Raw genomic sequence first — 61,042 nt, 5'->3', positions numbered from 1 at the left:
GGCAGATTATATCAGATATCAGCAGATTTAGCAGTAAACTAATTTTCTCAGTTTGCAGCAAGGTTATTAGCAAACAATATCAACTTTCATATCAGCAAAAGCATATCAATCATCAAGTTAAATTGCATAAATGTAAAGAGCAAGGGTTGAGAAAATGAACACTGAAATTTTTATAGTGGTTCGGCTCAACTAGCCTATATCCACTCTCTCAAAGATCCCACTTTGAGTATTCACTTCACTATTCTTCTCTTTTAAAGGCAAGAGACAAAAAGCCTTTTACAAATCTTCTCACCAAAGCTTTTATAAGTAGCTTCACACTTCTACCAAGTGTTATCCCAAACACTTTTCACAACCAAGCTTCAATAGGTGCTTGAATGACCTCTCATAAATGATAATAATGTGTTTAAAACTCACTCTCACTCAATACAACAGAATCTATAAAGAAGAGATGAGTAGATAAGCCAATGATGAGCAATAAAAACACTTTGAGCACTTTGAATGAAAGCTTTTATGATTTTGAACAGTGGAGAGTCTTTCATTAAGTGCAAAATGGCCAAAGGTAGGTGTATTTATAGCTTTGGAACGTTTTTGACCGTTTGAGAACTCATTTGAACGTTACAGATACGAATTTTAAGAAAATAGCCGTTATTTTATCTTTTTCTGCGATGTTGTGCAGAGTTAAGACAGTTAGCATACTGGAGAAAATAGCAAACCAGTTAGCAAACTAAAACATGTAGCAAACCAGTTAGCATACCAGGAAAGCTTTTCTGCATAACCTTCAAAACTATAAAACTTTACACCAAATCATAGTCAAAATGTTTTTAGGCCAATAAAGAAAAATCTTTTGAGGGATTTGAAAATAAGTATCATTGACTTCTACTCCTCAATTCATTTCACAAGCAATCCTAAAAGTTAAAACTAACTTCTATACTATATGTACCTTCAAATCTGATTTTCAATGCAGCCTTAGAAGGTAACCTTTTCTTCTTTTATCTCCTTTGATTCGTCCTGTGTTATCTTTAGAATATCATCCTTTCTTCAGAAGCACGAATCCATCATAAAATCCTTGTGACTTTTCCTTTTGTTCTTTTGAGAAGCACAACACTTAAAACAATGTTAGTTTGATTCTAGTTGAGTTTTGGTATCATCAAAATCTATGCTCCTTTGAGCTTGTGGGGTCAACAATCTCCCCCTTTTTGATGATGACAAAACTCAATCGAATCACCATGTAAATATAAATAAGTGTGAGTATATGTATGAATGTATATGAGAGAATAACTCCCCCTATGTTTGTGCTTATATCAACAATTAATCACAAATAACTTCCCCTTAATGATTTCAATGAAATATTCATAAGCAATTTCTTAAGGAGTCAAGTGTGACTAAAGATACTAACTAAATATGCACAATATGCACACTAATCACAAACTATATATCATTCACAAGTTATATCAACAATATGCACACTATAAAGTTATATCAACAATATACTAATCACAAACTATATCAACCACAAGTTATATCATTCATTTTCTCCCCCTTTTTGTCAGCATCAAAAGATAATGGGAGAAATCAAAATTCAATTTAAGTGCAGTGAATAAACAGTCAAAACAGTAACTGATATAGCAAACTAATTAAAGTTCAGAAAAACTAAAAATAGCAAACTAAGTAGCAAATTAACAGACAGACTGTTAGACAAAATTCAATCAGTTAAACATGCAGTATGGTTGTTTATCCTTGCAACCTAGAGCTTCTTCTGATTGGTTTTGGAGCAGCCATCTTCACCTTTTTTGGCTTGACAGGTTTATCACTCAAGGTTTGAAGAATTTCAGCAGCCAATTCAGTTCCTGGTGTTAAGGGAATAACGAGGCATTTGCTAACTCGATTGCAGTGAAGAGTACTGCACTGATGTCAACTTTTTGCCAGTTTTAGCCTTTTTGCCAGATGGTTTACCAGTTTGCTCTTTCTGCTTGCTGCTTTGTTCCTTTTGAGCAGTTTTTGCCTTTCCTTTTGTAGGAGCAGTAGGAGCAGGAGTTTGTGGTTCTGTTTCAGATTCTGAGTCACTCATATCCTTCCCACTTCCTTCTTTGCTGCCTCCATTACCATTTCCATCATCAGAATCATCTTTTTCAGTTTCATCTTCTTCCTCTTCTTCCTTTTCTTCCTCTTTCTCTTCTTCTTCTTCTGTTTCTTTTTCTTCCTCTTCTTCTGCAGATTCTTTTTCTGATTCCTTTTCTTCTTCTGTTTCCTGTTCTTCCTCTTCTTCTGCAGATTCTTCCTCTTCTTCCTCTTTTTGTTTTTCAGTTTGAGGAACAGAACCAGTAGCAGCTTTACTGGTTTCTCCAGCTTCAGTGGTTGAAATACCCAGATGAACTTTGATTTTAAACAATTCTTCCACAATTTTGTACATCAATGTCAAAGAGCCATCAACTTTAGAATCAAGAGCATTCATAAGAACAGTTTAAAAAGCTCTAAATTTCTGTATTTCTCCAAGTTCAATTTCAACAAATTCCCTCAAGTTGTTCACTTCCTCCAAAATTCCTTCAACATTAACAGTACCGCTTGCACTATCCTTGGAACTAGCACCTTGTTCAAATCTAAGTTTTCTACCATCATCATCTTTTTGCAGACTTGTAATTGGGATCATATTTGTCCTAAGTTTCTCCGTTTTCAGAGGTATCCCAAAGTCTCCAAACAGACCATTAAGAAGATGGGCATAGGGTAGCTTGTAAGGTGGTTTCCATTTCATGATTTGCTTCAGCATAAAGTAGGCAAGATTAAATTCAATTTGATTCACAATATGCCAAATTATGCAGAGATCAAGAGTACTCAAATAGTTTGGACTGCCAGTTCTAGGATTCAGCACATAGATGATAAAACTATGAAGAATTTTGATATGTTGATGAGTATGGGTAATGCTAGTCTTATCCTTTACTTCCCCTTTAAACACTTCAGCCTCAAAATCTCTTTTGTTAAATCCACCAACAGCAAAAACATCTTTGTGAGAACAGATTTTATTCCCACTGTTTGGGATTCCTAGGGCTTTGGCTAATCTATCAACTGTCACTTCATAGACTTTTCCTTTTATTTTCACCTTAAAAGATTCATCTCTGTCAGAATCATCAACTCTTAAATTCTTATAGAATTCTTGAACTAAGTCCACATATACTCCTTCAGTGTCAGAGCACAATTTGTCCCATTTTTGATATTCAAACAAGGATTGTAAAGGAACAGAAACTTCAGTAAAAGCAGGCCAGTGGATATACCTTGGTTCATGAATGGCCCTTTCCATATGCATAACTGGAGCTTTTGAAGTCTTTTTCTTTTTGGTTCCTTTTTCTTGGACAGGCTCACTTGTTCTTTTCTTGGGCGTTTCTTTGGATTTTCCAATTACTAGAGGAGCGTCTTTTTGTGGAGGAGATGCAGGAACACTTGCATCAGTGGAGTCCGAAGATGATGAATATGTGGTGATTTTTGCTTTCCCTTTTCCTTTTTCCCGCGCCATGACCAACCCAGAAGAAAATTAGGCCGTAAGGACAGTGAAAACTGGGTTCACAAATTTAATGATGTGAGCAGCCAATATATAATCATTCAAAGCACATCAACATATTTCTAGCACAACTTAGCACAATGTCATAAAAATAGAACAGACAGCAAGAGATATTCGGGTTTTTGAGAATCCATGGCAATCAATTTATGATTTAGTTATATACCACATTTTTACGTAATGCTGATATTCGAAAAAAAATAAACAACTCATTGCGAAAGCAAAACAAACAGAACAGTCCCAAAAAAATGTAAAACACGATTCCATTCAAGTTTTAGATTCAATACCTGAGACTTGTTAGAGACAAAGAATGCGAATTGATACCAAATGCGTCAGAAAATTTCTAATCCAACAAGAAGTGGTTTCTTTCGACAGATTTAGACAAATAACAGGGAATAAAAAAATTTTGAGAAATTTCTTAAATTGGAATAACCAATTTGATTCACAGCCAATGGGTTTCGGTAATTTTTAAGAGCAATGAAGGGAGACGATGGTTTGGAAGGTTGCGAATGAAATGGGTTTGCAAGTGGAGAGAGGATGCACTCATTCGGGTTTTTGGAAGGCGATGCGACGAAGAGAGAAGAAAGTTTGAATTTTAAAACTGAAAAGACACAAATGGAGACATTTGCAGAGGACGGGTACCGTGTATCAGTGGAGAAGCAGTGAGAAGATTGATGGTTCTGAAAAAATTTTGAGTCCCGCGCTAGTTTATATGTCAAAAGTCTATTTTGCCCTTAAATCACATAAAGATGCAATGCTCTAAATAGAGGGGTATTTAAGTAATATGGGCTTTAAACATGCAGAATAGGCGCTCGAAAATAAGAATAATTTTAGAGTTTTAGTACAATCAAACCTGACTTCCTGTTTGCCAACGAAAAGTTAGGAGCAATGGTAAAGCATTTAGCAAACAAGAAAATTAGCAAACAAATTAGTATGCCACTGTGATCAAATTCTGCAGAATACTGTTCATATCTGATAAGACCCAGAAATTTTCAAATTGCACCAGAAATATCAGAATGCATTTTTAACACTACAAACCAACATATATCACTTCATTTTCATATAGAAACATGAGAATGCATCAAAACTTAATCAAGAGCATCAATCATACCAAGTTCTCTTCTTATTTTGCAAAAATTTCCTCATTAAGTGGCTTTGTAAAAATGTCAGCAAGCTGTTTTTCAGAAGGGACAAATTCGATTTGAATCTCACCATTTTGAACATGATCCCTAATAAAATGATGTCTAATTTCAATATGCTTGCTTCTAGAGTGTTGAACAGGATTTTTTGATAGGTTTATAGCACTAGTATTGTCACATCTTATGGGAATGTGATCAAATTTAATTTCAAAGTCTTCAAGCTGTTGTTTCATCCACAAAATCTATGCAACATAACTTCCAGCTGCAATATATTCAGCTTCTGCAGTAGAAAGTGCAACAGAGGTTTGCTTTTTACTGTGCCATGAAACTAATGCATGACCTAGAAATTGACAAGTTCCAGAAGTGCTTTTTCTGTCCAGTCTACTACCAGCAAAATCTGAATCACTATAACCAATAAGATCAAATGATTCACATTTTGGATACCACAAGCCAATGTTGTGAGTGCCAATGAGGTACTTAAAAATTCTTTTAACAACTATAAGATGAGATTCTTTTGGACACGATTGAAATCTTGCACATAAACATACACTAAAATGAATGTCTGGTCTAGATGCTGTTAAGTAGAGTAAAGAACCAATCATACCTCTATAAAGTTTGTTATCTACCTCTTTACCTTTTTCATCTTTCTCCAATTTAATTGTTGAGCTCATGGGAGTTCCAATACTTTTCATATCCTCCATTTTGAACTTCTTTAGCATATCCTTTATGTACTTGGACTGATTTATAAAAATTCCATCTTTCATTTGCTTAATTTGCAATCCAAGGAAGAAAGTAAGTTCACCCATCATACTCATTTCAAATTCACTTTTCATCATATTGGAAAATTTCTTACAAAGAGAATGGTTAGTAGCACCAAAAATAATATCATCTACATAGATTTGCACAATAAGCATGTCTTTTCCTAGTTTCTTAATGAAAAGAGTAGTATCCACTTTTCCTCTTTTAAAATCATTTTAAAGCAAAAATTTATTAAGTCTCTCATACCATGCTCTAGGAGCTTGCTTTAATCCATAGAGAGCTTTAGTAAGCTTGTAAACATGATTTGGAAAGTGAGGGTCTTCAAAATCAGGAGGTTGAGCTACATAAACTTCTTCATCAATATATCCATTTAAGAATGCACTTTTAACATCCATTTGATAAAGCATGAAATTCTTAAAATATGCAAATGCACACAACATTCTAATAGCTTCAATTCTAGCAACCGGAGCAAAGGTTTCATCAAAATCAATACCTTCCTCTTGGTTGTATCCTTGAGCTACTAGTCTAGCTTTATTTCTAACTACATGTCCTTTTTCATCCATCTTATTCCTAAATACCCATTTAGTTCCAATAACAGAGTGCTTTTTAGGTTTAGGAACAAGTGTCCACACTTTGTTTCTTTCAAATTGATTTAATTCCTCTTGCATAGCAAAAAGCCAATTTTCATCATTTTGAGCATCATCATATGTTTTGGGTTCAAATTGAGAAACAAAAGCAACATTACCAAAATATCTTCTAAGTTGAGCTCTTGTCATCATTCTTTGTGATGGACTATCAAGATGTAGACCCTTATTTTGTGATGAGTATGTGCATTGAGGCCGTGGGAAACCCAATGATGAAAAATTATATGACTGTAAGATGTAATTGGAGGCATTGAGCTGAATTATTAATTTCGTGGCATGATCTTGAAAAAATAAAAATAATAATAAAGTTTTGGGAAAATTAATTTAATTAAATTTAAATAAAATTTTATTTTGTTTAAATTTAATATGGGTAGTTTTTTAAATGGATCTAATTAAGTTTAATTGGGCTCTATGGGCCTAAGAAAGCCTAGTTATGAATTTTAAATGGGACCCATTTAATTATTTTCTAAAAATTAAAATAACAAAATATCTCTCTCCTCCTTGGCCCCACTCTCTTCCTCACTCCCTATTGGTGCCTTCCATTTTTTCCTGTCTTCCTATTGGTTGAAACACCTCACCCATATCCCAGTCTTATTCGAATTCTGCAATCGCAGTTGTTTAAGTCATCTAAACTTTATCACCCTAAGACTCCAAATCCTACCACACCTCTTCCTTTTTCCCTATTGGTGCCTTCCATTTTTTCCTGTCTTCCTATTGGTTGAAACACCTCACCCATATCCCAGTCTTATTCGAATTCTGCAATTATAGTTGTTTAAGTCATCTAAACTTTATCATCCTAAGACTCCAAATCCTACCACACCTCTTCCTCATTCCCTATTGGTGCCTTCCATTTTTTTTCTGTCTTCCTATTGGTTGAAACACCTCACCCATATCCCAGTCTTATTTGAATTCTGCAATTATAGTTGTTCAAGTCATCTAAACTTTATCATCCTAAGACTCCAAACCCTATCACACCTCTCTCCTAAAACCCTATAAATACCCTACTAGAGAAGAGAAGAGGGGGATGATGGGAGGAAAGAGGTAGAGAAAATTCAGAGCTATAAGAAATTTAGATATATTTAAGACTCTTTGAGTTCTTCCTTATTATTTTTTTTTCTTCAAGAAGATTTTCATACAAGATTTCTGGAAGGTCAGTTTTTATTGTTTTCTTTTCAAGATCTATGCCACACAATATTTTAATTCTATGCTCTTTGTCTTCAATTTATTTTATATGTTCATATAGATCATGTAATCATGTTTAATTTGAGGGGATACACAACTCTGCATATGTTTAGTTTCTGTCTCTCGTACTTTTATTATTTTTCTTTATTTTCTTTATTTTTTTATTTACAAACAAAATTGGTAAGTAGCCCTAAGGTAAGTACCAAAGAGGGCATTTGCGCGGAGCTTATATGGAGCTAAACGGGAGTAAGCCAGGGATATCATTGCCATACTAGAAGAGAAGACCCTTTTTTAAGGGTAGCTTGCCCCAATGGCAACTGCATTTACCAACAGGTAAGTAACTCTAAACTTATCAAACAACCATTGGCATGAAATTGTAGTAATAATAGAACTTTTATTTGGTAAATTAAAATTAACCTTGTTTTTAATTTAACTGACTTTTGCATGTAATTAATTTAAATAAATACTTTGTAAATTAAAATTAATCTTGTTTGTAAATTAAACTAATATTGGCATGTAAAATAAATTTAATTTAATACTTGGTAATTGTAAAATAAATTTGTATGTTAGAAATCTTTATTAAGTTATGATTGTTTGGGACTTATGTGATATTAGAATAAATTACACATGTACATAATTAACTTAGTTCAATTATCCTTAGGGTAACTTTGTGAAAATTAATTAATTAGGTTAAATAGAAACATAGGGTTATTTGAAATTGAATTTGTTTGTAAATTAAATTCCCAATAATAAATTAATTTTAGTCATCTGGTAAATATCATTTAAATAATTAGCAACCCCATAGATAGGAATTACTTGTGCATGAAAATTGTGTGTAAACAACAACCCTTTTTGTGAATTACTTGCGTGTGTAGGATTAGAATTGCATTTTTTAGGATAAAGTTTAATAAAGGAATAATAAACAAGACTTCTAGAAACATTAGTAGAGGACTGGCACTCGAATTAACGAGGTTAGACCAGGCGTAAGGGGTGCCTAACACCTTCCCCTTACGTACGTTTCTATCCCGAACCTAGACATTGGGCTATGGTAATGACGGTTGTGGAAACTCTGCAAGGAGTAAGTTGCCATCCATGACCCTCGGAAGAAACACTGAATATGTCTCGGTTATTACCCGGGTGGCGACTCCTGTCTATCTATGCCTTCGTGGCATAAATCCTTAGTACCGTGGTAGTGTTATGGGAAGACGGTACTTACCAGTGGTTTGATTCTATTAGGATTGTATGAAGTGCATGTCTAGGAAATGCTGTCTAAGGAGGTGGTACTTAAGTGAGACCATTGTGACTCCACCATCTTTCCTGGGCATTACCTGATGCATTTTATATAATTCTAATGGATGATATTTCGCCTCACGCCTTGCCCCTACAGTTTGGCGACTCCACTGGGGACTAAATGGATAGTTACTCCAACATGTTTCTATTAGTCTAATATTATTCCTCTGTTAAACTTTTTGCATTGCACTACACTATCACACGGATCACTCTTACCCTTTTTAGCCCCGTTAGTACTAGCCAAGGAAACCATAGCTCTACTCGAGCTATGACGAATTGGTGAATGCTAGCACCCCATGCCTGTACCTTCGAGTATATAAAAGAGCCACAGCTCCGGCCGTTGTGCTTAATGGACAAGCTCTCGCATGGGTGACCCTTTTCCTACCCAATGAAGCCCATGAGCCATAGATTTCAACCCTAGGTACCTCATAGATTTTTGTTGTGCTGGATTCGTATCCTTACTGTTCAAACCATAAGTTCTAGTGGTAGTTGAGATGAACCTAGGCCTATGCATAAACCCAATGCGTGTATAGGCCCAAGTCCATTTCAAAACCCATGTTAAGCAAGAGGATACTTACTTATGGTTAAACTTTAAGGATATAAATCCTTTGTTTGTGAGGGAAGGATCGTCCTGGACCACCCCCTGTTGGTGTGTCCAGTGTACCAGAGCCTAGGATAGAATTTTTTCTTACCATGCACGTGAGAGTTGAAGGTATAAGGGGGCGAAGATTCAGTTCTGGAGACATTCTTTTCGGTTTATCATTTAGTCTTTGGTCCGATTTTAGTTCGGTTTATACAGTTCGGTTTTGGTTCAGTTTTGGTCGTATTAGTACGGTTCGGTTTTGGCTTTGTAAAGGCAAAGGTAAAAATGAAAGTGCATATTCATGCATTCATGCATTGCATTTGTACATAGCATAAGATGTTAAAACCTTGTATTTTTTTTCTCTTGTAGTAAACATAGCTTTAGAACACATCAGGAAGACTTCTAATCAGGTCACTTGGGTTAGGGAGGGAAAGAGATTGGTAAGAGTTACACCTGCACGAGCTAAAATGGAAGACACTAAGGTCATGTTTAAACAGATGCTTGAAGAAGCTTTGAATGCCAAGATGGCTGAGCTTGAAGGAAAAATCATGGCCAACTTTGAGAAGAAGTTAGAGATGGGTGGGCCTAGTGATGTTCAGGTGAAAAGGCCTGAAGAAGAGACTAGTAAAAAGAAGGCCTTTGATGACGTTTGGGATGAAGAAGATTATCTCCAAGACAAGGCCAAAAAGAAAGAAAAGGGGACAAGTGAGGAGATTAGAGTTGTTACTGAGATGATGGAAAAACTTGGGCCGGTGTGAAAAAGCAAGTGAATTTCTTGGAATGGGGTCATTAGATGAGATGACTTTGACATCCAGTTAGATGGAAATCTACTTGAAAAATTCAAGATGCCTGATTTGGCTAAATTCGATGGTACTGGTGACCCAAAAACCCACCTCAGGTCTTATCTTATAGTCATGAAAACAACTGGTTTGACTAAGAACCAAGTCACTCAGTTCTTTTCTATGTCACTAGAAGGGGTTGCATCTTCATGGTATCATGGGCTAGAAGCCACTGTGAGAAAAGATTGGGAGGAGCTAGTTAGGAGATTTGTGCAACAATACTCCTATAATACAGCTTTAGATGTTACCCTGAGAGACTTAGAGACCACTAGGCAAAAACCAAATGAAACCTTTTCAGAGTATCTATTGAGATGGAGGAAAAAGGCCATGAAAATGACCAATAGGCCTGCTGAAAAGGATCAAGTGCGATTGGTAGTGAAAAGTCTGCAACCTAGTTATTATGAGAAACTTTGTTATTATCCCTTGGCTACCTTTGAACAGCTATATGATGCTGGGGTATTAGTGGAGGATGTATTAAACAATTAAAAGAAGAGTTATCAGCCCAAGAGGGGAGGATACCAGTCAGCTGGCAACATTACTGGGGAAAACAAAGTCATTGAGGTTCAAACCGTGTCCCGCACCCCTAGAAAGTTCTCTCAATTCAACCAACCTCTATCTAAAGTCTTCGAGCGACTCAAAGCTCGGGGTCTCCTCGAACCCTTGGCACCTAGACCACCACCAAACCCACTGCCACCCAATTACAATGCTAACCTATATTGCCAATTCCATCAAACTCATGGCCATGACACTAATAGATGTTTTCGGCTAAAACACGAAGTTTAGGACTTGATCGATGCTAAGAAAATAGCTGACCCAGAAAATCGACCCAACACACGCACTAACCCAATGCCCAACCATAATATTCCACCTCCACCAGGACTTTACATGATTTCCACCACCTCAATTGACCCTGACCAAATTCTCAACCTTATCCAACCTATCCAAAAGCTCGATGAACCTCGATCTGTAATGACAATTGATATTTGGGATAGTTCCAGTGATGAGGAAGGTTTGTTAGATGTTTGGGTTGACTCTGACGGAGAGGAAAAGAGTAGGGTGAGCCACATGACCAAGAGTGGTGGATATTATCCTGATCCACCCATGGAGAAGGACAACGTGAGAGGGAAAGCCAAGGTGTTGGCTGAAGAGGACACAGATGAAGAGGATGATCAGTTCCTTAGGCAATTGAAGAGGACTCAGGCTAGTGTAACGGTCTGGGAATTGCTATTGGCATCAGAAAAACACAGAACCGCACTGACCAAGGCCCTGAGTGTACTTAAGGTCTCCACGGAGATAACTCCAGAAGAGATTGCCAAAGTTGTGCTTATAGAAGATGGGGGTCATATTACTTTCTCTGATCATGATCTCCCAGCTGAGGGGAGAAACCATAGTAGGGCTCTGTTCGTGACCGCCGAGGTTAGAGGGTGGAAAGTGCCTTGTGTGATGATAGATGATGGGTCAGCCATCAACGTATGCCCTCTGAAGATTCTGCCAAAATTAGGAATTTCTATATCTGAACTAACTGGTTCTGATCTGGTTATCAGGGCCTATGATGATTCAAAGAGAAACGTGATAGGAGTATTCAAGACTATGGTTAAGGTGGGGCCTGTAGAGACCGAAGTTGAGTTTACTGTGCTAGACATCCCCATGACATTCTCCTTACTGTTGGGTAGAATCTGGTTCCATCCCTTAGGTGGAGTCCCCTCTACACTCCACCAAAAGATCAAGATCCCGTATCAAGATGGTATAATCACCGTCAATGCTGAAAGAGATGGGGAAGTAGCTATGCTGCAAGTGGATGGTTCGGTACCACTATTGTCTGGTTTCCAAGTTGCTGGGATCTATGAAGACTGGATGGACCCTAGGGTGGCCACTATGATGAAAGAGATGAAGTTTTTTCCTGGCATAGGTCTGGGAAAACGAGCTAATGGCTTAGTGACTTTTCCAGAAATAAAGGGGCAAATCACTAGATATGGGCTGGGCTATCAGCCAACTGAAGATGAAGAGGAACTCAAGCCCACCAAGTTTATCAGGGAGGGCGCAATTGCATGGACTGATGACCAGGAGCTGCCGCATGTTGAGGAATTAGAACAAGAGGTCAATGTCATCAAGTTAAGGTCTGCTTGGAAGCCAAGCACTTGGACCTACACCCCTAAGTTTGAGTCTGTCTTTTGTAATGCTCATAATAGTGATACTGATATTGTTATTTCTGATGTACTTGATGATGATTTTGAGGCAAAAATAAATAATATGACTAGTCCTTTTGCTTATTTGTTTGATGTTCTTCCTAATGGCTACACGCATAGCATTCATAATCATTTAGAATCTATTTAAAATAATGCATTAAAATTAATCTCTATTAATTTGGGTACACCAGATGATCCTAAAGACATTAAGTTAGCTGAAGATTTAACCCAAAAAGAAAGAGATAAATTTGTAGCCTTATTAATAAAGTACCAAGAAGCATTTGCCTGGTCTTATAAAGATATGCCGGGAATTGATCGAGACATAGTACAACACAAGATCCCCACAGACCCTAACATGAGGCCAGTAAAACAAAAGAAACGTCGGCTTAGGCCAGAATGGGAAGAAAAGATAGCTCAAGAGGTGAAAAAGCTTATTGAGGCTGATTTTATTGAAGTAATTGAGTATCCCGAGTCGTTAGCCAACATTGTACCAGTCCCCAAGAAGGATGGGCGAGTTCGGATGTGTGTAGATTATAGGGACCTGAATAAGGCTACTCCTAAGGATGATTTCCCATTGCCTCACATCGATGTGCTTGTTGACAGTGCTGCTTGCATGGCCATGTACTCTTTCATGGATGGTTTTTCGGGATATAATCAGATCCTCATGGATTTGATAGATAAAGCAAAGACAGCTTTTATCACTGAATGGGGGACTTATTGTTATAAGGTCATGCCTTTTGGGCTAAAAAATGCTGGTGCAACTTATCAGAGAATGGCTACTATGTTGTTTCATGACATGATGCACAAAGAAGTTGAAGTAAATGTGGATGACATGGTAGTAAAATCCCCAACTAGGGAGAGACATTTTGAGGCATTAGAGAAGTTCTTTCAGAGAGTCATCAAGTATAAATTGAGACTGAACCCTAGCAAGTGTGTGTTTGGGGTCACTTGTGCAAAGCTGTTAGGGCATATGATCGAGGGAAAGGGATTGAGGTTGACCAGGATAAGGTGAAGGCAATCTAGGAGATGGCAGCCAGGAAACGAGAAAAAGAGATTAGAGGTTTCTTAGGCAAATTCTGATTACATCGGTAGGTTCATAGCTAGGCTCACAACTAGTCGTGGAACCAATTTTTAAGCTACTAATAAAGATTCAGACAGTGGTGTGGAATGAGCACTGTCAAGAGTCATTTGAAAAGATAAAGCAGTAACTGAGCAATCCAACAATATTGTCACCACCCATACCTATCATCCCTATAATCCTATACCTATCGTTGGAAAACATGGCCCCGGGGCAATGTTGGCACAAGAAGTAGAGAACTGAGAGAGCCATCTATTACATCGAAGAAACTCCTTGCTTATGAGGAGAATTATTCACTAATAGAAAGAACCTGTCTGGTCAGTAGTATGGGCAACTAAGAAGTTAAGGCACTACTTTCGACTCATCGAGTTATTGTAGTATCCCTGATGGATCCTTTAAAGTACCTATTTGAAGTACCGACGCTAGTTGGAAAATTGGCCAAATGGTTGGTCCCATCTGTCTCGAATTTGATATTGTGTATGAGACTCGAAAAACCATTAAAGGGCATGTAGTGGCGAATTTCTTTCTGAAAATCCATTAATGAAGGGGAAGAAGTCAAACAAACCTTCCGGATGAGAGTCTCAAGCTAGTAGAGGTCCACCATGGAAAATGTACTTTGATGGGGCCATGAATAAGAGCGGAGCCAGTATAGGGGTAGTTTTGGAAGCACCGAATGGAGAACAATTGTTAATGTCAAAAGGCTATGTTTTCCAACCACTAATAATATTGCGAATATGAGGCTTGCATTTGTGGCTGGAGGCATTAATAGTCGTTGGGGCTAAAAAGTGGAGGTGTTCGAGATTCAATGCTAGTGGATTCCCAACTTAAAGGTGAAACGTAATTGAAAGAAGAAAAGAAGAGGCCATACCAGGAGAATGAAAAGAAAATAATATGTAGCTTTGAGGAAGTGACAATGAAGCACATGCCTAGAGCTCAGAACAGATAGTCGATGCTCTAGCCACGCCGGCATCCTTATGGGAGAAGGGTGATCTAAGTCGACCACCAGATTATCTTGATGAGGAGTAGAATCCCATGCTATGAAGGGTTAATAATAGCACATTTAGATCTAGAAGATGAGATGAAATGGTATGAGGACATAAGAAGATATTTAGACGTAAGAGAATACCCACAGTCAGCCAATAGTAGGGATAGAGCTACAATTCGTAGATTAGCCACTCAGTTCACTTTGGCTGGGGGGCAACTCTACAAAAGGTTCTTCGAAGGACTATTGCTCTTGTGTGTGACGAAAAGCGATGAGCAGATAATGGAGGAAGTACATGCAGGAGTGTGTGGTCCTCACATGAACGGAAGGGTATTAGCAGGAAAAATTTTAAGATTGGGCTATTACTGGTCTACCATGGATACTGACTGCGCTAAATTTGTGAAAAGATGCCATGAGTGCCAAATCCATGGGAATTTGAATCACCTACCGTCCAGTGAACTCTACAAAGATGACTTCACCGTGGCCATTCTCAATATGGGGCATAGACATTATTGGGAAGATTTCTCCCACGGCTTCTAATGGCCATAGATTTATCATAGTGGCAATTGACTATTTCACCAAGTGGGTTGAAGCTGAATCTTATAAAGTAGTAGGGGCTAAGCAGATAAGTAAGTTTGTGCGAAAGAACTTGATTTGCAGGTTTGGGATACCCCATGAGATAGTATCAGATAACGGCAGCCAGTTCAAAGGTGATTTCTTAGAATTAATTACCGAATTCAAGATTAAGCATCACAAGTCCTCACCATACAAAGCCACAGACTAATGGAGCAAAGAGAAACAAAGAATAAGAATGTGAAAACCATTCTGAGAAAAATGGTTGAAACCTATAAGGATTGGCCTGAGAAACTCCCTTATGCTTTTTGGGGTTATCGCACTACTACAAGAACATCCACAGGGGCAACTCCATTCTCTTTAGTGTATGGGACTGAAGCAGTGCTACCCATTGAGCTAGAGGTCAAATCCTTGAGAGTGATACTAGAAGCTAAGATTCCGGAAAATGAGTGGGCCCAGAAAAGATATGAAGAACTAGCTTTGATTGATGAGAAGAGGATGCGAGCCTTGTATCATATGCAGGCTTATCAAAGGAAGATAGCAAGGGCCTTTAATAAGAAGGTGAAGCCAAGAAAGATCAAAGAGGGAGACATGGTTTTGAAACAAGCTCGGCCCATCCCTTTTGATCCAAGAGGAAAGTTTAAGCCAAACTGGGATGGTCCATACATAGTCAAAAAGATCTTGTCGAGGTCTTTGTAAGAATATCGCACTGGATGGGAATGAATTTCAAGAACCAGTCAACTTAGACAAGCTCAAACGGTACTTTGTGTGAGATAGGCCCGCTAGGCTGAAAATTTACAAAAGACGGTCTAGGCAAAAATAAGGGTCAAAGAAAAAAAAAAGAAAAGAAAAGAAAAAAAATGCTATATTGAAAACCTGCAAAAGGCAGTCTAGGCAAAAGGAGAGATGAGAGAAGATTTGGATGGAAAACCTAAAAAGGCCATTCGACAGGTTATAAAGCTTATTTCTAACTTTGGAAGGTTAGAAATTTGGCAAAACTAAATGTAAGAGGGAGTAATGGTGTACCTGAATAAATAAAGAAATTTTTATTGCATTGACTAGGAATGGGTTTTATTTAATTATGATCTTGAATGTTTGTGTCTTGAGGGATACATCAAATGATTAAGTAATTGAACTGCGTTGTTTTGATTTAATCTATGTCTTCTGAGCATGACAAGATAGGTGCTTGATATGAATGTCCTGGTAATTGTCTAATTTCAAAAAAAAAAAAAAAAAAAAAAGGAGCTTGGTAGGTGGAAAACCCGGAAGGGCCACTTAGGCAAAAGTTAGAGCAAGTCCGCTGAGATGAAAATACGAAAGGACATTTCAGGCAAAAGTTAGGGCACGGAGAATGGAGTTCATGGAAGAGAAATGAGTCAAGGCAGAAACCATGGGGGGAGAGAAGAAAAAGAAAAATCAGAGAGAAATTGTATTGTGACCTTAAGGAAGTCTTTTTTGGTGAACAATTCTTATAAAAAACTTGGAGGCTAAAAGAAAGTTTTTGTAAAAAGAGGTCCCTCAGAGGACTAAGTTGTTTTAGAATCTCTAGCAAAATCAGCATGCCCATGATAGGAAGTAGCATACAAGAAGCACAAAAATCACAAAAAGAGTTATGAGACCTAGTCATCCTAATTTTTCAAATCATGAATTAGATATTTTTTGGTAAGTCCTTAGACGTTGTTTAGGGCACATGACATAGTTGTGTAAGGCATAGAAGAATATGCATCAACATGTCACCTGTGGGTGTGTAAGGCGTAGAATAACATGCATCACCACAGTTTCAATTGTCAAACTACGAGGGGGTCTGATTTTTCCTTAGGATAGCGAGGGGGATACGTAGGTAGTTTAGGACCGCGGTCCTAAATACGAACCCACAACATTTCATGACAGATATTTTTTTTTGGTAAGTCCTTAGACGTTGTTTAGGGCATATGGCATAGTTGTGTAAGGCGTAAAAGAACACGCATCAACATGTCACCTGTAGGTGTGTAAGGCGTAGAAGAACATGCATCACCACATTTTCAAGTGTCGAACTACGAGTGGGTCTGATTCTTCCTCAGGATAATGAGGGGGATACGTAGGTAGTTTAGGACTGCGGTCCTAAATACGAATCCACAACATTTCAAATCACATAGTTGCCATTGTCATGAGACCATAGCTAGTCTCATGACACAGAGTGTATCGACAGAGCAAGATGCACTCAATTTTCACATGACACAGTTATCACTGTTATGAGACCGTAGCTAGTCTCATGACGCAGAGTGTATCGACAGAGCAAGATACACTCATTTTTCACATGACACAGTTATTACTGTTATGAGACCGTAGCTAGTCTCATAATATAGAGTATGTCGACCGAGCAAGATATACTTGATCCTCATAGCCAATATTTCATAGTTATTAGAAATTCGAGTTTCACTTTGACGAAACTTGAGCAATGCTTTCGCATTGATTTCAACTTTCGCCAAAGTGGGGGGCAAACTGTAGACCCTTATTTTGTGATGAGTATGTGTATTGAGGCCGTGGGAAACCCAATGATGAAAAATTATATAACTGTAAGATGTAATTGGAGGCATTGAGCTGAATTATTAATTTCGTGGCATGATCTTGAAAAAATAAAAATAATAATAAAGTTTTGGGAAAATTAATTTAATTAAATTTAAATAAAATTTTATTTTGTTTAAATTTAATATGGGTAGTTTTTTAAATTGATCTAATTAAGTTTAATTGGGCTCTATGGGCCTAAGAAAGCCTAGTTAGGAATTTTAAATGGGACCCATTTAATTATTTTCTAAAAATTAAAATAACAAAATATCTCTCTCCTCCTTGGCCCCACTCTCTTCCTCACTCCCTATTGGTGCCTTCCATTTTTTCCTGTCTTCCTATTGGTTGAAACACCTCACCCATATCCTAGTCTTATTCGAATTCTGCAATCGCAGTTGTTTAAGTCATCTAAACTTTATCACCCTAAGACTCCAAATCCTACCACACCTCTTCCTTTTTCCCTATTGGTGCCTTCCATTTTTTCTTATCTTCCTATTGGTTGAAACACCTCACCCATATCCCAGTCTTATTCGAATTCTGCAATTGTAGTTGTTTAAGTCATCTAAACTTTATCATCCTAAGACTCCAAATCCTACCACACCTCTTCCTCATTCCCTATTGGTGCCTTCCATTTTTTTTCTGTCTTCCTATTGGTTGAAACACCTCACCCATATCCCAGTCTTATTCGAATTCTGCAATTATAGTTGTTCAAGTCATCTAAACTTTATCATCCTAAGACTCCAAACCCTATCACACCTCTCTCCCAAAACCCTATAAATACCCTACTAGAGAAGAGAAGAGGGGGATGATGGGAGGAAAGAGGTAGAGAAAATTCAGAGCTATAAGAAATTTAGAGATATTTAAGACTCTTTGAGTTCTTCCTTATTATTTTTTTTTCTTCAAGAAGATTTTCATACAAGATTTCTGGAAGGTCAGTTTTTATTGTTTTCTTTTCAAGATCTATGCCACACAATATTTTAATTCTATGCTCTTTGTCTTCAATTTATTTTATATGTTCATATAGATCACGTAATCATGTTTAATTTGAGGGGATACACAACTCTGCACATGTTTAGTTTCTGTCTCTCGTACTTTTATTATTTTTCTTTATTTTCTTTATTTTTTTATTTACAAACAAAATTGGTAAGTAGCCCTAAGGTAAGTACCAAAGAGGGCATTTGCGCAGAGCTTATATGGAGCTAAACGGGAGTAAGCCAGGGATATCATTGCCATACTAGAAGAGAAGACCCTTTTTTAAGGGTAGCTTGCCCCAATGGCAACTGCATTTACCAACAGGTAAGTAACTCTAAACTTATCAAATAACCATTGGTATGAAATTGTAGTAATAATAGAACTTTTATTTGGTAAATTAAAATTAACCTTATTTTTAATTTAACTGACTTTTGCATGTAATTAATTTAAATAAATACTTTGTAAATTAAAATTAATCTTGTTTGTAAATTAAACTAATATTGGCATGTAAAATAAATTTAATTTAATACTTGGTAATTGTAAAATAAATTTGCATGTTGGAAATCTTTATTAGGTTGTGATTGTTTGGGACTTATGTGATATTAGAATAAATTACACATGTACATAATTAACTTAGTTCAATTATCCTTAGGGTAACTTGGTGAAAATTAATTAATTAGGTTAAATAGAAACATAGGGTTATTTGAAATTGAATTTGTTTGTAAATTAAATTCCCAATAATAAATTAATTTTAGTCATCTGGTAAATATCATTTAAATAATTAGCAACCCCATAGATAGGAATTACTTGTGCATGAAAATTGTGTGTAAACAACAATCCTTTTTGTGAATTACTTGCGTGTGTAGGATTAGAATTGCATTTTTTAGGATAAAGTTTAATAAAGGAATAATAAACAAGACTTTTAGAAACATTAGTAGAGGACTGGCACTCGAATTAACGAGGTTAGACCAGGCGTAAGGGGTGCCTAACACCTTCCCCTTACGTACCCACTATCCCGAGCCTAGACATTGGGCTATGGTAATGACGGTTGTGGAAACTCTGCAAGGAGTAAGTTGCCATCCATGACCCTCGGAAGAAACACTGAATATGTCCCAGTTATTACCCGGGTGGTGACTCCTGTCTATCTATGCCTTCGTGGCATAAATCCTTAGTACCGTGGTAGTGTTATGGGAAGACGGTACTTACCAGTGGTTTGATTCTATTAGGATTGTATGAAGTGCATGTCTAGGAAATGCTGTCTAAGGAGGTGGTACTTAAGTGAGACCATTGTGACTCTACCATCTTTCCTGGGCATTACCTGGTGCATTTTATATAATTCTAATGGATGATATTTCGCCTCACGCCTTGCCCCTACACAAGAATGTCATCTTTGGAATGATTTCTATGGTACCTCCATTCTTGTGGAATATCTTGATGTTGAGGTTCCTCAATTTGTAGTTTTTCCACATTTGGTTGGGAGTCTTCTTGAATTTCAACATTTGTAGAGCAAGGAAGTTCTTTTTCTTTGTCATTTTGATCATCCTCCACTAGTTCTTTTGAATCAAGTTCATCTTTACTTGAATTTTTTGAATTTAGAATCTGCTCAATTTCATCATCACAAGAATCTTTCCTTTGCAAGGAAGTGTTAGCATCATCAAAAAGTATATGCATTGATTCTTCCATGGTCAATGTTTTTCTATTGAAAATCCTATATGCTTTGCTATTTGTTGAATAGCCTAGAAATATTCCTTCACAAGATTTAGCATCAAATTTCTTGAGATTGCTGTCTTTGTTATTCAAAATGTAACATTTGCAACCAAAGACATGAAAATATGCAATATTGGGTTTTCTTCCTTTCCAAAGTTCATAAGGAGTTTTCTTTAAAATAGCTCTAATGGAAACTCTATTCAAAATGTAGCATGCTGTATTTACAGCTTCTGCCCAGAAATATTTTGGCAAACTATTTTCATTCAGCATTGTTCTTGCCATTTCTTGCAAAGATCTGTTTTTTCTTTCAACAACTCCATTTTATTGTGGAGTTCTAGGAGCTGAAAATGTATGATAAATACCATTTTGAGAGCAGAAATTTTCAAACAAATTATTTTCAAATTCTTTTCCATGATCACTCCTCAAAGATGTAATGCAATATCCTTTTTCATTTTGAGTTCTTTTGCAAAAAGCTTCAAATATATCAAAGGTTTCATCTTTATGAGCAAGAAAGAAAGTCCATGTGAATCTTGAAAAATCATCAACAATTACAAATGTATATTCCTTGCCTCCTAGACTTCTAGGTGTGATTGGGCCAAAAAGATCAAGATGTAATAATTCCAATAGTCTAGACGTAGTTACAACATTTTTTGATTTAAACGATGATTTTGTATGCTTACCAAGTGCACAAGCTTTGCATTTAAATTCTTTTTCAAATCTTAGCTTTGGAAGTCCTCTAACAAGGTTCCTTCTAGAGAGTTTAGCAAGTGTACTCATGCTAGCATGTCCTAATTTTCTATGCCATAACCATGCACTATCATCTGAAGTCATAAAGCATGTTTCACAATTTTCTTCAAGACTTGTTAAATCAAGTAGGTAAATATTATCTATTCTAGCACCAGTAAACATAACATTATTTCTATGAATCTCACAATGTGTAGAAGTAAAGATGACTTTAAAACCATTATCACATAATTGACTAACACTTAAAAGATTATATTTTAATCCTTGAACTAATGCAACATTCTCAATGTAAGGATTTTTACCAATAGTTCCACATCCAATAATTTTAGCTTTACTTTTATCACCAAATTTGACATAACCTTCTTCTTTCAAGGTAAGAGAGGAAAACTTGCCTTTATTTCCTGTCATGTGCCTAGAGCAGCCACTATCAATGTACCAATGTTTTGTTTCCAGCATACTCCTTAGGCAGACCTGAAATCAGTTAACTGTTCTTAGGTACCCAAGCAACTTTGGGTCCTTGTGTGTTAGTAATATTAGGTAGGGTTCCTTTAGGCACCCATACTTTCTTTGCCTTAAAGGTTCCTTTCCTAATAGGACAAGCATTAATCATATGACCTTTATGATTGCAATAAAAGCATGTAATACTTGGTTGAGAAAAGGATGTAGCTTTAACAAAAAATTGTTTGTATTTTCCATATTTCATAAATCTATCATAACCAATTCCAGATTTTTCATTTGTGGATCTTTGATTCCCAAGAAGTATATCAAGTGTTTCTTTTCCTTTTGTAAATTTAGTTAAATCTCTTGTCAAAGATTCAACTTTTTCTTCAAGAATTCTGTTTTTCTCAAGAAGTTGTTCACACACTTCTTTTGATCTTTGAAGCTCATCGTTAACTTCCTTAAATAATTTCATTTGAGATTTGTAAAATTCATTTTCTTTTGAAGCCATACTCAAGGAAATATTTTCTGATCTTAAAGCACAATTTTCATGAACCAGAATTTTGCATTTCTTTTTAAAAGTTCTATATTTATCATATGTCTTCACAAATGCAAGTTCTAATTCATCAACATTAGAAAGTTCAAGATTTACCTCATTTTCACTATCTTCGATGTGTGAGCTTTCACATTTTTCTTCAATTGCCATCATACAAGTGTTTGTAGCTTCTTTGTCACTTGTTTCATCATTTGATGAAGAGTCACTGTCACTCCATGTTGTTGCCATTGCCTTTTTGCTTTTATCCTTTCTAAACTTGTTTTTCTTCTTCAATGTAGGACACTTTGGCTTAATGTGGCCTGGTTTGTTACACTCATAACAAACTATTTCACTTAAATGATTTGGAGTCTTTGGAGCATATTTCTTTGTGAACTTCTTGTATTTGCTTCCACCTTTTCTAAATGCTCTTTTGAATCTTTTGACTATCATAGCCATATCTTCATCATCATCACTTGAAGCACTTGAATCATCACTTGAACTAGCTTTAAAAGCAACATTTTTCTTTTTCTCATCTACCTTTTCAGATATGAAAGCTATACCTTTCTTTTTCTTTTGATCACCTTCTTTCTCATCTTTCTTATAGATCATCTCATGTGCAATGAGAGAACCAATTAGCTCATCATAGGTGTATTTTCTGAAATCCTTGGTGTCTTGAATAACAGTAGTCTTTGCTTCCCATGACTTTGGAAGAGACCTCAGAATTTTCGTTACAAGTTCTTGTTCCTCGAATCTCTTTCCAAGGGCTTTAAGAAGATTGACAAGATCTGTAAATCTGGTACTCATCTCAGCAATAGTTTCACCAGGTTTCATCTCAAACAACTCATAATCACGGATGAGGAGGTTTGCCTTTGACTCTTTTACCACATCAGTTCCTTCATATGTGACTTCTAGTTTGTCCCATATTTCTTTTGCAGTTTGACATCCTGAAATACGATTATACTCATTAATATCAAGAGCACAATGAAGAATGTTAATAGCCTTGGCATTTGTAGAAATTTTCTTCCAATCATTATCATCAAATTCAATTTCAACTTTAGGAATCTGTACCGTTCCTTCACTGGTTTTATAAGGAATATAAGGACCATCTCTAATTATCCTCCAAGCATCAATGTCAACAGATTGTATAAAGTTTCTCATTCTAGTTTTCCAAAAGGAGTAATTTGTGCCATTAAAAAGTGGTGGTCTAGTGATGGAATAAGCTTCAGCTAAGGGGGCAGGTATACCAGCTGAGTTTCTAGATGAACTAGCCATGTGTATGGATCACTCTAAGGGGTTTAATCCTCAAGCAAGAGAGACAAGCTCTGATACCAAATTGATGTCCCAAAATATGTCCAAGAGGGGGGTGAATTGGACTTTAAAAACAATTTTCGGTTCTTGCTCAAAACCTTTGAAAATTGCAGCTAGGTTCAACTCAATTGACTAATGTGAAATATGAACAATACAGCTCTATTGACAAGTTGATTCAAAGTTAGGCTATATGCAATCAGTATACTGATCTAACAAATTATATCAGCATTTAGCAGAGATATCGATGTCTGATAAGTTTTTAACACAAAGAAAGGCAAGAAACGGATATATTAATTGACAAAGAAATCAAATAACAGTGATTATATCGGATATCGCAGATTTAGCAAGAAACTAATTTTCTCAAGATGCAAGGTTATCAAAGAAACAATATCAACTTTTATATCAGCAAAAGCATATCAATCATCAAGTTAAATTGCATAAATGTAAAGAGCAAGGGTTGAGAAAATGAACACTGAAATTTTTATAGTGGTTCGGCTCAACTAGCCTACATCCACTCTCTCAAAGATCCCACTTTGAGTCTTCACTTCACTATTCTTCTCTTTTAAAGGCAAGAGACAAAAAGCCTTTTACAAATCTTCTCACCAAAGCTTTTACAAGTAGCTTCACACTTCTACCAAGTGTTATCCCAAACACTTTTCACAACCAAGCTTCAATAGGTGCTTGAATGACCTCTCATAAATGATAATAATGTGTTTAAAACTCACTCTCACTCAATACAATAGAATCTATAAAGAAGAGATGAGTAGATAAGCCAATGATGAGCAATAAAAACACTTTGAGCACTTTGAATGAAAGCTTTTATGATTTTGAACAGTGGAGAGTCTTTCATTAAGTGCAAAATGGCCAAAGGTAGGTGTATTTATAGCTTTGGAATGTTTTTGACCGTTTGAGAACTCATTTGAACGTTACAGATACGAATTTCAAGAAAATAGCCGTTATTTTACCTTTTTCTGCGATGTTGTGCAGAGTTGAGACAGTTAGCATACTGGAGAAAATAGCAAACCAGTTAGCATACTAAAACAAGTAGCAAACCAGTTAGCATACCAGGAAAGCTTTTCTGCATAACCTTCAAAACTATAAAACTTTACACCAAATCATAGTCAAAATGTTTTTAGGCCAATAAAGAAAAATCTTTTGAGGGATTTGAAAATAAGTATCATCGACTTCTACTCCTCAATTCTTTTCACAAGCAATCCTAAAAGTTAAAACTAACTTCTATACTATATGTACCTTCAAATCTGATTTTCAATGCAGCCTTAGAAGGTAACCTTTTCTTCTTTTATCTCCTTTGATTCGTCCTGTGTTATCTTTAGAATGTCATCCTTTCTTCAGAAGCACGAATCCATCATAAAATCCTTGTGATTTTTCCTTTTGTTCTTTTGAGAAGCACAACACTTAAAACAATGTTAATTTGATTCTAGTTGAGTTTTGATATCATCAAAATCTATGCTTCTTTGAGCATGTGGGGTCAACATAATCCAATAAAAATTTTAGGAATATATATATATATTATACAAAATAATTTTTTAATTAACTTATAAGAAATTAAATTAAAATTTTAAAAAAATTAGTAAAAAAATTTATATATTGGTTGTTAAATTAATTTTTTTTCTTATTCTTTTTATTCAAATATAATTGTATTAAAATATTTTTATATAAATAATTATAAAATAGAGATAGAAATCTATTGGTATTTATTAAAAAAAATTATTTATATAAAATAAAAAACTTTTCTATTTTAAAAAATTTCAATATTTTCTTTTTCACTTATATATATATATATATATATATATATGTATATATTTCATCTAATTGCATGAGGAATCTTCCATCGTTCTTCTTTTATTATTCATAAATACAGTAAAATATTCTCTTACCCCTCTTTTTAATTTTGTATTAATTCTTTAATGTTTTTGTTAAGCGACCATTTTTCTCCTCATTTGTCTTGTACTCTTAAATAATAAACTAGTTTTTAAGGAATCAAGCAACAATCTCGAGAATGAATCAGTCTAAAGTTATATATATATATTTCATCTAATTGCATGAGGAATCTTCCATCATTCTTCTTTTATTATTCATAAATACAGTAAAAGATTCTCTTACCCCTCTTTTTAATTTTCTATTAATTCTTTATTTTTTTTGTTAAGCGACCATTTTTCTCCTCATTTGTCTTGTACTCTTAAATAATAAACTAGTTTTTAAGGAATCAAGCAACAATCTCGAGAATGAATCAGTCCACAGTTGTCGTGGAGCAACAAGCTACTATGGCTCGAGGAGGCAAGAACATTTGTGGACTGATTCATTCTTGAGGTTATTGCTTGATTCCTTAAAACGTAGTGGATTATTTAACAGTATAAGACAAATGAGGAGAAGACAAAAACATTAAAGAATTAATAGAAAAATAAAAAGAGGAGTAGGAGAATCTTTTACTGTATTTATGAATAATAAAAGAAGAACGATTGAAGATTCCTCATGCAATTAGATGATATATATATATGTTAGCAGCCACCTTCTTTAAACTAAACATTAGCCGCCTCATTATTTAATCACTCTTCTTTTCGGCTCTTTCTTTAATTATCTTAATTTTCTTAATTTTATTGTATTATTATATTTATTCTGAATGAAAATTTTTATTATTTTTAAGATTTATTAATTAATTAATATGATTTTTTTTTAAAATTATAAGTAAAAAATTAAATTACGAATACATATAACATATAATGTACTTTAAAAAAATAATAGTATGTAAAAATTAAGCAATTTGTTATTGTGAATTTAGGTCAAATAAATTATGCAGATGGTATCTTAATTTAAGAATATATAATAATAAAGCATTTAAATTTTAAATTACAACACAAGTTCCTTGTGACTTTCAATTGTCTATTTATAGATTATTTTTACTAATGTGTCATTTATCATATATATATATATATATATATATATATCATGAATTGGTAACTTTGAGCAAATCGATTCTGGGTTATTGAAATATCAATTTGTGTAATTTGAATTATCATAATTGTGAATAGAGAGAGTAATTAAAATTTTTCCATGATAGGTATATCAATAGATAAAAAATATAATTTTTTTTTTAATTTAGTAAGTATTACATCAATAAAAATAACTTAAAAATTGGTTACCGAGAGTGATTGAGAGTTTTATATTACTTAAATTAAAGATAATGTAATTTTATATTATAAATTAAAATTTAAATACCTTATTATTACATATTTCTAAGTTGAAGTACGTTTTATATAGTTTATCCAATTTAATTTTATAGTATTGAGTCTAAAATTATGAGATCTTAATTGGAATGCTAATCAAAATCAATTGTACTAAAAAAATAAATAATATATTTCTTACATTGGTAGAGAGAATTATTGAGGATGGTGAAAATTATGGCCAAATTATCTTGTGAGGAGGATAACACCCTAAATCTTTTGAGTTTGCACCAATATAAGGACGTGAAGCCTTAGGAAACTTATGCACATTATCAAGAGCACAACAAAAAGTTCTCAATGGCCCTTCAATTATTTGCTCCATTTTCTAATTGCTCTTTCACTAAACTGCCACCAACAACTCACATCCCTTTCAGATTATCGAAAAATAGCAATTTTTCCAGCCCTCTTGGATGCACGGTTTGTCCAAAACTTGCAAAGAAAACAACTGTAAGGCGATCTGCAAATTACCGACCTCCCATTTGGGATTATGATTTTGTGCAGTCGCTAAAGAGTGAATATGGGGTATGCATATGCATATATATATATATATATATATATATATATATATATATATATATATATATTCATTCTATAGTTATTTTATCCTCCTCCTCCTCCTCCTCCTCCTTCTTCTTCATGCTCATGATTACAGATTACTGTGATGCAGGGAGAGGTGTACACAAAACGAATCAATAAGTTGAAGGAAGAGGTGAGGCTGATGCTTAAGCAAGCTGTGAATCCATTGGATCAGCTCCAACTAATTGATACCTTGCAAAGACTTGGATTAGCCTATCACTTTGAAGATGAAGTAAAGAGAATGTTGATGAGTATTTACACGCATAATAGCTACAATAATACACGGATGAGGGAGGATTTATATGCTACAGCTCTTGAATTTAGACTCCTAAGACAACATGGATATAAAATACCCCAAGGTAAATAACTTCTCACGAGCCTCCTAATTTTATTTTAATTAATTTTATTCAATAATAAATCTAAATCTGGTATTGTGTAATAACTTTTATTTTAATAAGAAAAAAAAATTTATTGAACGAAATGAAAAGCTAGCAAAGGGCTCCAGGCTACCCCATGCATTCCAGCAGGCATATTGTGTAATAACACCACATTCTTAATCAAAGTCAGTGATAATATTTTAACTCGAGAAAGTGAATTGCAGAGATTTTCAATGGTTTCCGAGATGAGGAGGGAAACTTCAAAATGTGCCTATGTGAAGACTGGGAGGGAATGCTATCTTTGTACGAGGCATCATTCCTTTCAAAGGAAGGTGAAAGAATCTTACAATTTGCAAGAGATTTTACAACCACTTCTCTGAAGAAGTATGTTGAACAGTGCAAAGACCAAAATCTGTCCATGAAAATAATTCATGCACTGGAGCTCCCACTGCATTGGAGGATGCTAAGGTTGGAGACCAGATGGTTTATAGATGTATATGAGAGAACAAGGCATGAATCCTCTTCTGCTAGAACTTGCTAAATTGGATTTCAACAGTGTGCAAGCTGCACATCAAGACGATCTAAAATATGTGTCAAGGTATATGTAATCCTAAGTTTTCTTTAATTATCTTACTTCTATTTTCTTGTATGATGTTGCTTATGATATTGGCTTGTCTTGTTGTAAAATAAAGGTGGTGGAAGAATATCGGTTTAGGGGAAAAGTTGACGTTTGCCAGAGACAGGATAATGGAGAACCTTTTATGGACCGTGGGAATGATATTCGAGCCAAAATTCAGCTATTTTAGAAGAATGAGTACAAAAGACTTTGCACTAATAACAATAATCGATGATATCTATGATGTGTATGGCACCTTGGATGAGCTTGAGCTGTTCACTGATGCTGTTCAAAGGTTGTTGGTGGTGATACCCATCAGTCTTAATATCATAATCATATAATTTCTTAGTTCACAATTTAATGTATATATTTATAGAAAATATTTAGATTTTTTTTATTTACATTTTATTAGAATAAAACTAAAAGTAAACAGGATAAATTAATTACACAATTTAATTTTATATATACACACAAAATAATTTATTTTATGGTTTGATTCTATTCATTTTTAATAATAAAACAATTATTTCCAACAATTTTAATTTATAAATAATCAAACCAAAATTATCAATATATTTTAAATCATAAACCAAATTAAACTATATTGCTTTGGTTCAATTTAATGGTTTGAATTGAAAAATGAATATACCTCTATATAAATAATTAACATGTAAAATTTTTATGTTGTGGTTTCAGATGGGATGTCATTGCAATTGAGCAGCTTCCAGACTACATGAAGATATGTTTCCTTTCCCTCCAGAACTCAATAAATGAATTAGCTTTTGATATCCTTGAGGAACAAGGACTTCACATCATCCACAACTTGAAGAAAGCGGCAAGTATTGATGATGGTTATGAATTTTTCATATATCAACTTCTCTCCTCACTATTAATAGCAATTCATCCAATTGCATGCGTGCTTATCCCATTTTAAAATTTTCTAGTGGGTAGATTTATGCAAATCATACTTATTGGAGGCAAAGTGGTACTACAGTGGATATACACCAAGTTTACAAGAATATATTGACAATGCATGGAGGTCTATAGGAGCTACTGTGATCCTAGTCCATGCTTATTTTCTTGTACAATCTCCAATCACTGACGATGCCTTGAAATGCTTGGAAGAGTATTCCAATATAATTCGATGTTCATCCATGATTGTTAGACTTGCAGATGATCTTGGAACATCATCAGTATGCACTCCTTTCTCTTTTTCTTTCGAATTGTCTCATTCATTTCTTTGTTGATTAGTGTTACAATCATCTTATCTTGTTCATTGTTCATCAGGATGAACTAAAGAGAGGAGATGTTCCGAAATCAATTCAATGTTACATGCATGAAACTGGAGCTTAAGAAGCAGAAGCTCGTGATCACATTCGATTTTTAATTAGCGAAGCATGGAAGAAAATTAATAAAGAAAGAGTTGCAGATTCTCCATTTTCAGAAACTTTTGTTGACGTAGCAATTAACCTAGGTAGAATGGGACAATGCATGTACCAGTATGGAGATGGGCATGGGATTGAGGACCGCGAGACTAAGGACAGAGTTGTATCATTGCTTGTTCAACCAATTTCCTGCATGCAGCTTTCTTCTTCCTATCTGTAACCATGCAAGTGATGCAATAAATATATAATAGATGGAGATCCTATTATATATTTACGAAAGAGAAATCTGGGTATGCTTGTGAAGTTCAGATTCGGCCATGGTCTGATTCAGAAACTTTGGAATGGCTTTCCTATTAGACAATGTATTGATATTGAAAGTCCAACCAAATAAATCAAATTAAATTAAATCTCTCTAAATATAAATTTCGATTTAACATAACAAGGAAATCAAAAGCCAATTCAATTGAATCAACATGTAAAAAATTCATCCTGATAAAATATTGAAATCAAATAAATGGGGTGGAGAATAAGAACTCTAAAGAATTGCAGAAGTTGATGATATCTATCTCTCTAAAATCTTCCTTGCTTCTCCAATTGCAGCTGGGTTCGTGAATTGTCAGCTAAAGATGTCCTCTGCTGGTGAAATAACATGTATTTATTGGATTTTTCTTATTTAAATCTGGTTTATTATAGTAGGATATACCTTTTATCTTAAATCTATGATAATCTGGGTTTAGGAAAGAAGAACAAGACTGTGCTACTTACAGTGACAAATTTATTAAAAAAAAAAAATTCTGGGTCAATTGATTTCCCAAAAAAGAATCCCAATTTTTATTGAACACAAGAGAAACATAAGCGTGGGGTAAAAGTACCTGGGCTTAGGCTAATTTGGGCCTCAAATCACATTCTGTCTGGCCTTTAATTGACAGTATACGAGCTGATGTTACTGTGCTTTGGGCACTGCTCAAAAGCCCACAAAACACATCCCAAAGCTTGTTACATCCTTGCTGCCTGGGCTTCTTAATTTTAATTCAAGCATGAACAAGTCACCATAAAACATTATTAAGAAAATGTGAATAAAGACAAAATGTGGCCTCAATAATAATAATAATAATAACAATAACTTATTAAAATTGTTAAAACATATTAAAATTAATAAAAAAAACTAATAACAAAATTAATTACTTTTTCTGAAATATACTAAAATTATTTTATTCATAAAAATAATTTAAAATTTATTAATGTTACTAGCCAAATAAATTAGGTGGCATTGAGTTACTACCTAATCCAACAATATTACAAATTTGGATTATTTTAACATTTGATTCATTGATTAAATTATTATATAAAATTTTTTTTTTTAAAATTGGCTTTAGCTAATATTTCTTTAATATGCTTCTTCTAAAAAATATTTTCCTTGTCAATTGATTTTTTTCTTTGTCAAATAAAACCATCTCTATACTCATAAAATCTCTATTGTTCATGAAAGACACATCTCATAATCTTAATGCTCTAACTTTTGCTTTTCAACCATCTTTGCTTGTAATCAAATTTTTGATATAATTCTATTTTTTATCTACCTTTGACATTCTTTAACTCTCTCTCCCTCTTTCTCTCTAAAAAAGAACTGGTAATTATTAATTTTTTTTAAGAAATAATAGCATTAATTATACAATGAGTGTAAATTGTGTATTTGGATGATTTTAGATGGAGAATGTGTATTTTGGCACAAGTCACTATCTTGCAAGATGTAAGGAATTCTTCCTAATATTATAGAGAAATAGAAATTAATATAAATATAAATAAGATATGTGAATTGAGATGAATAACTTTTGAAAGAAATAATAAAAATAATATAATAAATTAAAAAAAGATTTAAGAATAATTAGATGAGGAGAGAATGCTTGGTGAGAAAAAAAGATTTGGTGTATGTCAAATGATATCAACTATTTATAGAAAACAGATGATGAAAATTTAAATCAGATTAATTAAGCTATTAAATCATTGTTAATTGAAAAAAGAAATGTTATTCTTTAATTAAAATAATTTTAATGTTACTAATTAAAATATTGGAACTTTAAAATATTAGCCATAAACTTTAACTGAATAGGTTGATCGTTGCTCTCAAATCAATGACCTTAATAGCTATTAATTATTATAATAATTATTATTATTATTAAATCATTTTGAAATATCACAAAAAATAGCACTTCCTCATTGCCTAACTGTATATTTTTAAATTATGATTTAATAACTATTAAAAGGTAAGTGATTGAATTGCAAACTAAGTAAAAAATGCATTAATGCTTCAGTTAAAAAAAAAATGGGAAATAAAGAAATTAATGAGACTAATTTTTTAAAATAAATAATCAACAATGTAGTCAAAAAAGTAAAATAAAATTAAAATATAACATTAAAGTAAATTAAAATGTATTAAATATATAAACTAGAACGAGGAAAAACTTTTAAGCACTCCATGCCATTACTTTTTATAATATAATTTTAAATTATTTTTATTAATTTAAGATATATAATTTTTAAATTTTTATAATTAAATGAAATATTAAAAAATTTAAAAGAAAAAAAAAAACTTAAAAGTGTAAACTCATCATTAATCCGATTCTTGATCTAATCATTTAATGGGCACTACAATGTTTAAAACACTAATTGCAACCTACCATACACCAACATTGTCACTTCTGTCTCAAAGCTCCAACGTCCATCAACCTTGCAAAGATTGATCTCACCTTACAAGACAAAACAAGAGCGCTAAAAGCATAACAAGCTCACTGTATGTCTTTCCCTGACCATAAGTAAAGTGCTTAAAGATAATGATGAAAAGATAGAAGTTCAGTTACAGAACTATTTTCCCATCCATGTACAATTAGATTTGAAAATTGAAACTTTCAGCACATTTCTCTGGATGAGTTCAAACACACAAACATCTCCAACAACCAGAGAATTTTCCCTTGCAAATTTGGAGAAACCATAGCTTAGGCAACCCATGTTGCTGCTTGGATAGTACATTAACTTCACAGTCCATGCTCTATCTGCAACTTGAAGCATCACAGTGTGTGTTTTGCTCTCCATATGTTTTTGTATAAAACTGACTGGTACATTCTGCATTCAAAATTTAAGTAACATCACTGCATACAAGTTTTTTATGAGAAAAGATTTAAGCATATTAACAAACAAATGGTCAGAAACTAAAAATGCCTTTGCATCTAGCAAATCCTATCAAAACAGGAAGTGCCTTACCATATTGCTATGCTCCAGATGGTCTGGCTGCACAACCTTCTTGAAGGATGGGTAATTTGTAGTGAAGTTGTCTGAAGCTTCAAGTGCTGGAGAAGTAATGGAAGGGAAAGCCTTTATAGCTTGCTTGCCATTACAATTTTCATGCACCAATTGAATGCCATCTTCTCCTCCTTGTTCTTGTTCTTGTTCTTGTTCTTGCTCTTCTTCTTCTTCTTCCATATCAAGCTCTATAACTTCAACAACATCACTGTCATGGTCTGGGTACTCTATTTCTAATCCACTTTCATCACATATGATCACATCGAAATGACAATCTTCAACATGTTTGAAAAATATAACGTAGTCTTGCTCAAGAGAGTGATGCTGGGCAAATTCTTTCCAACCCTCACCCAACCAAATCTCTCCCTCATTGTTCAACCGCTCAACTTCCCATTTGGCACCACTTGGGACCTCAAGGGTAATTACTGGACTTGACAGACAATTTCCATGTTGTCTAACAAACTTGTTTGGAACCATCTAATAGAAAGAATAATCAAGTTAAGCACAAAACATTTATGAGAATAAACGAAATCGGAAGTGGTCAAGATTATGTAAGAAAAGCAGCAAGAAATTAATAAGAATGTGAAAGAAACAATTAAGATACATGTGAGAGAGCTTAAGAGCTTACAAGTTTTCCCTCAGCGATGGTACTTTCATGAACAAGTTTGAAAAAACGAGGTCCATCTCCTTCATTGAAATCCATGACTGGCCAAGAATAGGGGCAGGCTGACTTGGCAACTAGAAGAGGATAAAGATGGAAATTCATTATTTGGTGCTTATAAGTTATTATCATGTTCAACAGTTCATGGTGAGCTACAACAATGAGAACCCATTAGTGAAAAGCTTGAACTTTCACCTTCTTTTTGTGGCTTTTCTTGAAGAGATTTTGCTCCCTGAGAGAAAAAATGTGAACAAATCATGAACCATAGTTTTCTTGATTTCAAATATGGTTCTTGAAGAGAAACATACCTAAACTCTTCTCTCTAGTGCTTCTGCTTCCTCTTTCCTTGTTTAAGACCTTGAAAAGGCCATTCCAACTGACGGCTTTTAAGCTTTTTCTGTGAGAATGAATAGTGTAATTTCTAGTTTTGTTGGGTGGCAAGATTGTCCATAAGGAATAATGCTACCAAGCTTTATGATAAAGTAAACTGGTCAGCTCCTATCTGGGATGGAAACGGAATCCTTGTCATCCAATTTTCATTTCGACAGGAAAATCCTGATCCTAATCATTCTTAAGTGATCCCCCTGCAAACTTCAGAGAATCCTGATACTGATCAGTCTTTTTTGACCACAGTGCAAATACAAAGTTTGACTAAAACCAAAGATTTATGGGCAACTAATATTTGACAATTTACTAAAACCAGTGAAGGGCATGAAGAAGCTAGAAGTTTGAACTCAGTACTTGATCAAGGTGCCCTCATAAACTTCTGCAATGTCACGACCTAAAATTATGAACCGTGACCGACGCATAATTTAAATATTCTTAAATCGTGCAAGCCTTATCAGAGTATCTTGAATGAATATATTGTCACTTACTAATCCAAAAAATAGACAAAATCTAAATAGACAAAATGCTGAATAAATATCATAAATATCCCATAAGTAAACTGCGGAGTCTCTACAGATTTCAAAAAAAAAAAAAAAAAAAAAACTTAAACTGTTCAATAAACAAAACTAATTATTAGCCTGAGAAGACATGAATTCGGGCATACCATGAGAACAAATCAAAGTTGTCCCTCTCCGTAAAAATGGGTGAATATTTGGATCACTTGTAAAATTCTCTTGACACAAACAGATAATGCATGCAGAGAAAACGTGGTTTGAGCTAGATGCTCAGTGAATGATAATTATAGCACACAACGGAATAGGAACAGGCAGACGCTTAATTAATTTCACAATAAATTTTCTATTCAATAAAATCATGCTCATGCTGTCAAAAATCATTAATAAAATAACTTCATAAAATATATATATATATATATATATATATATATATATATATATATATATATATATATATATATGAAATTCATTCAATAAAAATTTTATGGTACAGTGCACCAGGGTGATGATACCCCACATCACCAAAGGCCAGATGGTAAGCGCGCTACCAGATATCAGATACTTTCCTCCTCCTTCACAGATATCAATGCATATGATACTAATGCAACCATAAACTGCAATGATGCATGACTCAACAATGCAACCTAATACCGTGATAGTCCACACGGCGGGGCCAGATAACAGAAACAGATACTGGGCACAGGTACCAATTCAAAACAGAAAACCAATTTGTACAAATCAATCAAAATCAATAAAAAATTTCAGATATCAAATAATAACTGATAGTGCAATTCCAATAGTGTATTTCAATAATTTCAGAGAGTCAAATAAATCAAATCAATCTCAAATCAATTCAATAAAATCAAATCAATCTCAAATCAATTCAATAAAATCAAATCAATCTCAAATCAATTCAGTAACACATCGGTAAATTTTATAGTCAAATATCAATCAATATAAATACATTAAAGGCCTGTTCCCGGAATCCTAATGGGTCTAATGCAGAGATAGTTGGCAAAATCAATTATTTAATCAAAATCGAAATAAAATTCAATAATAAAATAAAACTCTAGAAAATCACATATAAAATCATTGTTAAAATATTAATTTAAAATTTTATTTAATAACAAACTTAATGCTAAGAAATTTTAAAAGGGACAAAAACGGTGCCATGCATTATAATTACCACTCACCTGGAACCTCCAAGACAATAGTTATTTCAATGGAAGAGAGACAATTTCAGCTGACAGAATGAATATTTGAATCTCCTACATACCCAAAATATAAAAGAAAAATATTAAATAATAATAAAATAAAATAATTTTAATATATATATATTGAGTGGACGGACGTGTACGAATAAGGATACAAGGTTTGTATGAACAGGGGATTCAAATTTTATATATATATATATATATATATATATATATATATATATATGAAAACCTTGGACGGACGTGGACGTACGAACAGGGAATTCAAATGTTTATATATATATATTGGACGGACGTGGACGATATTTCTGATACACAGGATCCTCTTAAAGAGGCAAGTGTAGAGCATACGTATCTCTGATTATAAGAGTATGATACACGTTAAAAGGTTTTCGGAGAGAAAGAGAAGAGTTTTAGAAAGCCGTAGAAGAGAACTTCAGAGAATATTATTGAAAGGGAACTCAGTCTGCTTACAAAAGAAGAGAGCAACTCCTTATATAGGCGAGGAGGCTCTTAACATTCTGAACCCGGTTAGAAAGCGCTCACAGACACTCTTAAAGCAACATAAAGGAAAGCAAAATAAAGATAGACACATTATTACATTATTGACTGACAAACTTTAACTTTTATCATGGAGTGGTGGACAGATTGAGGGTGTCAAAGTCAGAGTCATCAGAGTCGATTCCAAAAATGTCCTTTGGCCACTGTCTGTGTACAGGAGATGGTGGGTCAGCACTTTGAATGGCATCTCGTGACTCTGTGTCCATCGGATCCTGGGAATCTTGCCACATGGGATGGGTCCAGTCAATAGGCTCATCAGTGAGAGACTGGATGGGACCAAGTGATGTACAATTCACATGGGGAGGTACCAGACAATAATAGCTGTTGATTTCACAAAGATATTCAGCTAGTTGTTTTCTCAAGGGTCCCATGGCTTCCTTGTCAATAATTGATCCCTCGTAAGTTCTCCACTCGTATTCAGATTCAGGTCGGAGGAGTCCATCGGGCCTTTTAGAAAGGCACGTGAAAAATGAACATGGTTCTAATGTTGAAATTTGAGTAGCGATGGGCCTTTCTTCTATTCCATGGGTGTCTATGATGCGCTTCAGACTGTAGCGCCATGCTGATATGGGCTTGAACCATTCCAGGAATCTGGATAGAAGAGTTCCATTGGTGTTGTTCATAATATATTGATATAGGGCCATGAGTGGGAATTCTATCCCTGTAGAATAGAGAGTAACCATGCACCAGAGGAGCCATAGTTCTTCCAGGATGAGTTCTCTGCCACGGTGGATACTGAAACAGGTGAGGAAAGGGTTGTCAGGGATAAAGACAGTCGAGGAGGGGAGTAATCCCCTTAGGGTGTTTCTTGCACTCAAGTAGTGAAACTGATGATCCCTTGCGAACTTAGCCATTTTTGTGATAGGCTGGTTTGGTGAGCATCAGGGAAAAAGCATGCGGAGTAGGAACTAGGAAATTGTGCATTGGAGAAGGAGTATGTGGAGAGGATGAAAATGATGCCATGAGGATCAAGGGGAGTGTAGAGAAAGATTGGATCAGGTGGAGGGTTTTTGGCCTGGATAGGAGGTCAGGAACCAAATTGTGCTTCCCTTTGATATGCTGGACTGTGAATTTATACTTGGCGAACCAGTCCTTAAGCCTCAGTAATTGTGGTTCAGGAAGAGACTTGTTTCTGAAGTCTAGAACCTTTGGGAAAGATGAGCTGTCCATGACCACAGTGAAATGATGGCCAATTAAATGAAATTCGAATTTCTTTATTCCATTTTTGACAGCTAATATCTCTTTGTAGACTGAATGATAATGTTTCTGAGGCTCTGGGAACTCTCCACTAGCATGTCCGCAGATATGTTTTTCTCCTTGAATCTCTTCGATGAGTACTGCACCCCAGTGGGTGTCACTAGCATCAGTCTGAAGGATGCGGTGTCCAATGCTAGGAATCTTTAGTGGTGAAGGGTTTAAAGCCACTTCTTTTAATTTTTTGACTGCACATGTCTGTTCTTCCCTCCATGGTGGGGCATCCTTTTTAAGCATCTTTGACAGCTGGCAAGTGTGGGCAGCCACATGCGGGATAAACTTCCTGATATAATTGATAATACCAAGGAACTGTTGTATCTGTTTTACTGTCAAGTCCCTATCAGGAAACTTCAGTAATTCTTCTGCAATATGAGGTCCCGGTTGGTATTTTCCATCCTTGAATTTCATTCCAAGGAAGTCGATGTCAGTTTGGGCCAGTGAGCTCTTTTTTTCTGATAGCATAATTCCATAGGAATCCACCAATTGTTGAAATGTGGAGAGGAGTGTCCTATGGGTCGCAACATCTTTGGAGAAGAGAAGGATATCGTCTATATAAATAAGAGCACTATGTAGTATGGGCTCGAATATCCTTGTCATGGCCTTTTGGAAGACTGATGGGGCCGTCTTAAGGCCGAATGGAAGGACTGTCCATTGGTACTGGGCCGTAGGAATGCAGAAAGCAGTCTTGGGCCTATCAGAGGGGTTAATACCCAGTTGCCAAAAACCAGCCTTAAGATCAAACTTGGAGAAGACATGGGCTTTGTGTAGTTGAGTGAACAAGGCTTCAGGCTTTGGTAATGGGAACTTGTCATCTTGGAGGAAATGATTCAGAGGCTTATAATCTATGACAAGTCTTTTCTTCCCTCTTAGTCGTTCCGATCTTTTTTCAACATAAAAGGCCTGGCAGGCCCATTGGGAGGAAGTGGGTTCTATGAGGCCTTGTTGGAGAAGCTGTCTGCACTCTTCTTGGGCTAGAGCCAAGTCTATAGGATTCATTCCCGGGTGTGATGCCTTTGCCTGTTGATACAAGTCTATAGGATTCATTCCCGAGTGTGATGCCTCATATTGCAGAAGAATTACTGAAGTTTCCTGATAGGGACTTGACAGTAAAACAGATACAACAGTTCCTTGGTATTATCAATTATATCAGGAAGTTTATCCCGCATGTGGCTGCCCACACTTGCCAGCTGTCAAAGATGCTTAAAAAGGATGCCCCACCATGGAGGGAAGAACAGACATGTGCAGTCAAAAAATTAAAAGAAGTGGCTTTAAACCCGCCACCACTAAAGATTCCTAGCATTGGACACCGCATCCTTCAGACTGATGCTAGTGACACCCACTGGGGTGCAGTACTCATCGAAGAGATTCAAGGAGAAAAACATATCTGCGGACATGCTAGTGGAGAGTTCCCAGAGCCTCAGAAACATTATCATTCAGTCTACAAAGAGATATTAGCTGTCAAAAATGGAATAAAGAAATTCAAATTTCATTTAATTGGCCATCATTTCACTGTGGTCATGGACAGCTCATCTTTCCCAAAGGTCCTAGACTTCAGAAACAAGTCTCTTCCTGAACCACAATTACTGAGGCTTAAGGACTGGTTCACCAAGTATAAATTCACAGTCCAGCATATCAAAGGGAAGCACAATTTGGTTCCTGACCTCCTATCCAGGCCAAAAACCCTCCACCTGATCCAATCTTTCTCTACACTCCCCTTGATCCTCATGGCATCATTTTCATCCTCTCCACATACTCCTTCTCCAATGCACAATTTCCTAGTTCCTACTCCAGACAGTTTTCCCCCCGGATGCTCACCAAACCAGCCTATCACAAAAATGGCTAAGTTCGCAAGGGATCATCTATTTCACTACCTGAGTGCAAGAAACACCCTAAGTGGATTACTCCCCTCCTCGACTGTTTTTATCCCTGACAACCCTTTCTTCACCTATTTCAGTATCCACCCTGGCAGAGAACTCATCCTGGAAGAACTATGGCTCCTCTGGTGCATGGTTACTCTCTATTCTACAGGGATAGAATTCCCACTCATGGCCCTGTATCAATATGTTTTGAACAACACCAACGGAACTCTTCTATCTAGATTCCTGGAATGGTTCAAGCCCATATCAGCATGGCGCTACAGTCTGAAGCGCATCATAGACACCCATGGAATAGAAGAAAGGCCCATCGCTACTCAGCCCAACATTAGAACCATGTTCATTTTTCACAGGCCTTTCTCTAGAAGGCCCGATGGACTCCTCTGGACCCAGAATACTGAATACGAGTGGAGAACTTACGAGGGATCAATTATTGACAAGGAAGCCATGGGACCCTTGAGAAAACAACTAGCTGAATATCTTTGTGAAATCAACAGCTATTATTGTCTGGTACCTCCCCATGTGAATTGTACATCACTTGGTCCCATCCAGTCTCTCACTGATGAGCCTATTGACTGGACCCATCCCATGTGGCAAGATTCCCAGGATCCGATGGACACAGAGTCACGAGATGCCATTCAAAGCGCTGACCCACCATCTCCTGTACACAGACAGTGGCCAAAGGACTTTTTTGGAATCGACTCTGATGACTCTGACTTTGACACCCTCAATCTGTCCACCACTCCATGATAAAAGTTAAAGTTTGTCAGTCAATAATGTAATAATGTGTCTGTCTTTATTTTGCTTTCCTTTATGTTGCTTTAAGAGTGTCAGAGCGCTTTCTAACCGGTTACTGTAATGTTAAGAGCCTCTCGCCTATATAAGGAGTTGCTCTCTTACATATGTGCATCGAGTTCCCTTTCAATAATATTCTCTGAAGTTCTCTTCTATGGCTTTCTAAAACTCTTATCTTTCTCTCCGAAAACCTTTGAACGTGTATCATACTCTTATAATCAGAGATACGTATGCTCTACACTTGCCTCTTTAAGAGGATCCTGTGTATCAGAAATATCTTTGTTTTGACATTAAGGTGCGACGGTCCCGTTATCACATGTATAATGAACAAAAGGGCACAGCCAGAGAGTACCTATGGAGAGGGAAGAGGCATAGCATGAGTTCATTATATGTGTGGTAAGGGCTCCCGGCTTATCTTGGTATCAGAGCCTCGTAACGTTCCGGGGGTCTCGGGTTCGAGTCTCGCCCCTGCGTAAAAAACGACTCTGCGCTAAGAGTGGGCCTGGCAAACCCAGAGTCTGCGCAAGTGGAGTCGTGGTGGGCTTGGGCCTTGGCCGTGCGCGGCCCATGGAGACTGAGAGCTTATGAGGAATTTGGTGCGCTACCCGGACAGGATATCCTTTTCGGGCTAAGGATATATATATATATATATATATATATATATATATATATATATATATATATATATATATATATATATATAGGGACGAATTCGGTGGTGGATAAACAGGGGACGAATTCGGTGGTGGATAACAGGGGACGAAGGTTATATATATATATATATATATATAATATAAATTGAAGGTTATTATTTCACAGTAATTATGATCAATCCAATTCAATACTAGTGATCAAAGAAAAAAAAAATAAATTTCTAGGGTAGTTGTAACAAATCAATGAAAGAAAATAAAATCAAATTCACCCATTATTGAAAAAGAATGAGAATTTTTACCTTGAAAACAGAATCGAATGTGATGAATAGAGAAGGAAAAATTTAGGGATTCTCTGTTGAGAATATTTGATAGAGGTGACAACCAGGTTTTGAGAGCAAAGTTTAGCAGAAGAGATGATTAGGGTATATATATATATTTCAAGAGTTCTATTAGGTGTAGAATGGGATAAGAGTTATTATTAAACTGGGTTGTTCAGATTGCAGATATATATTTAATTTCAAAAATAACATATATATATTTTTTATAAATATATTAAATTATTGTTAGCTTATTAAAATAAAATAATAATAAATAATAAATGTATATGGGTTTCCACATACTTCTCCCCTTAAAAAAAATTCGGTCCCCGAATTTGAATAGACAAAATTCTAACCTGAAGAATCAAATAAGTGAGAATATTTGGCTCGCATTTCAGATTCTGCCTCCCATGTGGCCTCACTGCTTGAGTGATTATGCCACAAGACTTTGATCAAAGCTACTTCCTTAGACCAGAGTTTCCTAATTTGTCGATCTAAAATCTTTACTGGTTGCTCCTCATATGACATATCATCCCTAAATTGCATGGTTTGAGGTTGTAAAACATGAGATGGATCTGGTACATACTTCCTAAGCATAGAAATATGGAAAACTGGATGTACATGTGCAAAACCAGGTGGAAGGGCTAAACGGTAAGCAACTGCTCCAATTCTCTCCAAAATTTCAAATGGACCAACAAAACGAGGGCTAAGCTTCCCTTTCTTGCCAAACCTCATGATTCCTTTCATAGGGGAAACTCTCAGAAATACATGATCACCAATCATAAATTCTACATCTTTACGCTTAGGGTCAGCATAACTTCTCTGTCGACTTTGAGCAGTCAAAAGTCGATCACGAATTAGTCGAACCTTCTCTGAAGTTAATTGTATCAACTCTGGTCTAGTAAGCCTTCTTTCTCCAACTTCATCCCAACAAACCGGTGACCTACACTTTCGACCATATAATGCCTCATATGGAGCCATCTCTATACTTGCCTGATAACTGTTATTATAAGCAAACTCCACTAAAGGCAAATGATGATCTCAACAGCCACCAAAATCTATAACGCATGCATGAAGCATGTCCTCTAATGTCTGTATGGTCCTTTCTGACTGTCCATCCGTCTGAGGGTGAAAAGCAGTACTAAAGTCTACTCGTGTTCCTAAAGCTTCTTGGAATTTCTTCCAAAATCGAGAAGTAAACTGAGTACCACGATCGAGACAATGGAAACGGAACTCCATGAAGACTAACAATCTTTTTATATACAACTGCAAGTTTAGCAAAGTCATATGTAGTCTTCACGGGAAGGAAATGAGCAGATTTTGTCAATCATCACTATCACCCAAATTGCATTGTAACCACCTCGTGTACTAGGTAAACCCACAACAAAGTCCATGGCAATATGCTCCCACTTCCACTCGGGAATAGGCAATGGCTGAAGTAACCCAGATGGTCTCTGATGTTCTGCCTTAACCTGCTGACAAGTCAAACATTTAGCAACAAATTTTGCAATATCCCTCTTCATGCCACCCCACCAATAATGCTCCCTTAAATCACGGTACATCTTAGTTGAACCTGGGTGTACTGTGTAAGCAGAATGGTGTGCCTCCTCCATGATTTCTCTTCTCAACTCATCAACATTGGGGACACAAAGTCTAGTGCCATAACGAAGAACTCCATCATCATTCAACATGAACCCTTGAGCTTGGTCTTGATGAATATTATCTATAATCTCACACAGTTGAGAATCCCTCTTTTGAGCAGCCTTAATTCGATCAATTAAGATAGGCCTAACTCGAAAATGTGCTAAAAATGATCCAACTATGATTTTAAACTTTACTCCCTGATCTAACTCATGTAATTCACCAATCAAAGGCCTCATCTTGGTAGATATATGGGCTAAACTACCAGAAGACTTCCTGCTTAGAGCATCAGCCACCACATTAGCCTTTCCAGGGTGATACTGTATGGTGCAATTATAATCCTTCAGCAATTCTACCCATCTCCTTTGCTTAAGATTAAGATCACGTTGGTCAAAGATGTATTTGAGACTTTTATGGTCAGTGAAGATTTCACAAGTCTCACCATACAGATAGTGCCTCCAGATTTTCAAAGCAAAAATTACTGCAGCCATTTCCAAATCATGAGTTGGATAATTCTGCTCGTGCCTTTTCAACTGACGAGAAGCATATGCAATAACCCGTCCATGCTGCATCAAAACACATCCTAAACCAATTCTAGAAGCATCACAATATACTACATAACCCCCTGATCCAGATGGAAGGGCTAACACTGGTGCTGTAGTTAAACAAGTCTTAAGCTCCTGAAAACTTTTTTCACAAGCCTCAGACCACTGAAATTTCACATTCTTCTGTGTCAACTTAGTTAAAGGTGCTGCAATACGAGAGAAATTTTGAACAAACCGTCTATAATACCCTGCTAAACCCAAGAAACTATGAATCTCTGACACAGTTGTGGGTCTAGGCCAATGAAGCACTGCTTCAACTTTTTTCTTATCAACGCACACCCCATCCTTAGATACTGTATGGCCTAGGAAAGCCACACTATCTAACCAAAACTCACATTTTGAGAACTTGGCATATAGCTTGTGTTCTCATAAAGTCTGAAGGACAATTCTCAAATGCTGCTCATGCTCCTCCTTACTCTTTGAGTACACTAGAATGTCATCGATGAACACTATAACAAATTGATCTAAGAAAAGCTTGAAAACTCTATTCATGAGATCCATAAAAGCGGCCGGAGCATTGGTAAGACCAAAAGACATTACAAGAAATTCATAGTGTCCATACCTAGTCCTAAAGGCCGTCTTGAGTATGTCTTCTTTCTTGACCCTCAATTGATGATACCCAGATCGAAGATCAATCTTGGAAAAATACTTTGCACCTTGAAGTTGGTCAAACAGGTCATCTATGCGTGAAAGAGGATACTTATTACGCACAGTTACCTTATTCAATTGCCTATAATCAATGCACATTCTCAAAGACCCATCCTTCTTCCGTACAAATAACACAGGAGCACCCCATGGAGAAACACTAGGGCGAATAAACCCCTTATCTAGTAGGTCCTGTAGTTGCTCCTTCAACTCCTTAAGTTCTGCGGGTGCCATACGATAAGGTGGCATAGATATGGGCTCAGTTCCAGGAACTAAGTCTATACCAAACTCTACCTCTCGCTCCGGGGGTAAACCTGATAAATCTTCTGGAAACACATCAGGAAACTCTTTAACCACTGCAACATTCTCCAAACCTGCACCTTCTACCTGAACATCTCTAACATAAGCTAGATACCCTTTACACCTCTTTCGCAATAATCGTCTAGCACTCACTACAGAGATAAGATTACTAGAGGCTATACTGCGATCTCCCTGAAATTGAAATTCTGCCTCCCCAGGAATTTTAAAGAGTACAACTTTATTATGACAATCCAATGAAACGTGATAAGTGGCTAACCAATCCATGCCTAAAATCACATCAAACTCAAACATATCCAAAGAAACAAGATCTGCAGCTAATTCCCTATCTCCAATGTGAACTATACATCCCCTATACACCATATCAGTGTCTATTGCATCCCCCATAGGTGTTGATACAGATAAAGGATACTCTAACAAAGTAGGTGGTGTACTAAATCTCATGGAAAAGTATGGAGAAACAAAGGAATGACTGGAACCAGGATCAAACAGTACTCTAGCATCAAATGAGCAAATAGGAAGTGTACCTGTCACTACTGCATTAGATGCCTGAGCATCCTGCTGAGTCAAAGCAAAAACTCTAGCTTGACTTCTACCACCAGATGTCTGTCCCTGAGTTTGAGCAAATCCTCTACCACCAGAACCTCTACCACCCTGTCCACGAGCACCAAAACCCTGATTTCTACCACTATCTTGTGGCTGGTTGAACTCGAGAGGGAGCAGAATGTGTTGCTTGACCAGCACCCTGAGTTGTCTCACTAGTAGGACAGTCCTGTCTACGGTGTCCCAGCTGTCCACAACCAAAGCATGCTCCAGTGACCCAATGACAAGTGCCCTTATGTGGCTTACCACAATGATGACAAAGAGTGGTAATAGGCTCAGTGCTAATCTGGTTATACCGAGCATTCCCTGCATGTGTCCTCTGCTCACGTCCCTGACCAACTCCAGATTGATGTGCCCTATTGCCAACTGTAGACTGAGAACCCTGCTTATTATCCTGATAAGAACCTTGATGACTATGTCCTCTGTTAAATTGATTACCTTGACTAACTTTCTTAAATCGCTTGCCGCTCCACGAGCCCAACGTTCATCATCATACATCTCCATCTGTCTAGCCCGATCAACCACCTCCTCATATTTAGGTAGTCGTAAAGGAGCTACACGATCAATTAGCCTGTCTCGTAAGCCCCTTTCAAACCTGCGAGCCTTCTTCTCCTCATTTGGAATCAAGTGTTTACCGAAACGGGATAATTTTGTAAACTTCATCTCATACTCTGTAACTGTCATTTTACCTTACTTCAAGGTTTCAAACTCCAAAGCCTTAGCCTCTTGAACACTAGGAGGGAGAAATCGCTCCAAGAAGAGAGAGTGAAATTCAGGCCATAGGATAGAACCTTTAGGTCTCCCATTCTTCTTAGAGATATACCACTCACGAGCAACTCCCTTAAGCTGATTTCCTGCCAACATCACCATCCTAGCACTACTGCAACCCATAGTGTCATGACACCTCTCCATGTCATCTAGAAAATCTAAGGGATCAGCTAATGCATCCTCTCCAGTGAACTCCTTTGGTTTTAGCTTGAGAAAATCTGTAGAGTCAAGGAATCGAGCCCTATCCTGAGCTGGTGCTGAAGTAGAGCCAACCACTGGTTGTTGTGGTTGAGTTGTAAGGTACTCAGCTATAGTATTAACAGCACGATTCACTGCATGTAATCCCGCACGGATCTGCATAAGAACTTGACCAGCCCTAGGTGCTTGAGCTGCAGTAGCTAATTGGAATGGTTGTGCCCCAGTCTTAGCCATAGGCGTCTGTTCAGATGTCTGATTAATAGTTTGAGGTGGTACCTCCCCTGTTGGATCAAGGTTTGCACCATTAAAACCCTTGGCCCTAGTTCTCCTCTTACGTCTAATAGACCCAGGCACCTATTCATTTTAATAAACAAGCATTAAATTTGAAAATGTGAGCCACATTAAGACAGGTGAAAAGTACGAAGGACGCAGATATCTGAAGCAATGATAAACTGGAAAGACGTTAAGGATCCTATGCTCCGCAAGTTTACTAGACCTCAACCGAGCTCTGATACCAACTTTGTCACCACCTAAAATTCTGAACCGTGACCGGCGCATAATTTAAGTATTCTTAAATCATGCAAGCCTTATCAGAGTATCTTGAATGAATATATTGTCACTTACTAATCCAAAAAATAGACAAAATCTAAATAGACAAAATGCTGAATAAATATCATAAATATCCCATAAGTAAACTGCGGAGTCTCTACAGATTTCAAAAAAAAAAAAAAAAAAAACTTAAACTGTTCAATAAACAAAACTAATTATTAGCCCGAGAAGACATGAATTCGGGCATACCATGAGAACAAATCAAAGTTGTCCCTCTCCAGAAAATGGACTGAATATTTGGATCATTTGCGAATTCTCTTGATGCAAAGCAGATATGACAGAAAAGCGTGGTTTGAGCTAGATGCTCAGTGAATGATAATTATAGCACACAACGGAATAGGAACAGGCAGACGCTTGATTAATTTCACAATAAATTTTTTATTTAATAAAATCATGCTCATGCTGTCAAAAATCATTAATAAAATAACTTCATAAAATATATATATATATATGAAATTCATTCAATAAAAATTTTATGGTACAGTGCACCAGGGTGATGATACCCCACATCACCAAAGGCCAGATGGTAAGCGCGCTACTAGATATCAGATACTTTCCTCCTCCTTCACAGATATCAATGCATATGATACTAATGCAACCATAAACTGCAATGATGCATGACTCAACAATGCAACCTAATACCGTGATAGTCCACACGGCGGGGCCAGATAACAGAAACAGATACTGGGCACAGGTACCAATTCAAAACAGAAAACCAATTTGTACAAATCAATCAAAATCAATAAAAAATTTCAGATATCAAATAATAACTGATAGTGCAATTCCAATAGTGTATTTCAATAATTTCAGAGAGTCAAATAAATCAAATCAATCTCAAATCAATTCAATAAAATCAAATCAATCTCAAATCAATTCAATAAAATCAAATCAATCTCAAATCAATTCAGTAACACATCGGTAAATTTTATAGTCAAATATCAATCAATATAAATACATTAAAGGTCTGTTCCCGGAATCTTAATGGGTATAATGCAGAAATAGTTGGCAAAATCAATTATTTAATCAAAATCGAAATAAAATTCAATAATAAAATAAAACTCTAGAAAATCACATATAAAATCATTGTTAAAATATTAATTTAAAATTTTATTTAATAACAAACTTAATGCTAAGAAATTTTAAAAGGGACAAAAACGGTGCCATGCACTATAATTACCACTCACCTGGAACCTCCAAGACAATAGTTATTTCAATGGAAGAGAGACAATTTCAGCTGACAGAATGAATATTTGAATCTCCTACATACCCAAAATATAAAAGAAAAATATTAAATAATAATAAAATAAAATAATTTTAATATATATATATTGAGTAGACGGACGTGTACAAACAAGGATACAAGGTTTGTATGAACTGGGGATTCAAATGTTTATATATATATATATATATATATGAAAACCTTGGACGGACGTGGACGTACGAACAGGGAATTCAAGTGTTTATATATATATATTGGACGGACGTGAACGTACGAATAGGGAATTCAAATGCTTATATATATATATATATATATATATATATATATATATATATATATATATATATATATAAATTGAAGGTTATTATTTCACAGTAATCATGATCAATCCAATTCAATACTAATGATCAAAGAAAAAAAATAAATAAATTTTTAGGGTAGTTGTAACAAATCAATGAAAGAAAATAAAATCAAATTCAATGAGAATTTTTACCTTGAAAACAGAATCGAATGTGATAAATAGAGAAGGAAAAATTTAGGGATTCTCTGTTGAGAATATTTGATAGAGGTGACAACCAGGTTTTGAGAGCAAAGTTTAGCAGAAGAGATGATTAGGGTATATATATATATATTTCAAGAGTTCTATTAGGTGTAGAATGGGATAAGAGTTATTATTAAACTGGGTTGTTCAGATTGCAGATATATATTTAATTTCAAAAATAACATATATATATTTTTTATAAATATATTAAATTATTGTTAGCTTATTAAAATAAAATAATAATAAATAATAAATGTATATGGGTTTTCACATGCAAGAACCCCTTTATTTATTTATTTATTTATTATCAATGGCATTGGATACAGTTTTTAATGCAGCTGCCAAGTTCTATAGCCAAGAAAAGAATTAACAGTACAATCTTCATTTTTAGTATAGAAATTGGTTACTAAGATGGGATTTCAACTTCAGCCTGCAGAAAGTGTCAAAACAGCAGTGTTTCCTCTTGGAACAGTTGTAAAGGAAACTGAACAAAATAGTACAGAAATGATTTGCGAGAAAACGAATCAATTCTCATTTATCAGATTGGTGTTTATATGCCAATTCAGTCAAGCTAAGCAAAACTAGATTCTAACAAACTCGACCAATCAGTCTGCGACTGGCGGGAAGAAAACTGAATAAATTCTGCTGCTCTACTGCACACCGTTTCATCAAGTGTGCAGCTCACCGTTTTATTCTTCCTTCTTTTATCTTCCCACTACGCATCGTTTCATATACAACTCAACTCAACTCAACTAAGCCTTTATCCCAAAAATTTGGGGTCGGCTAACGCATCGTTTCATATAAATTAATTATTCATCCCCCTCAAGATGGAGGCGTCTGAAGGTTCAGAAGCACCATCTTAGATAGCAAGAACTGAAATGCAGCTGTGCCTAGATGTTGCATGAACAAATCCACCAGCTGTAACTTGGAAGGAACATGAATAGGGGAAACGAAGCCTTTTGCAAGTTGATCCCGCACGATATGACAGTCGATTTCCAAATGCTTTGTGCGCTCCTGGAATATCAGATTAGCAGCAATATGTTGAGCTGCCTTGTTTTCAGTGTAAGTGAATTGGTAAGGATTGATTAATGTGAAATTCATGAAGCAAATAAGTAATACATTTCAGTACACGCATGCTGGACATTGTAGGTGAAATTCATGAAAATCTTGTAGCCATTTTGGTTTTGATACTGGTATTGTACTTTTCCTCAATATAGGCAGAGGTGAGTCTGCAGAAACATGTGGATTGACAGAAGAAATAGTTGGTGAGTCTGCAAGTACAGAATCTGCAGAAGATGTATGAGTAGATGTAATAGTTGAAATAGTAATAGTTGAAATTGAAGGTGAGACAAAATGTGTAATCATCAAATATGTGAACCAATTACAATTGCATTCAGCTTTAAAAGGAACCAATTAGTTTAGAACTGCAATACAACAATACTGCTGCCTTTCCTCTTGCAGGCCCTGTGAAATTAGTATCACCAACAACATTTCCTTAGTTCACACAAAGAGACCTGAGTTTGATATCAACCAACAAAGCCAACCTGAGTCCTGACCAAGCCAATCAATTCTTACTATTTTGAGCTAGCGTTTTCTATACATGACATGAACAATCTAAAAGCCAAAGGTATGAACTTTAGAAACAAGTTAAAGAAGATCGGCAGCCAAGCATCGTATAACTCAATTATAGTACATTGAACATTCTCTAATTTACTACACAACCTTTTTTTTTTTAACAATACAAGGTACAAATAAAGACAACAAAAACATCTTAGAACACAGTAATCTTAATGTCTCTAACAGTTGCAAAATGCTTCAAAAAACAGAAAATGGCGAAATTTTCAACTGACGCATCTAAAAATGGATACATTCAATACATTCCTCTTAATAAGCTCAAAGACACAAACATCTCCAACTTCTATAGCATTTTCCCTTGCAAATGCATGCCAACCAGCAGATAAAGCAGCTGTACGACTACCTGAAGTGCTGATCAAGTTAAACCACAATCTATCTGCAATTTGAAGCATTATAAGCTGTGTTTTATACTCAAAATAGCTTCTGAAAAAAGGAGCTGGCATGGGCTGCACCAAGTAGTGTCAATAACTCAATATCAGATGTTATGTCTACGATAATAAATTTGAGAACACGTACATTGTATGCAGAATGTTCAATTGTAGGCAACACGACACTAATAAACAGTAAGCATTTCCATTATCACATGCATGGTGTACAGTAATTTCCAATGTTGATTTTGCTAGTGGACGAACCTGGTAGATCTATATATATTCACTAAGTACTCAACATCCAAAATAAGAAACTTCTTTAAGAATAATTGAATAGAGTTATGTTGGTTTAATGTATTTATCGAAGGCATATATTCAGGATCCTACCACATTGCTGTGATCCCAATGATACGGCTTCACAACAACCTGAAAAGATGGATACTTTGCCTTGTTGGCAGCCTCAAGAGCTTGAGAAGAGGTCCTTGAACATGAATGTGGCCTTCTGACTTTCCCATTATCATTCTTTTTGCACCTCGATTGCGTGAACTTCCCTACAATAAATCAACTGATAGATGGATAAATATTGTTCCTCTAAACTAATTTCATGCAAAAAGGGTCTCAAAAATTTATTTGGTGCAATTTTTTGAATTTCCTTGGTGGCAATTGAGATTCTTGGGTTGGAAAATGTAATTTAGATTCCAGTTTATATACTAAGTTGATCTTGGGTTTAGCATGGTTATTAGAACAACATCAAAAACCATTAAAGGATGAGAAACAAAGGCCTTCTTTTGTCCCCAAAAAGCCAAATTTTCATCTCCTCCTTAGGCCTGCGAATTTTTCAAGATTATACCACTAGAGTGAGTGCTAACATGTGTAGGCCAACAGTGAAATGATGAAATGCCCCAATACTCAATCAGTTTTCATTTACTTACAAGATCGACGTAGGAATGTTGACTTTTCCCCCATTTTCTTGCATTGTGACAGAACATCTAATGCTTCAACAGAAGTGTCATCTTCATTTTCTTCGATGTTAGTATCATGGAGTTCACCATGATTTGGCTTTGCATTGTAGAAGTTATTACATGGGTACTCAATCTCTAAAGTGCTCTTATCAAATATGAGTGCACGAAATTGGCAATCTCCCTCATATTTAAAAACTAGAAAATTTCCATGGTCCAAAGAGTAATAATTCGAGAAATCTCGCCAACCTTTTCCCAAGCAAACATCACCATTGCAATTCAACAACTCCATTCGCCACTTAGCACCAGAAGGAACGTTAAGGATTACTGGACTTGACAAACCATTTCCATATTGTCTCATAAACTTTCTTGGAATCCCCTGATAAAAACACCAATTGAATTATATATAAAATCTATAAGAATAGATGAAATCACACACAAAGTCTTAAGCCTGTTAGTTAGTTTAGCATCACTTAATAGGTAGGCAGCATCGCAGCAGGTCACTCCTAAGTGCAATGGGATGCAATAATTAATTGATCTGAAACTTATGAGGGAACTACAAGTTCCCAAATTGAAAAATTCAGCTATGGGTAAAACATGAAAAGCAGTAGAAATTTTAATTATAATAGAAAATGATCCAATCAAGCAGGAGTCGTTAGCTGGTAAGAAAAAGCTATAATGTGTCTAATTGAAGCATGTGTATCAGTGGTTTATGCTGTCATTTCTAAACTAAATCATAAACATAAAAGAAGCATTAATGCATGTATTAGTTATGACAGTATTTGCTCATTCTAAATCACCAGAAAAATGCCTAGCTACTCTATATTTTCTGACTATACTAAGAGCAGAACTTGGCTTAATTGTTTGATTAACTTTGGACCCAGATGGGATTACAGAAGAAATTGAATCATATACAACATTGCAGGCCCACTATTGTTCTGGAAATATAATTGGTTATCCTCACAAATAAGACAGAGTGCAAAAATCAGTAATATTCGGAAGATTGCGTGTGAGAAAAACCCAAAAAGAAAGTAGAGAGAACATGAAAAGAACAGTAATAGAGATGCTTACAAGTTTTCCCTCTTGGATAGTACTGTCAAGAATTATCTTGAAAAAGTGGGGAGCATTTTCCATGATCCTCAAGCTCTCTCAACTTAAAAATTGTCTCTTATAACAGCTTTCTATGAGTTCCTCTGAGTTTCAATACAACTTGCACAAAAAGAATTGTTTGGTTTAAATGCCCTCCTTAATTATGCATTTGGTTCAAATGGCTTATTTTAACATCCTTAATTATAGATTTTCAAAGTACATATTTGTTGCCTAGCTTCGCGTAGCTTGGTGGAACAAGCCACTTCTTGAAACCTGGCCAAGCCAAGACTCCCCTCCCTTCTTTTCCCTCTATCTTGACGACCAAAAAAGAAAAAAAAGTACATACTGGCTGGAAGAAAGATTTTTTTAAAAGAGGTAAAACTTTTTTTTGCCTTTAAAATTTTATTTTTTTAATTTTTTAAATTAACAATTTGAAAAATTTTCCTATCTTACTTTTTATTATCTTAAATTACTCAATAAAACTTTTTATTACTCCACAAAACTTTTCCTCACTACATTGAAATACACATCGTGAGAGTAAATTGCATTCTATCCCTTTTATTTATTTTATTTCAATCACTAGATTTAAATTTATTAAAATTGATTAATTTTAATATTATTTTAGAAAAAGTCACGTAATTTGCCATAATAAGTTTTTAACTTTTTTTAATTAAATTAATATTTAATTAAATAAATTTATAAATTATTATTTTATTATTTTATATAAAAATCAAAATATTAATAAAATATTATATATTAATAAAATATTATTCTAAAATTTAAAATTATTATTATATTATATTTTCCTTATTATTATAAATTAAATTTTAATTACTAATAAATAACATACATATAATTAATAATTTTATTAATAAATTTAGTTAAAATAAAATAATTTTATTGATAATAATTATTAATTAATTTAATAATAAAAAAACGTAAAATAATAATTTTATTATTTTTAATTTGAAAACCTGTATTTCTAAATTAAGGAAATAAATTCATACTTGGGTTCTTCTTTTTTTTTCACTATTCTTAACATATTATATTTTCATAAAAGACATATTATATTAAATATTAAAACAATTAATATTCACATATTAATTATTAATAATAATAAAATTATTAAATTTTATTTAAAATACATCAATTATTAAAAAAATAAAAATATAATTAAAAAATAAAATAAGTTGACACACTATAACTATTGAGATATACATGTATCAGTATAGTATGTGTATATACATACACATATATATATATATTATCCCTTCCTTTTTAACACGGTTAATATTAATTTTTATATATTATTTAATTATTTAATTTTATTATTTACATTTTAAATATCAATAAAAAATATATATAATATTATATAGTAAGTTTTTATATTTAATAATAACAAATATTATAATTTACACCGACATAAATTTTTGTTTAATAATATTAATAAATTGATAATGATAAATTTGAAAAATAGCAATAAATATATGTAATTATATGATAATTAGTTTATTTGAATTATATAGTTAATTATATCATTCAACATTGAATATAGTGGTAAATGTTGATTAAAAAGAAATAAAGTGATGTTGATTAAAAAAATACTTAAAAAGAAAATAGTGGTAAATGTTTTTTTTTATTTTTTTAAATTATTAGATATTTTTAAAAATTTAACTTCATAAAAATTTAATATTTTAATAATTTTTCAGCAAACATTACAGTATATATATTTTTTAAAGTTTGAATACTGTTAATTAATAATTTAAAAAAATAATCCCATAAAAAATAATTTAATTAGTCTTTCTTTATCTTTCAGGAAGATTTAGGTATAGAACTTTCCATGTAGTCAAAAATGATAGAAAGGCAAATGACTACCTATTTGTGTAACTCATAAATTTTATCAGATGTATTGAGACTTCATTGAATAAAATAAAAATTAGAAAATAATTTTATATATTTAAAAATGTCAAAATTATATTAAAAAATATAAAACATTTTTCTATTGATGATTAAAGGGTGATAAATTCCACTTGAATTTTGTCTATTTTACAAAATAATTAGACATGAAAGAAATTATTTGGAGGATTTTTTTTTTTTTGTAACTGTTATGAATCAAAAGATATATACAGTGGGATTCACCTATTAAATAGATGTTTATGTCTTAAATTTATAATGCACCGAATATAGGAAAGCTTAAAATACCACCACTGATTGCTGAAATTACAGTCCTTTAATCATCTAAAAACAAAGAACACCTGCTTAATTCTCCATACAAAGGCCAAACCACAAGAGCAAGTGACTGAAGAACCTAGAGATCAAATAACTATACTGCTGCTATATATATTTAATGGATTGAGATCACTGAAAATAATTAATTAGCTAGATATGCCAGTGCCTGTTCCTTAACTATGACAAAACATATATGATTAAAGCAACTGAAACCATCTAAGAAGCATTTTTGAAGATTGAAACATTCAGAATATTGTTCTTGATCAGTTGGAAAACGCAAACATCTTCAGCTTGCAGTGAATTTTCCCTTGCAAATGCGACGAAGCCTGAGGTTAGACAACCCATTCTTTTTAAAGGATAGAATCTCACATTCACAGGCCATACCTTAACCTTATCTGCAACCTGAAGCAGTATACTTTCTGTTTCTGTGATCTCCATAAGCTCTTTCATAAAGCTGTTTGGTACATACTGCAATTGATATAACATTTTAAGATTGATTTTATGAGGAACGATAGATAAATCTTTTACTAGGAAGCTTTCTAAGATGAAATTTATCATTGAATATTGTATCTGTAACCAAGCACAAAAATTAAAGATCAAATGTTAATTAATCAATGGAGCCTTACCACGTTACCCTTCTCCAAATGGTACGACTTCACAACAAAGTGGAAGGATGGATTCTCTGTAATGAGGTTGTTGGCAAGTTCAGAACCATCTCGGAAGATGTATAATTTAGCTTTTTTGCTAACACTCTTTTCACAAACCAATTCAATGATATCTTTATCTTCATCTTCATCTTCATCTTCTTCCACGTTGAGTTCTGATGGGTACTCTATCTCTATCCCATTTTGATCACATATGAACACATGAAAATGGCTATCTTTCTCATATTTAAAAACGACTGTGTCTCCAAGGTCCAGAGAGTAATGCTGTGCAAATTCTTTCCAACCCTTATCGAACCAAATGTCTCTCTCATTTTTAAGCAACTCAACTTGCCAAGCAGCACCACTTGGGAGCTTGAGGGTTACCGGATTTGACAGAGAGTTTGCATATTGTCTAGCAAACTTTCTTGGAATCATCTGATAATTAATAAGTTAAGTCATCCACACCACATTTAGAAGCCACTATACATTAAAAAAAATAACAAGAATATGAAAACAACAAGGATATATATATATATATATAGAGAGAGAGAGAGAGAGAGAGAGAGGAGAAGAGAATGCTTACAAGTTTTCCATCCTTGACGGTGTTTTCAAGAATAAATTTGAGAAAAAGTGATCCCATGCTATCCATGTATGATTTGAAACACGAACAGGTTGACTTCGGCAATTAAGTAATACAGAAGAGAAGGGACATATGGAACATGAATAATTGTCATGTTCATGGTGAGTTACAGCCATGGGAACCCATTAATGAAAAGTTACAATTTTTGCCTCTTCCAGTAGCTTTCTTGGAGAGATTTGCTATCAATTCTGATCGAATCTAATTCATGATTCAGGAAAGGGAACCAAACTCGATTTTCAGGAGTGGCAATTTCGAGCCAGAAACTGTAGGGCGATGAACGGTCTGAAACTTTAACTTAATCGATCCGGGCCTGGTTCCAAACGAGCCCTTGTCCGTGACTGGTTTCAAGTTTCAACTTCAGATTGCAAGGATTGTTAACTGGAACAGTTGTCAAGCCAACCTTCTGCCTCTGTCCTGCAAGCTCTGGAGCCAGTACTTGGCAGGCTGGAAAAGATATGCTCGTACTTGGTAGATAATTGTCAGACTCTCAGCTTTAAACATGAGCTTTCTCTGAGATACTCTCTGTTTGGGTTTGTACCAGACTACCCGGGTTGTGAAATGTTTCTTGTTTGCTGGTCAAGCATAACTGAAAGTAAGAAATTCAAACCGGAAAAACTAAAAAACCCGAAGACCAAACACACTTAAAAGTAAATCTTGCAGCCATAGCAAATAGCTTTCGTAGCTCAGTTGGTTAGAGCACCCGTTTAGTAAGCGGGAGGTCTTGAGTTCGACTCTCAACGAAAGCAAACAAGTTTTTTTCCACCCAAACCACGATTCCAGCTTTAAAAAGTTTCTTGTCTGCCCCACTTGCACACGTACCCACTCTTAAATGCTTGTTTGGCTACTGAGAAATTTCAGTAAAAAAGGATAAAAGATCCAAAAGCTGCATCTGGTTGCCTTGAATTGATGGATTTGCATTTTCAGTTTTAGCAAACAAGTTTTTTTCCACCCAAACCACGATTCCAGCTTTAAAAAGTTTCTTGTCTGCCCCACTTGCACACGTACCCACTCTTAAATGCTTGTTTGGCTACTGAGAAATTTCAGTAAAAAAGGATAAAAGATCCAAAAGCTGCATCTGGTTGCCTTGAATTGATGGATTTGCATTTTCAGTTTTAGGAGACTGAAATTGTAATGAAGCTTAAGCACATATTTTTTCGTGCGCAGTTGATGGGTTTTGCAAGAAAGACAATAAAAACTTGAATTGAATAATAAAAAGGAATGAAACAGAGGGAATTTCTTCAAGCTACATGTGGTTGCCAGTATAAGAGCAAGACCCACAAGAACTTCTCAACTGTTAACAGAATGTGTTAATGACTGCTCAAAGCTTTAATTAGGGGTATGTTTGGCAAAATTATATTTCTTTAAATATGTTAAGTAGATGTATTAAAATATGTTTTTCAAAAAGTTCTTTTTACCTTTCAACATCAACCTACATCATCTATGAGTAATGATTTATTTCAAAACATCACCTCCTACTTACAATATATAAATCAACCTTACATTACCATTCAAGCAACTTCAAGAACAATATCAACAAGCTTAACAAAAGAACCATCTATTTACTGGCTATGCATGCATTTTTTTATTTCATGACTGGGTATGCATGCATGCATGCGCCAGTGAACAAAAGTTGCATTTCATAAGTTTAATTTCAGGCCTTTGTTGTGGCTTAAGTGCACAATTTTGAAGTTACTGGTCCATTCAAGAGGACACAAGCACAGGCAACAGAGAGTTATGGAAACATAGTCATCTTACAGTCTATGACTGCTACACACTGGTAAAACACTAACGGAATTGCAATATACACCTTTGAAAATGGATACTTTCAGAACTTTACTCTTGATCAGCTCAAAGATGCAAACATCTCCAGCTTCCAGAGAATTCGCGGTTGCAAAAGCACGCCAACCCACGCTTAGGGCAACTGAGTGACATCTTGGAGCAGGTTTGAACTGCACAGGCCATACTCTATCTGCGACCTGAAGTATAGCATTCTCTGCCTTATGCTCAATATACCTCCGGAAAAAGCGACATGGTATGGTCTGGATCGAGATTAAATAGTGTCATTATAAATGTAATAATAAAAATTTGAACATATGCTTTCGATGTGTATGCAGATAGGAGATGGCAGGGTGGCAGATATCTAACTCAAGTTAAAATTTGATGATCAACCCAGAAACCTAGCAAGCCTCACCAGTTATCATAAGGGTATCATCTAATTTTTCTGATTTATGCAGATTTCTCCATAGCAACAAGTTTGCAAGTCTTCACAACCAAGCTCAAATAAAATATAGAGTTATTTCTGGTTAATATGTTAGTTTAATTATATTTAAAAGTACTGATGACCCTACCACATTGCAATGCTTCCAGTGATATGAACGCACAACAAGCTTGAAAGATGGATACTCGGAGGTGAAGTTGTTGGCAGCTTGAAGAGCTCCATTTGTACCCGAACATGAAGAAGGCCTTGTCAACGTAGTCAGCCTGAAGTCACTCTTCTTGCACATCACTGGCATGGACTTTCCTACATTACAACAACTAACAGATGAGCAAATATTTTTTTGGCAGAATCAATCAGATAGCCAGTTCTCAGATCAGGTAAGCTTCATCTTTAAATTTTCCAGGTACGAAGTCAAGATTATTGGGCTGAAGGCAAAAATTAGATTCTTGCGTTACTTTCAAAGCAGGTTTTAGGATCAATTTAATTATTTATCATCCAGTAAAGAATTATCAAATATCACAATTATCAGAACAGCATAATAGAAAAAGCAAAAATAAGAGTTTCTTTTGGGTAAAAGAGAAAAAAGGAGAGTCATATCACACCTTCATTCATTGCTGAATCAGTTCTCGTCCACTTGAGAGACAGTAGAAATGGTGATTTCTCCCCCCTTTTCTTGCCTGATGGCAGATCGTCATCATTTTCTTCTGTTTTGGGATCTTGGAGTTTTGGTTTCCCAGCACAGATGCTACCACATGGGTACTTTATCTCTGTAGCACTCTTGTCAAATATGAATAAGTGGAAAATGGAGTCTCCTTGGTGTTTGAAAAGTATCAAGTGCCCAAAGGCCAGAAAGTAATACCCTGCAAGTTCTCGCCAACCATTTCCCAACCAAACCTCGTGACCACACACCAACAGCTCCACATGCCATATAGCACCACCAGGGACTTTAAGGACTACAGGACTCGACAGACCTTCTCTGCATTTCCTCAAAAACTCTCCTGGAATCCGCTGATAAAGACAAAATCGAACACAATCAAAATCCCAAGAACAATAAAAAGAAGAAAAACAGCAAAGGATAAAGAGAACGCGAATGAATATAACAGGGGAAAAGAGACAAAAAGCTCACAAATTTCCCCTCACGAATAGTGCTATCAAGAATTATCTTGAAAAAATGTGGTTCACTTCCCATGATCATCAACCTCAAGCTCTTGGCTCTAAATAGTAATAGCTTTCACAGAGATTCTCTGTTATTTTTTATGAAACCAAAGACCAGTTTCAACATGCTATTTGCCCAATCAAAACCAGGACAAAGGTAATGGTGGGCAAGTTTCAACTACGCTTTGGTGGGCAAGTTTCAGATACTTTTTGCCTCTGCTTTATTCCTTTCAGTAAAATGAATTCTATTTATGGGAAGAGAGGCGCACTTTACCGTCTGACACTCTGCAGTCAATGAAACGCCTTTGACCTCTCTCAACAAATTAAAAAAGGCACTGAAGTTAAAGTTTGTTTTGTGCAGCACTTCACTTCGCTGTCCAATACCTGTTTTGGTTTGGTTCTGAATTTGAACCGGTAATTTCGGTTCAAATTTCAAAAGGGTTGAAATCAGCCCTTCAAGATTCTTTTAGTTTTGGCTTTCGGTTCAATCCTAGCTTTGCACAATTTTATGATTGATTTTTTTTTTAATTTCGTTATTTTTTAAAAAGGAAAAATCTGGTTTTTCTTGGAATCAAACCAATTGGTTTCAGATTGATTCTAATCCAATTCAATGCCAATTTTACCAATTTCAATTTTAGTTTTAATCAATCCAGTCCTAATTTGATTTCGATTTAGGACCGATCCGATGAGAAAATTTTTTTTCTTTGTATCACTTTAATTTTACCAAATTTCAGGGGAAATTTTTTGAATTACACTGATTAATTACCTTTAAGCATTCAGAAAGTGTCCTACCATACAATCATTCTCAAGTGATCACAATTTGGTCTGGTAACAAATCACAAACTCAACACAAAATCTATGATTTAATTTTCAACCAAATATTAATTGCAATTGGATCAAACAGATATCAAATTGAAGTTTCAACATCTATACTCCAGAAAAAATGATGAAAGTTCAGGATCTGTAATATGCATCAGGTGAACTATGTACTGGCCCTTTGGCCTTTTGATTGATTTGTCAATGAAATGTATCTTAGATAATAAATAAATAAAAAGAAAGAAAGAAAGAACAATGATAATAGGTAATGTCCGTGCTATATATAGCAGCCATGGAAACACCACTAACATAACAGTCCTCATCAATATAAGGAAGAAAATGACTACCTAAGCCTGAAATTAAATGTGAGAGCGCTAGAGATTACAAATAAGAGCAAAACACAGAGAATTGATTAGTTATAAGAATAAAACTGCAAATTACAAGTCATGCAAGTAGAAACATTTGCTAGTTGAAAATTTAATTGACCAAGAGTCAACAAATTCAGGATGTCCACGCCAAGTTATTTGAGGAAAACAATTTTCTACCCACTGCAAATCTAGATGGACAGAGAATTTCCTTATCATAAACGTTGCAGAACTAGGCAAATAGCACTATTCACATATGCTTCTGTTTTAAATTTTGGCTATAAAATAGCAATTGCAATGCAACAGAGTTCCCTCCTGAACTATAAAAGCATAAATGGCCAATCTTGATTCTTTATTCACAGAACTTGATGGGTTGCCCCGCGACAATGCCAATATTTCTGAGGATGTTAACGGGGACATGGCAGAGGCAGAGGTTGAAGCTCTTAATTCCTTTAAAACAAAAACATGAAGTGATATAATGCAGAAAGTGGAAGATGCACTTGGGAAGGTTGTGATTTTCCAAGTCATGGAAGCACAGTATTTGAAGGAGAGGACACTCAATTCAATCTACTATTCTATTTAAACTCATTATCAGCACATATTGACAGAAAAATACATAGCACCAAATATTTCTGCAATATTGGAAATAATGTTGCAGTTAAGCTTATTGATGGTTTTTCAGAATTAGAAAGGAAGCCTGCTTGAGATGTTCGGCTTCTTGGTGCTATAAAAGAATACCCTTGCAGGGCTTTCAACTGCAACATCTCCACGTAGTGTTTGAGAATGCGTGCATGCCGACTGTTGGCGGCTAAATCAACAATTGCAGCATATGTAGACTTAGCTGAGGGAGATCCACAGGACACTGGAAGATACCTTGGGGCAACAATCTGTAGGAAAATACAAAGTTAGCAAGAGCTGGCACAGAAATCTAAAAGCTGAAAGGAAGGATATGCAGTGACAGACGAGGAAACTTGCAAATAGGATCCAATTTGGTGTGCCAGTA

At 35.2% G+C, this 61,042-nt stretch overlaps 4 protein-coding genes, 1 non-coding gene and 1 pseudogene across 7 annotated transcripts; 2 read left to right on the top strand and 4 right to left on the bottom strand.

Moving 5' to 3' along the window:
• The first annotated feature begins 26,589 nt into the window (after positions 1–26,589).
• Positions 26,590–29,466, top strand: LOC110636647 (terpene synthase 10-like; annotated as a pseudogene).
• A 2,427-nt stretch (positions 29,467–31,893) lies between these two features.
• LOC110636648 (B3 domain-containing protein At5g18000-like) lies at positions 31,894–33,797 on the bottom strand. Of its 3 annotated transcripts, XM_058133565.1 has the most exons (5): positions 33,513–33,797; positions 33,400–33,436; positions 33,172–33,281; positions 32,505–33,020; positions 31,894–32,366 (listed from the first exon to the last, which is right to left on the bottom strand). In XM_058133565.1, exons 3-5 carry the CDS (start codon positions 33,244–33,246, stop codon positions 32,109–32,111), a joined length of 849 nt encoding a protein of 282 aa, XP_057989548.1. In that variant the 5' UTR covers positions 33,247–33,281; positions 33,400–33,436; positions 33,513–33,797; the 3' UTR covers positions 31,894–32,108. The 3 variants fall into 3 exon arrangements, with proteins under 3 accessions (XP_057989548.1, XP_057989547.1, XP_057989546.1); XM_058133564.1 differs by having other exon boundaries at positions 33,172–33,436; XM_058133563.1 differs by lacking the exon at positions 33,513–33,797 and having other exon boundaries at positions 33,400–33,512.
• A 9,040-nt stretch (positions 33,798–42,837) lies between these two features.
• Positions 42,838–45,090, bottom strand: LOC131173015 (uncharacterized). The gene has a single exon (XM_058134661.1). The coding sequence runs from the start codon at positions 45,088–45,090 to the stop codon at positions 43,387–43,389; it is 1,704 nt and encodes a 567-aa protein (XP_057990644.1). The 3' UTR covers positions 42,838–43,386.
• A 4,507-nt stretch (positions 45,091–49,597) lies between these two features.
• Positions 49,598–56,046, bottom strand: LOC110636635 (B3 domain-containing transcription factor VRN1). The gene is made up of 6 exons (XM_021786432.2): positions 55,429–56,046; positions 54,828–55,280; positions 54,421–54,669; positions 50,857–51,262; positions 50,312–50,475; positions 49,598–50,002 (listed from the first exon to the last, which is right to left on the bottom strand). Exons 1-6 carry the CDS (start codon positions 55,492–55,494, stop codon positions 49,763–49,765), a joined length of 1,578 nt encoding a protein of 525 aa, XP_021642124.2. The 5' UTR covers positions 55,495–56,046; the 3' UTR covers positions 49,598–49,762.
• Positions 56,047–56,157: 111 nt separating this feature from the next.
• TRNAT-AGU (transfer RNA threonine (anticodon AGU)) lies at positions 56,158–56,231 on the top strand. Its single transcript has one exon. It is a non-coding gene; the product is annotated as a tRNA-Thr (tRNA).
• An 822-nt stretch (positions 56,232–57,053) lies between these two features.
• On the bottom strand, positions 57,054–59,064 carry LOC110636650 (B3 domain-containing transcription factor VRN1-like). Its single transcript, XM_021786446.2, has 4 exons — positions 58,830–59,064; positions 58,306–58,711; positions 57,834–58,006; positions 57,054–57,524 (listed from the first exon to the last, which is right to left on the bottom strand). The coding sequence occupies exons 1-4, from the start codon at positions 58,896–58,898 to the stop codon at positions 57,237–57,239; spliced, it is 936 nt and encodes a 311-aa protein (XP_021642138.2). The 5' UTR covers positions 58,899–59,064; the 3' UTR covers positions 57,054–57,236.
• Positions 59,065–61,042: the final 1,978 nt, after the last annotated feature.

Source organism: Hevea brasiliensis, chromosome 14 (genome assembly GCF_030052815.1).
Source record: "Hevea brasiliensis isolate MT/VB/25A 57/8 chromosome 14, ASM3005281v1, whole genome shotgun sequence".
In the NCBI taxonomy this organism is placed as follows: domain Eukaryota; kingdom Viridiplantae; phylum Streptophyta; class Magnoliopsida; order Malpighiales; family Euphorbiaceae; genus Hevea; species Hevea brasiliensis.
This window is presented reverse-complemented; position numbering and strand designations above follow the sequence as displayed.

What these genes read in the sequence shown, in the direction of transcription:
- LOC131173015 (XM_058134661.1), bottom strand. Translation starts at nt 45,090, where the DNA reads ATGGAGATGTATGATGATGAACGTTGGGCTCGTGGAGCGGCAAGCGAT.
- LOC110636635 (XM_021786432.2), bottom strand. Translation starts at nt 55,494, where the DNA reads ATGGATAGCATGGGATCACTTTTTCTCAAATTTATTCTTGAAAACACC. An exon ending in CCGTCAAGGATGGAAAACTT is followed by an intron (nt 55,281 to 55,428) that starts GTAAGCATTCTC and finishes ATTAATTATCAG; the next exon opens with ATGATTCCAAGAAAGTTTGC. An exon ending in AACATTCCTACGTCGATCTT is followed by an intron (nt 50,476 to 50,856) that starts GTAAGTAAATGA and finishes GATTTATTGTAG; the next exon opens with GGAAGTTCACGCAATCGAGG.
- LOC110636650 (XM_021786446.2), bottom strand. Translation starts at nt 58,898, where the DNA reads ATGATCATGGGAAGTGAACCACATTTTTTCAAGATAATTCTTGATAGC. An exon ending in TGATTCAGCAATGAATGAAG is followed by an intron (nt 58,007 to 58,305) that starts GTGTGATATGAC and finishes GTTGTAATGTAG; the next exon opens with GAAAGTCCATGCCAGTGATG. An exon ending in ACTGGAAGCATTGCAATGTG is followed by an intron (nt 57,525 to 57,833) that starts GTAGGGTCATCA and finishes ATCTCGATCCAG; the next exon opens with ACCATACCATGTCGCTTTTT.
- LOC110636648 (XM_058133563.1), bottom strand. Translation starts at nt 33,463, where the DNA reads ATGATTTGTTCACATTTTTTCTCTCAGGGAGCAAAATCTCTTCAAGAA. An exon ending in AGAAAAGCCACAAAAAGAAG is followed by an intron (nt 33,282 to 33,399) that starts GTGAAAGTTCAA and finishes ATCCTCTTCTAG; the next exon opens with TTGCCAAGTCAGCCTGCCCC. An exon ending in CCATCGCTGAGGGAAAACTT is followed by an intron (nt 33,021 to 33,171) that starts GTAAGCTCTTAA and finishes TCTTTCTATTAG; the next exon opens with ATGGTTCCAAACAAGTTTGT.